At 49.3% G+C, this 72,089-nt stretch overlaps 2 protein-coding genes and 2 pseudogenes across 5 annotated transcripts; 1 reads left to right on the top strand and 3 right to left on the bottom strand.

Moving 5' to 3' along the window:
- Positions 1-10,352: 10,352 nt before the first annotated feature.
- Positions 10,353-17,599, bottom strand: LOC123159728 (uncharacterized; annotated as a pseudogene).
- A 2,735-nt stretch (positions 17,600-20,334) lies between these two features.
- LOC123182398 (xyloglucan galactosyltransferase KATAMARI1 homolog) lies at positions 20,335-22,158 on the top strand. The gene has a single exon (XM_044594943.1). It carries the CDS (start codon positions 20,479-20,481, stop codon positions 21,979-21,981), a length of 1,503 nt encoding a protein of 500 aa, XP_044450878.1. The 5' UTR covers positions 20,335-20,478; the 3' UTR covers positions 21,982-22,158.
- A 24,215-nt stretch (positions 22,159-46,373) lies between these two features.
- Positions 46,374-52,331, bottom strand: LOC123182400 (protein DETOXIFICATION 42). Of its 4 annotated transcripts, none has more exons than XM_044594944.1 (13): positions 52,027-52,331; positions 51,814-51,935; positions 50,634-50,834; positions 50,366-50,553; positions 49,823-49,958; positions 49,184-49,280; positions 48,952-49,052; positions 48,102-48,265; positions 47,582-47,653; positions 47,401-47,517; positions 47,121-47,216; positions 46,905-47,026; positions 46,374-46,644 (listed from the first exon to the last, which is right to left on the bottom strand). In XM_044594944.1, the coding sequence occupies exons 1-13, from the start codon at positions 52,059-52,061 to the stop codon at positions 46,602-46,604; spliced, it is 1,494 nt and encodes a 497-aa protein (XP_044450879.1). In that variant the 5' UTR covers positions 52,062-52,331; the 3' UTR covers positions 46,374-46,601. The 4 variants fall into 4 exon arrangements, 3 of the variants coding, with proteins under 3 accessions (XP_044450879.1, XP_044450880.1, XP_044450881.1); XR_006492113.1 differs by having other exon boundaries at positions 46,623-46,644; positions 47,341-47,517; XM_044594945.1 differs by lacking the exon at positions 47,121-47,216.
- Positions 52,332-64,556: 12,225 nt separating this feature from the next.
- Positions 64,557-71,836, bottom strand: LOC123182401 (uncharacterized; annotated as a pseudogene).
- Positions 71,837-72,089: the final 253 nt, after the last annotated feature.

Consider the following 72,089-nt stretch of genomic DNA (forward strand, 5'->3'; position numbering starts at 1 on the left):
ATGCGCGTCGGGAATGGTTCCAAGGTCGATGTGATCGCCGTCGGCACGCTACCTCTGCATCTCCCTACGGGATTAGTTTTAAACCTCAATAATTGTTATTTAGTGCCAGCTTTGAGCATGAACATTGTATCTGGATCTCGTTTAATTCGAGATGGCTACTCATTTAAATCCGAGAATAATGGTTGTTCTATTTATTTGAGAGATATGTTTTATGGTCATGCCCCGCTGGTCAATGGTTTATTTTTGATGAATCTCGAACGTGATGATACACATATTCATAGTGTGAATACCAAAAGATGTAAAGTTGATAACGATAGTCCCACATACTTGTGGCACTGCCGCCTTGGTCACATTGGTGTCAAGCGCATGAAGAAGCTCCATGCAGATGAACTTTTGGAGTCTCTTGATTACGAATCATTCGACACGTGCGAACCATGCCTCATGGGTAAGATGACCAAGACTCCGTTCTCCGGAACAATGGAGCGAGCAACCAACTTATTGGAAATCATACATACCGATGTGTGCGGTCCAATGAGTGTTGAGGCTCGCGGAGGATATCGTTATGTTCTCACTCTTACTGATGACTTAAGTAGATATGGGTATGTCTACCTAATGAAACACAAGTCTGAAACCTTTGAAAAGTTCAAGGAATTTCAGAGTGAGGTTGAGAATCAACGTGACAGAAAAATAAAATTCTTACGATCAGATCGTGGTGGAGAATATTTAAGTCACGAGTTTGGTACACACTTAAGGAAATGTGGAATAGTTTCACAACTCACGCCGCCTGGAACACCTCAGAGAAACGGTGTGTCCGAACGTCGTAATCGCACTCTATTGGATATGGTGCGATCTATGATGTCTCTTACCGATTTACCGCTCTCATTTTGGGGCTATGCTTTAGAGACTGCCGCATTCACTTTAAATAGGGCTCCGTCGAAATCCGTTGAGACGACACCGTATGAATTATGGTTTGGGAAGAAACCTAAGCTGTCGTTTCTAAAAGTTTGGGGATGCGATGCTTATGTCAAGAAACTTCAACCTGAAAAGCTCGAACCCAAGTCGGAAAAATGCGTCTTCATAGGATACCCTAAGGAAACTATTGGGTATACCTTCTACCTCAGATCCGAAGGCAAGATCTTCGTTGCCAAGAACGGGTCCTTTCTGGAGAAGGAGTTTCTCTCGAAAGAATTGAGTGGGAGGAAAGTGGAACTTGATGAGGTGATAGTCACCCCTTCCGAACCGGAAAGTAGCGCAGCGCGGGAAAATGTTCCTGTGGTGCCTACACCGACTGGGGAGGAAGTTAATGATGATGATCATGAAGCTTCGGATCAAGTTACTACTGAACTTCGTAGGTCCACAAGGACACGTTCCGCACCAGAGTGGTACGGCAACCCTGTCCTGGAAATCATGTTGTTAGACAACGGTGAACCTTCGAACTATGAAGAAGCGATGGCGGGCCCGGATTCCGACAAATGGCTAGAAGCCATGAAATCCGAGATAGGATCCATGTATGAAAACGAAGTATGGACTTTGACTGACTTGCCCGATGATCGGCGAGCCATAGAAAACAAATGGATCTTTAAGAAGAAGACGGACGCGGATGGTAATGTGACCATCTACAAAGCTCGACTTGTCGCTAAGGGTTATCGACAAGTTCAAGGGGTTGACTACGATGAGACTTTCTCACCCGTAGCGAAGCTGAAGTCCGTCCGAATCATGTTAGCAATTGCCGCATACTATGATTATGAGATATGGCAGATGGACGTCAAAACGGCATTCCTTAACGGCTTCCTTAAGGAAGAGTTGTATATGATGCAGCCGGAAGGTTTTGTCGATCCTAAGAATGCTAACAAAGTATGCAAGCTCCAGCGCTCAATCTATGGGCTGGTGCAAGCATCTCGGAGTTGGAACATTCGCTTTGATGAGATGATCAAAGCGTTTGGGTTTACACAGACTTATGGAGAAGCCTGTGTTTACAAGAAAGTGAGTGGGAGCTCTGTAGCATTTCTCATATTATATGTGGATGACATACTATTGATGGGAAATGATATAGAATTCTTGGAAAGTATAAAGGCCTATTTGAATAAGTGTTTTTCAATGAAGGACCTTGGAGAAGCTGCTTATATATTAGGCATCAAGATCTATAGAGATAGATCAAGACGCCTCATTGGTCTTTCACAGAGTACATACCTTGACAAGATATTGAAGAAGTTCAATATGGATCAGTCCAAGAAGGGGTTCTTGCCTGTATTGCAAGGTGTGCAATTGAGCACGGCTCAATGCCCGACCACGGCAGAAGATATAGAAAAGATGAGTGTCATCCCCTATGCCTCGGCCATAGGGTCTATTATGTATGCCATGCTGTGTACCAGACCTGATGTAAACCTTGCCGTAAGTTTGGTAGGAAGGTACCAAAGTAATCCCGGCATGGAACACTGGACAGCGGTCAAGAATATCCTGAAGTACCTGAAGAGGACTAAGGATATGTTTCTCGTTTATGGAGGTGACGAAGAGCTCGTCGTAAAGGGTTACGTCGACGCTAGCTTCGACACAGATCTGGATGACTCGAAGTCACAAACCGGATACGTGTATATTTTGAATGGAGGAGCAGTAAGCTGGTGCAGTTGCAAGCAAAGCGTCGTGGCGGGATCTACATGTGAAGCGGAGTACATGGCAGCCTCGGAGGCAGCACAGGAAGCAGTCTGGATGAAGGAGTTCATTACCGACCTAGGGGTGATTCCCAATGCGTCGGGCCCGATGACTCTCTTCTGTGACAACACTGGAGCCATTGCCCTTGCGAAGGAGCCCAGGTTTCACAGGAAGACCAGGCATATCAAGCGTCGCTTCAACTCCATTCGTGAAAGTGTTCAAAATGGAGACATAGATATTTGTAAAGTACATACGGACCTGAATGTAGCAGATCCGTTGACTAAACCTCTCCCTAGAGCAAAACATGATCAACACCAGGACGCAATGGGTGTTCGATTCATCACAATGTAACTAGATTATTGACTCTAGTGCAAGTGGGAGACTGTTGGAAATATGCCCTAGAGGCAATAATAAATGGTTATTATTATATTTCTTTGTTCATGGTAATTGTCTATTGTTCATGCTATAATTGTATTGTCCGGAAATCGTAATACATGTGTGAATACATAGACCACAACGTGTCCCTAGTAAGCCTCTAGTTGACTAGCTCGTTGATCAACAGATAGTCATGGTTTCCTGACTATGGACATTGGATGTCATTGATAACGGGATCACATCATTAGGAGAATGATGTGATGGACAAGACCCAATCCTAAGCATAGCATAAAAGATCGTGTAGTTTCGTTTGCTAGAGCTTTTCCAATGTCAAGTATCTTTTCCTTAGACCATGAGATCGTGCAACTCCCGGATACCGTAGGAGTGCTTTGGGTGTGCCAAACGTCACAACGTAACTGGGTGACTATAAAGGTGCACTACGGGTATCTCCGAAAGTGTCTGTTGGGTTGGCACGGATCGAGACTGGGATTTGTCACTCCGTGTGACGGAGAGGTATCTCTGGGCCCACTCGGTAATGCATCATCATAATGAGCTCTATGTGACTAAGGCGTTAGTCACGGGATCATGCATTGCGGTACGAGTAAAGAGACTTGCCGGTAACGAGATTGAACAAGGTATTGGGATACCGACGATCGAATCTCGGGCAAGTAACATACCGATTGACAAAGGGAATTGCATACGGGATTGATTGAATCCTCGACACCGTGGTTCATCCGATGAGATCATCGTGGAACATGTGGGAGCCAACATGGGTATCCAGATCCCGCTGTTGGTTATTGACCGGAGAGGCGTCTCGGTCATGTCTGCATGTCTCCCGAACCCGTAGGGTCTACACACTTAAGGTTCGGTGACGCTAGGGTTGTAGAGATATGTGTATGCGGAAACCCGAAAGTTGTTCGGAGTCCCGGATGAGATCCCGGACGTCACGAGAGGTTCCGGAATGGTCCGGAGGTGAAGAATTATATATAGGAAGTCAAGTTTCGGCCACCGGGAAAGTTTCGGGGGTTACCGGTATTGTACCGGGACCACCGGAAGGGTCCCGGGGGTCCACCGGGTGGGGCCACCTATCCCGGAGGGCCCCGTGGGCTGAAGTGGGAAGGGAACCAGCCCCTAGTGGGCTGGGCGCCCCCCCATGGGCCTCCCCCCATGCGCCTAGGGTTGGAACCCTAGGGTGGGGGGCTCCCACTTGCCTTGGGGGGCAAGTCACCCCCCTTGGCCGCCGCCCCCCACCCTAGATGGGATCCTGGCCGGCGCCCCCCCCTCCCAGGGGGCCTATATAAAGGGGGGGAGGGAGGGCAGCACAACACAGCCTTGGGCGCCTCCCTCCTCCCCTGCTACACCTCTCCGTCTCGCAGAAGCTCGGCGAAGCCCTGCCGAGACCCGCTACATCCACCACCACGCCGTCGTGCTGCTGGATCTCCCTCAACCTCTCCTTCCCCCTTGCTGGATCAAGAAGGAGGAGACGTCGCTGCACCGTACGTGTGTTGAACGCGGAGGTGCCGTCCGTTCGGCACTCGGTCATCGGTGATTTGGATCACGGCGAGTACGACTCCGTCATCCACGTTCATTGGAACGATTCCGCTCGCGATCTACAAGGGTATGTAGATGCACTCCTTTCCCCTCGTTGCTAGTATACTCCATAGACGCATCTTGGTGAGCGTAGGAAAATTTTAAAATTATGCTACGATACCCAACATAATCATGTTTATCATATTTGAGGGTTTTATGTTCATATCTTTAACGAGCTTAACAAGCTAAACGAGCCAGCTCGCGAGTTATACGAGTCGAGCCAATCTTGAATTTGAGCTCGTTATAATAACGAGTCGAGTCGAGCTAGCTCGTTAACAAAACAAGCTCTAGCGAGTCGAGCCGAGCTGGCTCGACTCGGCTCGAATTCAAGCCCTAACGGCACAAGACCTCGAAGAAGTTCGTCCGCGCCCGCGAGGGACCACAACGGGGGTTGCGGCGTGCTTGCTGGGGCGACCACGCCCCCTCTTAGGCGGTGGCGAGCCGGGCCCCTCCTGGCGAGCCTTCCCCTTCTCTGCGGCCGAGAACCTCTTCGTCGGCGCCATGAGTGTCGCAGCAAAGCAGCGAAGCGAGGAGGAAAAAGAAGAAGCAAGCGGAATGGAGGAGGAGATGAGCGACGGGGCTCCGCCCCTCTCCTCATTTATAACCAGAGGGAGGCCAACCACCGGCCTCTATGATCACACGTAATGATGGTTTTCTTCTGCATGCAGCAGGGTCTCGTCAAGTCGAACGGTTGCCGAGGCATCATGGGGAAGTGGAGACGCCCACGTCCCGTCAATCGCCATGCGTCAATCAAGGCCGCGGGCGGTTAGGGTCCGCGGCGCTCCGCACTAGCCCCTTTGGCTTTGCCTCGAAGCCAAGTCCGAGCGCGCCTTGGGCCCGGGGGCTATTATCGGCGTCCTGGGAACGGGGGTACCCAGACTTGCCTGCGTGTGGCACACGGCGTGGCTCCACCAACGGCCTGGTACGGCCCAACTTCGACAACAACAACTCAGGACCCTCGCGAGGGGCCAAGTCTAGCGAGGCGGACGATGCCAAGACCTCCCTGGGGGCGGCCCCGCTAGGCTGGCTCCCGAGGAGCAGAGATATCAAGGTAGGGGGCACCTCGTGAGGTTCACGTGACGTGAGCCATGACGACCAAGGCCAGGCGGGCGCCAGCGGGCACAGAGTACCAGTTTCCTCTTTGGTGCTAAAGAGGCAGGCGCAGGCGAGGAGTTCTGAGGCATCAGGCACAGGTTTCCATATCGGTGCAATGAGACCAAGACCAGCAGGACAGTAGGACGGAGGTCACCGCGGAGCCCACAGCTGCATCACCACCAGAGCCTTTGGCAGGCGAAGACCACCTTTTGTCAGGATAGCTTGTACTAGTTGTCTCCCTTCAAAATTGTCCGTTGTGGGATCCCTTCCCGCCGAACATTTGGGAAGAGGACAAGGGCCTCTATAAATAGGACTAGCCACCACCATAGAAGGGGATGGATCATTGAGACCAGCCTCATACGCACCAGCTCACCGAGCTCAAGAACACCTCTCCTCACGAGGCTGTTCATACCTTGTACATGTTCATCCTCAGCCAACAAGGCAATCCACCACACCACACTGGAGTAGGGTATTACACCACAACGGTGGCCTGAACCAGTATAAACCCTCGCGTCTCTTGTTCCTTGGGTTCGACGAGCTAGGCCTTGAGATCGTTGTGCGAGCGAGCTAGGGGGAGAGAGTCCTTCGTGCGCACCCCAGAGTTCGAACCTCAAAGGTTTGTCGGAACCTAGAATCCGACAACACAGAATTCTATCTAGTTTTTCAAAGGTGGGAATAGGCAAATTATTTCCCCATGTAAATTGTCTCCCATTCATCTCAAACTCTCTAACCCCAGCCTGCTCTAGAATGGCATTAAACAAAAAACTCCAGTGTCCAGGAGAGCCTGGTTTTTTTGTCTTTTCTAATGATGTTGAAGTCACCCCCAATCAAAATGGGGTTAGCACACTGTTAAAAAATTCAGGATATCTCAGCCAGAAAGATTGCTTTTCTTTCTGGTTGAGCATCTCCATATATCACCTCTAGGTCCCATATCAGTCTTGTTTTCAAATCTTGAACTGTCATATTAATGTGATAATCTCCTTCATCTAGTGAGATCACCTCTAAAGTAGTATAGTTAACTCCCAACAATAGACCACCAGATTTCCCCCTAGCTGGGGTGAAATGGCAGTGAAAATATCTGCCAGCACAAATTTGTTGTAGATCATTTCTAGAAAATTGTTGTCTCATAGTCTCTTGCAGACCCAAGAGTCAACCTTCATATCCATAATCATTTCCCTAAGGAATCTTTTTTTGATGTCCCCCCCCCCCCAAAAACCTCTCATATTCCAAAAAATACCTCTCATCTTTTCTTCTTCTTTTTCTCAACAGAAGATTCTAGAATTTTAACAACAGAGGCAGTTTTAACTGCAGAACCTCCGGTAGTTTTGCCTCTGTTTTTTTCTTTTTTGGATGAGAAAAGCCCTCTCAGTAAATCCCAATTTTCTTCTTCCTCTTTATCCTCATCATTCTCCCCCTGGTCCAACAAATCCTCTAAGGTGTGCTCCCCAGTGTCAATAATATCAATTTCCTCGGGTAAGGAGGTTTATTTTTTATTTTTGTTATAATCAGCCAGCCACATATCAATTCTAGCCTGTTCAACAGTTTTTATCAACTCTAAGTTGTTTTTAATCATCTCAGGTTTATTACCCAAGTTAACCCCCACCCCCTCAGCAACTTTCTGAAGAAAACTATCAGATCTAGATAAAATTCCAGGAGATGAAGGCTCACCATAGCTATCTTTTTAGCTGATGTCTCCTTGGCCAGCTCTGTGATGTTGCAGTCTTCCTTCCCTCTCAATCTGGCACATCTCCTTAGCTCTTCCTCCTCTTTGGAGATTAATTCCCCTTCCTCAGCTTTTTTCACTTTGGTCCCAAAAGAGTCTGTCTCCTGACTGGCAGTGTAATCCACTGGCTCCACATAGCCAAGCCCAATAGCCTGATCTATCAACTCTAAGTCTGTCATGTCTTCCCCATCCACCTGCTTGTCTTCTGCTGCCATTTCATCATCAATGGCTTCCTCCTCTCCTCCCATCTCAGTGATTTTTTCACCTGACTGGGACCCCTCACTTCATCATTTGCTTTCAAGTTGATTTGCAATAGTTCATTTTGTCTCCTGACCTCCTTTTCCAGGGTTTTTCTTATGATTTCCATTTATTTCCTTTTCTTCTCTTCAAGCATTAGTTGTGCAGTCTGTCTAGCAACTAGCTCCTCTACTTTTTGTAGCCTCACCATCAAGCTATCTTCTTCCCCCTGTGTGTCTCCTACTGTCCATGTTCCCATTCTCTCTTTAGTTGCTTCACTAGTTTGACCTGTGTCTCCAGTTTTCATGATCATTTGCTCATATTGTTTTAGCCCCAGGCTCCCCAGACTGACATTCTGTTTCCCAGTTTCAGATTGTTTGCTTTTCTTCTGTACATCATTCTCTCTTTGTGTTTCAAAATTTTCCAGGTCTAGATAATCAAAGACTTTCCTTTTATTCCCCTCATCAAACTTGTAGCATCCCTGTTCTGCAACAGAGTCAAACTCAAAGCCTATGTCATATAACAACAAGTCTTTTGTAGTTATCTCAGTTCCAGCAGGAATCTTGTGCAAGTCCCTCACTCCTACCTTCACCCTGATTTCTTCCTTAGAATGTATATGTTCCACATCCACTTCCACCACAGGCCCCAAGGCTGAGCCAATTTCACATACACCCAAATAATGTCTCAATGTATCAGGCACTCCCCACATCTTGATCCACACTGAGTGGAGTTTTCCTTTTTCTTTATCATCTGGACTCCAAAAGTCTACCTCCACCATAGCTCCTGTACCAAGCAAAGTGAATTTTCCAAAATTCTTCAGCTCCACCAATTTGGCCTTGTTAGGGAATCTCATAAGAAAGGTTTTGGGGCTCTGAAATTTGGCTCTCTAGGTCCACCCCCAGTCAAACATTTTATTAAATCCATAAGCAACTGTGGTTTCATTCAGCTGCCCAGAATGAACTGTAACCAAAGCCATAGGGTTTGTGTGTTCAGTAGCTACTATGTCTTTTGTATTTTGAACGAGAAGACACCCCAGGCCCCTAGCTCCATATCCAACATACTTAGCAACTGGTTTAACTTGTTTTAACACAGTGCATTCTTCAGTGTTGTGAGATGGCCTCAGACACACCACACAAAACACCTTGTTTTTGCAGTCACTCTTCAGATGTACCTGTTCTTTGCACTTGACACAGAATACCTCTTTATTATTCCCTGTTTCCTTATTTTTTGCTGCCTCTTTAACCCCTTCCTCTTTTGCTGCCCCTTGTGTCTGTAAGATCTCTTGTTTTGGTATATTTAAGAGCAGATACTGATATTGTTGAGCCATTTGTTCTTGTGCTATGAAGCCAAATTGTCCAAGACCCATTCCAACTGGCACCATCTGTGGGAAGTTGTTGTTACTCATCATTGGGAAACCTCCAGCCATCTGAACATGTCCTCCCTGCATTCCCATCTGCTGCATATTGGGATTGCCAACAACAAACCCATTTCCACGTCCTGTCTCCCCATTCCCAGACTGAGATCTCTCCTGCTGATTCCCAAATCTACCTGAATTAAATCTTCCTGGCTTGCTGTCACCATCTCTGCCATTTCCCGTTGATGCTCCTTCCCCACCAGATCCACTGCTATTTGTCCCAGATCCCCCTCTAAAATTTCCATCTCTGTTTCTCCAATCGTAGCCATCCTGATCTCTCTCATCCTGCCTGTTGAACCCTCTGCCAAAACCACCAAACATTCCATAGAAATTACCTCTTCCACCAAGGTTGGCCCCTCTCCCTGGTCTTGGCCTCCAATTATCCTGCCTGCCTGCCATGGTCTCCTCTTCATCCCAATAGTTTTCTTCCTCCTTAGAACTCACCCCGAGGCTTGCCGCCGCCGTGCTCCTGTTAGGGTTTGGTAGGTGGAGGAAATCAGGTCCTGGGATGTAAGGTGGGATCCCTCCTTTATATAGGGCCTCTCCCCCCTCTCCTTCTTTTGGGCCACCCCCACCAGCCACTTTTTGGGCCTGGGAGCAGCAAGGCCCAACTCGCCAACTTTTCCCTAATTTTTATGGTCTATATTTCTTCCCCCTCGTCTCTCCTCTCCTCTGTTTCATGCTCTTTCTTTTTTCTCTGAACTTCATCAACAACTTCTTCCAACATAATATTTTCTGGAATTCCAACATACTCTATATCTTTGTGGACATTCTCAACTTCACAGAAAACCACATCTCTGTTATCAATTTCCTCATCATTGAGTTTTTCTTCCTCAATCTCAATATCAGTTAAGTATTCAGGGAATCTGGTTAGATCCCAAACTTTGGTGGCCCTATGTTTAATTTTTATCAATGCCATTTCCACTTCATTGTTATGATATTTACCCCAATTAGGCAAATCAATATGTGTAAAATTATCCTGACAATCTGTCAAAATTTTACCACTCCGCCCATTATCAACTTCTGCTTCATTTTTCAGGAGCAAACTCTGAACATACATGTCCATTTTTTTCTTCATCTTACGATTAATCCGCCTAATTCGGCGTTGACTATCAATTTTATGAACTCTACCCCCAGATTCATATGCATGAGGTATGGGATTAAGAATGGGACAGCAAGCAGTACCTGATGCGGCGACATCCTCGTCAGAATCATCACCTGAATCTTCACTAGACAGCCTCCAGAAGCGGTTGCTGGCTAGTGAAGAGCTCAGGCATCGATTCCGGCGAGGCGTGCCGAGTGGCGTGGCGTCGGGGTTGCAGGAGCCGAAGCAAGTCGAGCGGAGCGACGTGACATCCTCACCACCTCCTGTGGTGGTTGTTCCACCGGGTCCTCGCGGATCTTGATCGGCGCCATGGCCGACCCTGGAGCAGCGAGGGCCAGGACCCCCTCGCGGGATTTGAGGACCGATTCCCTCATGGTCGGCGCGAGATTCGTAGTCTCGAAGGAGGTGAATGCCACCCACTTCCTCGCCACGGATCTCACCGGCGAATCCGCCTGATCCATCGCCCACAACAGAACCTGCAGTGGATGCTTGCACCCACCGCGCCCGAAGAGCGATCTCTCCTCCGCCGCCGTCAGCCCCTCAAAAATCGCCTCTGCCTCCGCATACATCTCTCATTTGTTTGTGTACCATGATCCAATCTCTCTCAGACGGGCTCGCAAGCGCGCATCCCTACCTGCGAACCTCCACATCTTCTCCTCGTCGATCTCCACCATCTCCGCGCGGACGCCTGTGAGCGAAGGAGTAGATGGGGTGTGGGGGGAGAAGAAGTGGGATGCGAGGGGAATTCGGAGCGAGCTCACCAGATATTTCGCCCGAATTTAATCCCCCACCGGCCGCAATTCCTCTCTCACCGGCCGTAATTCCTTCCTCGCCGGCTCCCGAGGCGCCTCTCCCGTCCAGGGTCTCCCCCTCGATATGCGCAACATGACAGGGGAACACGATCGTGGCACCAGGGGCCAGCACGATCCCTCCCCCAGTACGCACGTCTATCGTGTACCCCCGCTCGTCGACGAGATGCACCGTCGCCGGGCGCGAGTGCAATACCACCTCGCCACGGTGGTACCTGAGAACCCTCGCCGCCCGGAGATCCGCGGCGAACCACGCCGGCCATCGCCGTGCTTCGGGTTCGCCCGCCGCGTCGCTAGATGATCCCCTACGGACGGGAAGTGTCGAACCTCGAACTCCAGAGAGCCTCCATCCTTCGCCAAGCCAGCAGCACCGCCGTTCTTCAACATCAGCATCTCCGATTTCTTGATTTGGATCCGCCGCTCCGAGATCCAGCCGGGGAAGGAACACGCACGACGGTCACCAAGGACTGCGAGCACGGGGGGAAGTCGCCTGCTTGATGACGAAGCTCCAAAGAACGCCGACACCGGAGAGGAAGAAGACGACCCCAAAACACCGACCACCGACGCCTCCGCCTCCAAGACGCCGCCGGTAAGCAACCTACTCAAGCCTACGCTATGTACACGACGAGATCCGGGGTTCCCCCACCCTCCCGCCGCCTGAGTGGCCGGCAGAGGGAAGGGGAACCAGCGAATCGCCGCCGGCGAGGTGGATTGACTAGGTGGTTTCAAGAATTCGCCCTCCGGCATTGTAGCGGGAAGGAGATGAGTCCAAGGTCGCCTTCAAAATATTGATGAGTGAAGTCTGATTTAAACCCTCAAGTTGTAGAGCTTGACCAAAATGAACCTTCACGTCTAAATTCTTGAAGTCTGTACCTAACCTCGTTGATCCCGATCGTTTTCAGGAGGGGAATTGGCAACGTGGCCGGGATAGCTGACTTTGACCAAATTAATAACTGCCATGTTGATCGTTAAGAGCACGCATGCATGCATCCTGGTTTCTGGATATTTTTTTAAACGGAGTGGTTCCTGGATGTATCATGTATGCGTACATGCACGTGGGCAAGGAGCTGGGTGCCGGGAAGCCACGGCGGGCGCGGATGGCGGCGACACCGCGACAGTGGCGCTCTGGTCCGTGACGGACATTGGCACGACGAACGTGGCGTGGACGGCGGCCGTCAACGCACAGTAAGTGTCGCTCTTCACGCGGGTACCGTCCATGGTGGGGCTGGCTGCGTTGCCGGTGCTGGGCCTGTGGCTTATATTTCATTAAAATATATTGCTCGTTGTCTTACTTCATTAATGGATTCATTTTTCATCTCACGCCTTCTTTTTTATGCCAATAAGAGCATCTCCAACAAATGCGTTATATAAGGGCTGCGCTGGAAAATTAGTGGTTTTTGCGCGCGCTATCGCTCCAGGCGCTTCAGCGGAGGCGTAAAAACCGCGTGTGTGGCATAACTAGTTCAGCACGCGGTCCGAAACGCCATCGCGCGCCGTTTATTTGCTGCGCCCGCTCCTGCGCATTGCACACTCGAGCGCCCGCGTCGCACCCTCTCCGTCGCGCCGCTTTCTCCTCGCGCACGCCTCCGTCGGCGAATTCGCCCGATGGACGGACGTGCCGACATCCCCCTCACACTACTAGGGAAAACCCTAGTAGTAGCGCGGGGTAATTGCCTAGCAGTAGCGCGGGGGACGCTACAGCTAACTTTTAGCAGTAGCGCGGGTGGTACCCGCGCTACTGCTACTTCTAGTAGTAGCGCGATTGCTACTTCTAGTTGTAGTAGCGCGATTGCCAACCACGCTACTACTACTTAGTTGTAGCGCGGGTCAGGGCCCCGCGCTACTACTAACTAATTGAGAATTTTTTAAAAAAATCCATCCATGGCGGCTGTGCTACTGGGCGTCATCATCCTCTCCATCCATGGCTGCTACTGGTCCTGGAGGGGATGAAGTTGTCCATGGTGATGGTGCTTCCCCACCCAACTTGTGCCTGCACCTCTCGTCTACTTCTGCTATAAAAGAAGAGAAAATTATTAGAAAAAGGAAGAGAGAGATAGAGAGCAGTAGGAGGAGGAACTCACCGGTGGCCGCCGGAGTTGGAGCCGACGCCCGAAACCCTAGATGAAGCCCGGTGACCTGCTGCTGCTTGTCGTGGGACCCTTGACCATTGTGTTCACATGTCCTCACGAGGCCCTGTCCCGGCGAGGAGGTGCAAGTGGCGGATCTGGCCGCCGCCATGGACGACGCTCTGCTGGTTTCCCTCTCCTTCCAACAGCGGAGAAGAAGGAGGAAGGAGGGGGAGGGCAGGGGTCTATAGTGCGAGAGGAGGTCGCCGGATTTGTGAGTGGCGCCGAGGTGCAATGCCGGCAGTGGCGATGGGTGAGGAAGGGAATCGCGGGTGGGAGGAGAAGGGGAATCAGAAGAGTGTGGGTTTGGATTTGGGCCTCCGCACGCTATGTGTACACATGTCTTGGCGGGTCGATAGTAGTAGCGCGGGTTTATACCCCTCGCTACTACTATGGCATGTCCCGGGGGGGCACAGTAGAGACCACTTAGTAGTAGCGAGGGTTATAAACCCGCGCTACCAGTATCAACTTAGTAGTAGCGCGGGTTTATACCCCTTGCGGCCGAATTTCGCGTTTTGACCCTTTTGACATACAAAATCAGGATCTGACCCACTTTGAAATATTTTCAGGATTTGACCCTTTTGCTACTGCCAGAGCCCATGGCGGTAGGGTTAGACAGCCTACCGCCAGAGTCCCTGGCGGTAGGGTGTGACGGAGGGGGACGGCGGCCGTCACCGCGCGCTGACGTGGATAAGTACCTTACCGCCAGGCAACCTGACGGTAGGCTGTCTAACCCTACCGCCAGAGACCCTGGCGGTAAGGTGTGGCAGGGTTTTGCCGTACAGGCATTCTGTAACGAAATATGCAAGTGCCCTGGCGGTAGGATCACTCTACTGCCAGGACCCATGGCGGTAGGCTGTCTGACCCTACCGCCAGGGCGCCTGGCGGTAGGGTCCTGTGTTTTGCCGTATAAAGTTTCTGTAACAAAATATGCAAGGGCCCTGGCGGTAGGTTCACCCTACCGCCAGGGGGGCTGGCGGTAGGCTGTGTAACCCTACCGCCAGGTTGCCTGGCGGTAGGGTCTTCTGTTTGTTTTTTCAAGTTCATTTGGTTGCTTGTTTTCAATTTCAATATGACAGCAATATCACATCAAGTTTCACAAATATGACAGCAATATCACATCAAGTTTCACAAATATGACAGCAATATCACAGATTTTAAATAATTAAACTTGGGCATCACATAGATCCATATTAAGATAACTTGAAGTGCATAGAACATTTTAAACGTAGTAGCAAACACATAGATCCACAAATAGCAAACACATAGTTCCACGTAGTTTCACAACCACTAGACAAGTTCAACCAAACGAAGTTCAACCAAACTAAAAGAGCCAAGTATCGAAAAGCATAATCAGTTGCTCCTTCCCCTCTTGGAGGTACGGTCCTCGTTACTCTTTGAACGAGTCTCTACGGTCTTCTTCTTGGGCCGGCGAGGAACCGGTTTCTGGAAAGGGTCCGGACTCAGCAAATCCTTCTTCTTCGGATTCCTCTTCTTCGGCAGCTGAGATGCTTGAGATGTTTGAGTTGGTGGAGGTCCATAATCTTCATCGTACTCCTCCTCCCCGTTGCTCTCATCCTCCTCCCCTTCTTCATGTGTGGCCTCCTCCTCCTCATCCTCTTCCTCCTCCTCCTCCTCCTCCTCCTCATCCTCCTCCCCAACCAACCTAGACGACGAGGGAGCATGGCTCGATGAGCCGATGAGACCCTGTGTGGCTACAGGCTGATAAGCTTCAACTGACCCAGCTCCAGCACACCCAAGCAGCCCAACGAGCTTGCGACAACGCTGCACGAACTTCTGCACTCACAATGAAACAAGGTCATAATAAGTATCAGATCGACTGATTGCAAGTGAACAAGATGCATCTGTTCCGAGGAGGCTAAAATTGTACCTTCATCGCCCCCCTCACTTTGGTCTCAGATTCTACGCTCCCAGGGAGATCACCTAGTGCATCTGAGGCTTCAAAGATGCATCTGTTCAGCTCACCGGAGTGCAACAGCATAAGTCAGTCATGATGACGAATAAAATAGTCTAGATACAACCGTCGGTTCAAACTTACCACTCTGTTGATGAGGGGTGCAAACTCTCTAAATCCACTGTGCATGTCTCTGATGCCGGTCTTGTAGGCCTCTTCCTCGGGGTCATCCCTCTCCAGCTCCGCGATGTCTTCCGCCGTCCACCGAGGCCTGAGACTAAGACGGTGCTTCTGGCCATCATCGTACCACCTCATGTGTCGGCCCAAGTAAGCATCCCAATCAGTCACTTTCCTCTCCACGTCTTTCCGGTACCTCCATCGGTCCCACGCCGCCACGTAAGTCTTATGCTCCTCTCCCCAGTCTGTGATCGACTGATTCTTCTGCCGGCTCATCCTGCAAGGCATAGGCAAGAGATCATCATAAGAAACATGATAAGCGTAATGAAATCATGGGCACGGAGAACAAAGCGCTCACAGGTGGAGCGCGTGGCCGCCGGTATCGGTGGGCTGGCCCGGTGGGGTATGCTGATAAATCCCAAACTGCGTGGCCACGCGTTCTGGCAAGTGCCACTCGACGGCGTACACACAGATCATGGGCACGATGCACCGCCAGAGACCACGGTCCGCATCGCACATCACGTTCAGATCAAAGTCCCACTGTCGGTCTTGTCAATACGGCCACCAGTTTACCTATTACATATACCTTGGTAAGTTCGCACTCTCGGTCAAAAGTGGAATCAAAGAGAAAGGTGTTGAGCGAGTTCATATACCTGCGTATGCGTCAAAGCGTCCAACTCGTTGGTGTAGGTCTTGTATGAAGTCTTGTTTAGGCCCGTGTAGAGTTTGACAACGTCCCACTCGTAAGCTACGGTGGGGTTTCGAGTCTCGTCGCCGTCTTCGCTATAGTCTTCCCATGGGGGTCTTCGCAACTTCTCCGGATGCCCCACCGGCAGCCGCTTCCACATCCAAATGGAGAAGGCCCAGACAAAGCCACCAATATTGGACTTGTCTCCCATCCTCTGCGTTGCGTCGTCAAGCTGCAAAACATCAAATGAGGATCAGATATAAGAAAATGTCATGGACACACTTTCCTAGGTAGGTAGGCAATTAGACACTCTCTTACCGAACGGTATAGGTAGTCGAGAGATGCGGTCCCCCAACTGTACCCTGCATCCCAGTCCGCTAGGAAGAACAGATACGCCCAGTTGGCAGAGTTCCCGGAGCTATCTGGAAACATGACCTCCGAGAGAATATACCACAGATAGGCCCTCGCGTACAACTCCACAGTCGCCTCATCTGCGTCTTGGGGGCATGTCTTCCAGTGCTCCGAGAGCCAGGTCAACGGCACACCGGATGTACGGTTACTCTTGGCACCGGGGCAGTCGCCGATGAGGGTGGTGACCCTCTCCTGCCAGTTGGTCCTCTCCACTCGACCGGTGAGTGCATGACCCTCGATTGGCATGGCAGTAATCATCCCCCAGTCCTCTAGGGTCACCGTCATCTCCCCGCATGGCAGATGGAAAGAATGGGTCTCCGGTCGCCACCGGTCAATCAGAGCTGTGAGAGCTGCGTGGACAAGCGTCGGCGGCTGACGCTTGAACTGCAACATGAAACCCAACAGACGGGCTTTCTTGAAGAACGGCGCGTAGCGCTCGTCGTAGTCCATATGCCCATGAACCCCGTGACCCCTCATGCGCAGTGGCTGGAGCATCTGTCAAACAGTGAACGCCAAAAGTTAGGAAATCATTTTCATTAATCTGAAAACTTTGATCAATATTTCTTTCATATCACTTACCTCTCCGTTCTCTATGAAACGGGCACGATGACCCTTGTCGAATGCCCAGTCCAGCATGGAGTACCGTTGGCCGATGTTGTCCGCAAGAGGTGGCCGCCTTAATAGAATTTCATAAACAAAAGCACCATAAGCATAAGCATACATAAACAAATAATGAACTCAAATCATATCAAAATGCATCATATCAAAATAAAATTTTAAGCATATTCCTCCAACAACATCTACTACACATGATGGATCAAATCATACCAACATGCATCATATCAAAAAAACCTCCAACATACATCATATCTTCATATTTTTAAATAATTTTTTCCAAACAACATCTTCATATCATCATATCAACATGCATCATCAAACTAGGGTTCATCTTCACACTAGATCATATCATCATATCAACATGCATCATCAAACTAGGGTTCATCCTCATATCAACATTACATGATAATTTTTTTAACAAAAAAAATTATGAACTAGGGTTCATCTTCACACTAACATATGAACTATTGATTAGAGTTCATATCCAATACCACTAGTTACTAAAGAACTAAGAACTACAACTACAATCAATCTTAGGTGAAAAAAAATCCAATCTAAGTTCAAAAACATGAGGGATTTCAAGCAAATAATGCGTCGAATCGGAAGCAAGTTTGCAAAAACAAATTGGAGGGATCGGAGGAGCTTACGTTTCTCTCTTCGGGGCCATCCCGATCCGCAAAAACGGTGAAGAAACGGTGAAGATCGGAGGGGGAGAGTGGAGGAGATGAGAGAGGGAGAGAGGGGCGCGACTTCGGGGAGAAAATGGATGAACTGCCGACTTGGGGGAGGGGAGGGGTGGGGAGAAGGGAAGGGGCGCGGGGGTCTCGGGCGAAATAACTGCCCGGACCCTACCGCCAGGGGATCCGGCGGTAGGTTTACACAGCCTACTGCCAGGGCCCCTGGCGGTAGGGTGCGACGGAGGGGGGACGGCGCCGTCTCCGCGCGCTGACGTGGATAAGTTTCCTACCGCCAGGGTCCCTAGCGGTAGGCTATGTAACCCTACCGCCAGAGGCCCTGGCGGTAGGAAAAAGGGTCAAATCTCGAAAAAAAATCAAACCAGGGTCAGATCTTGATTTTGTTTGTCAAAAGGGTCAAAACACGAAATTTTGCCACCCCTTGCTTCTACTATGGCATGTCCCGGGGGCGGGGGGGCACGACAGAGACCAATTTAGTACTTTAGTAGTAGCGAGGGTTATAAACCCACGCTACTACTATCAACTTAGTAGTAGCAGGGGTTATAAACCCGCGCTACTACTAAGTAGCAATAGCGAGGGATATAAACCCACGCTACTAGTAAGCGTTTGCCTATAAGCTTTTACCTAGTAGTGTCACCCCTTCCTACACTTGCGACACCTCCGCCGCCGCCGCCGCTGCAAACCCTGGCGCGGGGAGCTTCGGCTTTGCCACGGCCGGTGCTCCAAGCACCGGCATCGCATGCGTCCTTTTCATGCCGCCACGGACGACCTGGCGGCGGGTGGCGGCTTTTCGGCGCCCGTCGTGAAGCCGCGTCCCCCCTCTCGAAGCTCTAGGCGGCAGAAGAAGAAGCTTGCAGGGCGTGCGATGGACGCCCGCGAAGAAGGGCAAGGTGTCCGCGAAGAAGAACAAGGCGGCGGACGGCTCCACTAGGCGGCAGAAGAAGAAGCTTGCAGGGCGTGCGACAGACGCGGCGGCGACTGAAGGGCCGGCGAGCTCACTTGTTGAGCCGGCGGCCGACGCGCACAAGGTGTTCGATGAAATGCCCACAAGGTAAAATTTCGCCCAGTTTTGCGTCTTTCATAGGAGGCATGGGAGCACCTCCGGGTGACTCTGGTGGAATGTCTTCCGGTGTGCCTCGTCACACACCTTTGCATGATGCCGTTAAAGATCTTGCCAACACCGTCCGAGCTCCACATGATGATGCGGTGCGCGACAATGAAGAGGAGGAGGAAGAATCGTCTTCGGATGAGGATGATAAATCGGAGGAAGAGGAGGACGAGGCATGATTCTTGATGTGCCATTCGTTTGTGTGAACATTTATGTCATGAATTTGGCTCAGATTTTGAACTTGGTTGGATGATGTTGTGGGCATGAATTTGAACTTTTATGTCATGAACTTGTTTGGGTGATTTTAAACTATGCTATATCTTGTTTTGATGTTTGAAATAGCATTATATTGTCTAAAAAATGCAATATATGGCAAGCGCCGGCTGCTCGCGCGCGCTGCAGTTTAGTGTGTCTGTTGGAGCGGCTCGGGCGCGCTATATTTTGCAGCGGCCGCTGGAGCCAGCGCGCCGCGGCGCGCAAAAGCTGGCGAATCCGGCGTTGTATACAGGTTTTTAGCGCGCCGCACATTGCGTGTCTATTGAAGATGCTCTAAGATAGTGTCCACCTCTGCGCCGTTTAACACATCCGAAGAATATACATGAATTTTGAGAGTCCAAATAAAGTCAAAAGCTACAATAGGACACAACACTTTGAATATTCACTCGTGTATACAAATTTGACAAAAAATTAAGAGTAACATTTCCAATAAAAAATGTGCGGTAAGTGAGCATATTCCAATAACATACAAGCCTCAGGAGTCAACTGGATATCATATGTGTTAAAAGCTAGAACCGGTCATAGTTTCTCATTTCCAAAGCTCAAAGATGAACAATGCTCTGTTTCTTTTATCATAGTATATATCAGTTATTCATTTATTCTATTTTCTCAAATGCATCAAGTGCAACAAATGTTTCTTTACGATCTTTTGCGCCCTCCCCCCTCGACCACCATGTGCACCCCCTCCTCTCCTTCACTATCCTCACATAGCAATGTTTGATGTCAAAGTGCAACCGACACCAACTCCCATTTAATAGTAAAGATGTTCTTGTGTTCCGGCTTTTGTACTTTAGCTTTGCCTAATGGAGATGCGGTGACTGGTTTGACAAAAAACTACTACCTCCATCCCGGTGTATAAGTCATTCGCCTAGTTCTAGGTTGATAATTTAACTATCTAAATATGTATTATATGTGATAAAAAAAATTAAAAACTACATCCATGTAGAAATCTAGTGGTATACTTTTCATGACATATAACACATATTTAATTTCTCAAATCGATAACCTAGAACTACGTGAATGATTTATACTGATCAAGACAGGACAGAGGGAGTAAATATAATTTGCAACTTCAACATGGACTAGCACTACTTAGACGGGATGCCACTAATACACTAACTTAATCAACCTAATTAACCTAATCACAGCCGGAAGCATCTCAAGCCAATAAAAGAGATTGTCCATGAACCAGTGTAGTACTAGTAAGCTGGAAGGATTCCCTAGATGGCCTAGTATATATTATTATTTTTTGCGCGGAGGCCTAGTATATATTTAAGCTTTGATTAATCATGCTTTGATGATCTGTCCAACTGATGTCCTGGTGGTGGTGGCCGAGTACTCTATATAGGAGAGAGATGCTCTAATACTCCTCGGTTTGTTTGACTTTGTTCAATACAAATTAGCTGCCCCGGTTGCTTCTTCTCGTTAGTTTCCAGATCGCCTCAGCAGCAGCAGCAGTAGCTAGCGATGAAGCCCTTCTCGGGGAGCACGGAGAGATGCGCCCGGACATTCTACGTCGCGGTGCTCCTCTCCGTCGTCCTTTGGGCCCTCATATTCTACTCCACCAGCTTGCTGCAATCCGGCGATGCTCTCAGCAAGCCGCCGGCCTTCTTCTCGCCCCGCTCTGGCCGTCCGGACCCGTCGTGCGCCGGCCGGTACGTGTACATGTACGACCTGCCGCCCCGGTTCAACGCCGACCTCGCCCGCGACTGCCGCAGGCTCTCGGCGTCCACCGACATGTGCAGGCACGTGGTCAACGACGGGTTCGGCTCGTCGTTCACCGACGGAGCCGGCGGCTCGCTCCCCGAGAGCGGAGCCTACGCCACCGACCAGTACATGCTGGAGTTGATCTTCCACGCCCGGATGAGGCAGTACGAGTGCCTCACGTCCGACCCCGCCGCCGCCGCCGCGGTCTACGTCCCGTTCTACGCCGAGTTCGACCTGGCGATGCGCATCGACAACAGCAACATGTCGGCGCGGAACGCGCTGCCGCGGGACATGGCGGACTGGCTGGTGCGGCGGCCCGAGTGGCGCGCCATGGGGGGCCGCGACCACTTCATGGTAGCCAGCCGGCCCACATGGGACTTGCTCTGCGACCCCAACCATGGCGGATATGGCAACTCCCTCATGACCTACCCGGCCATCCGCAACATGACGGTGCTCGCCTTCGAGGCCAGCCCGTGGCAGGGCAACGACTTCGCCGTGCCGTACCCGTCGCACTTCCACCCTTCCTCCGACGCCCAGGTCGTGGCCTGGCAGAGCCGCATGCGCGGGCTGGAGCGCCGGCGGCTATGGTGCTTCGCCGGCGGGTCCCGCCATGAGAGCAGGAAGACCGGGCGCAACCAGATCATCGAGCAGTGCGGCAGGTCGAGCCGCTGCGCCTTGCTCGGCAAAGCAGCGGTGACCAAGAGCCCGGGGGAGTACACCCAGGGGGAGTACTCGCCGAGCCATGCCATGCGGCTGCTGGAGAGCGCCGAGTTCTGCATACAGCCGCGCGGAGACTCGTACACGCGCAAGTCCATCTTCGACACCATCCTCGCCGGCTGCATCCCGGTCTTCCTCCACCCGATCTCGGCGTACGTCCAGTACACGTGGTACCTGCCCAGGGACTACAGGGCCTACTCGGTGTTCATCCCCCAGCGCGACGTGATCGGCCGGAACGCGAGCATCGAGGAGGTGCTGAGGAAGATACCGCCGGCGAAGGTGGCGCGGATGCGGGAGGAGGTCATCCGGCTCATACCGGCCGTGATGTACAGGGAGCCGGCGGCAAAGGGCGTCCAGTTCAAGGACGCGTTCGACGTCGCCGTGGAACGGGTCGTCGACCGGGTGGCCAAGCGCCGACGCGCCGCGGCCGAGGGCCGGGAGTGCCGGGACAGCGTCGACGGGTACGATAGCTGGAAGTACAACTTGCTTGAGGATGGCCAGACAGAAATAGGTCCGCACGAGTTTGATCCATACATGTCCATGTAAACTACTGGAGATTACTTGTCCGCACGAGTTTGATCCATCTGTCTGGAAAATACCCGAAAGTTCAGCTAGAAAGCTACGGAGTGTATTTTTCCAGCTAACTCCCAAATCTTTCACTGTTGGGTTGGTGCGTGTCACTGTATATGACCTATTGACCTTTCAGCATCGATCAGCTCTCCAGACACTTGTGTTATCATCTATAGCACTTGTTCTGTAGATGCAAAAGTACTCCGTGACAGTCCAGCGAGTACGTACTGTGCTGACATTATTTTTTATGGAGGAGCAACGGGCTAAGCTACCGTCTGAAATTAATTAAGGAGATGATAGCGTGGTATAATGTGCGATCGAGATCGGAACGTGTGACGGTGTGAGCCAACCGCAGGGGGAAAGTCAAGCACTAGCTAGGACGGCAAAGAGTATCTATCAGGTAGTTTTATATAGTTCGTTGCAGTAGACAGGGGTGGCACAAACATGTTGAAGCTCTGCAGCGATCGAGCATACGCTAAGAGCATCTCCAATAGGCGTCCAAAAAAAGCTCCGCGCATTAAAAATTTGTTTTTTTATGCCGAACAGTTCCAGCAGACGCTGTAGCGCTAAAAGATTTAGGGCGCGCGCTGAAAAACGCTATCGCGCGCAGCATATTTTGGGCTCCGGATTGCGTGCGCTTCACAATTTGCACTGTCTGCTTTTTGGACGCGCGTTTTTGGCATCTGCTAAAGCAATGTTGGTCCCGGCGCATTAAAAGTGCTACAGTGTCGCGCTAAAACTTTTATTGGGCGCGAAATTTTTAAGCAGCCGTTGGAGATGCTCTAAACATTCTTGTTATATTAGTTTACGGAGGGAGTACGTCGTTTTGGGTAACTCCTTGATCACATTGTGTGTAGCCAAATTACAGTGTCGTACTGGCTCGCAAAAACAAAAATACATTGGTGACCAATGGCTCAATTACAAATCGGTGCTTGAACTGCTCTAGCTAGAAGATGATCGAAGATCTCAACAATCAATGTTCCTGAGAGAAACAAATGAACAAAAAAATTGAAGTATGCATGTGTACAACTGTGGATACATACATTGTACTAGACAGTATGTTCATACTAGTATCTCTATCGATCTACTATACTGCGCGAGGCAGTTGCCGATGGCCTCCTGGAGCACGGCTCGATCGGAAGCGGCCGAGGTCGATGGTGATGTTAAATCTGGCCGTCCATGAGCGTCTGCCGCATGAACCCGAACCCTTTCTGGTACGGTGGAGCGCCGTCGGGTTGGTGAAGATCTCGTGGTCCCTGGGCTACTTGTCCTTGAGCGAGCTCTCCTCCAAGCCGGTCTCTGTGCGCGATCCACTGGAGCCCGCCCCACGGCACCACCTGCACCAGGTCGCCCCCGGTGGCAGGAACATCATGTTCGTCAGCCCGGCGCCGTGCACACCAGCACGTCGGCGCTGCCCGGCTACCGCCGGGTCGAGGAAGACAATGTTAGAGGATGTGTTGGCGTCCAAGCGGATGTCGCCAGTGAAGCCGTAGATGTCGGCGCGGTGGTCGGAGAAGTCGCACAGCCAGTGGCGGACCTAGAATAACAGGCTTTGGGGGTGCCACAGTTCAAAGTTTACACTAAACATCATCATAATCTCAGAAATAGTCTTAAACTAGCAACAACTTAACAAGTATTTAATGCTATGTACTATATAGTAAAATTTATTTTATAATTTTGGAGGGGTGCCATGGCACCCACAGCACCCCCACTAGATCCGCCCCTGCGCACAGCGGGGGAAGCGGCTTCTGCTCGATCATCGCCGACGTCTGCTGCTGTCTAGTCATGGCCGTGGCCTGCTCGGCCTGGAGCTTCATCATCCGACCACCGACTTGATGTGTCTCCTTCTCTGAAAACAGACCCGGAGAGACCTGGAGAGACATGACGAGACCTGGTCGGCTTGGCCAAAGCTGACAAGGTCTGGTCGGCTTCGCCGTAGCTGACAGGTTTCTATCGGCATCGGCAACACCGAGCCTGCATTTTAGCAATTTCCCCAAAATACATAATATTATTTTTGAAAATTAATTTAAAAAGTATTATTTTAAAAACATAGCCAGGAAGGGCGCTAAAATGTGATTACGATGACATGACACCGATCCCCAACCTAATCAATCATCGTCGTTGTCCCTGATCGATCATCTATCTCTCCTACGACTTGTCTTCCTCTCACCAATCATACCGATCCAAAAGCTTGCTGTCCTACAATATATACGCTGATCTCATTGATTAATCCCGTGTTAGAACAACTAATTTGCTCCCCGTGTTAGGAACGACCAAACGGCAGAAGCTACAAAGTACAATGCCGATCGAGATCGATGCCGCCATGGCAACCACCGGCGATGGAGAGTTTGGTTCGCACACGCCACACCGTGTCGTTTTCAGCTACACATTGCGCTGGTTCGCACACGCGCGCCATGGCAACCACTGCCGTACGTGCATGCATGTCTGCTAGGAGACTAGAAGACGTAAACGAGAGAGCGATGGCGTACTAGCTCTATTGCACCTTCCAGTTCGGACTTTTCCAGTGTAGTGTGTGTATGCTCCAATTTAAAATTGGTAGAGTAGTTGAATATATATATCTACGACGTACAAGTAGAATATGACAGGTAGCTCTAGATAAACTAATCTCGAAATTACAGCTAGCTGGAGATTATATATAAGGGTGACGCGTACGGAGTATGTTGTAGGTAGAACATGCATGCATGTTTCATGTGCATGCGCATGTGCAAAGAGGAGAAGACCGCCGACGTGGGGGCGCATATGTACGTGTTGAATGGGTCATACATGAGTGAAGTCTATTTTAAACCTTGAATTCATACGACTCGTTCAAATTAAATCCTAACCTTTCAATCCCTGAAGTTGGTACCTTCTACTCACTGATCCCGGTCTATTTCAACCTTGAACCTGTTTGGCGCACTAGATCCCGACCGGGTTTAATCTGTACTCTCACTTACAACACTGGCCCACATGTCATTTCCGTTCTTCAGTCTCCACCTTATCCGCAATTCCTCTCCTCTCTCGTAAAATGGTGGAACGGGCAGCCGCAGAACGGCGGAGGCGTTGGTTAGCGGCGAACTTGTGGAGGCAGACGAAGCAGTTGAACTGCCGCCCCTGTGCACTGGAGCCGGACAACTCGCTGTACGCGAACGCCTGCAGCAGCCCGTCGATGGTCGCGCCCAGGCCTGCTGCCGTCCCGTAGAACAACCGTTGCAGTTTTCGTGTTCCTAAACGGCCTCCGCCCTGCCATTGGCGCGTGCTGCTCCTCCCCTCGAAGCCAGCCCGCGTGCTGCTAACGGCGGAGGGACGGCGGGGCACGGCAAGCGAGTCGTGTTGGGTTTGGCCTAGTGCCGCACTCGCTGGCTCCTCATCCTCCTCGCGGAGGAGAAGATGGCGATGAAGAGCTAGAGCTTCACCTCGCCAAGCAGCAAGCACCACGACTGGCCGGCGCAGGTGGATGAATGATAGCAACACTAACGTCCTGTGTGCTTCCATGGTGCCACACGAGCTGCACGGCCACGGCGACGGTGTGACGACGACGACGAAGCTTCTCCTGGCCGGCGGCAACGTAGTACAAAGCTAGCACTAACTCCGGCTGCCTTGATCCTTGATTCCTAGTAGCACGATCTCCTTTTGTCAATCCACTGGGACGTGCACTAGGTTGCTACTTGACCTAGTTAGTCAACGGACCAAAGACACGCATCAACGCCGGGTTATGCCATCTTTAACTCCAAGAGAAAGGAGGGGCTGGCGGTGGAACACCCCCGAATTCTCTTGTCCATGGCCTGGCGCATGGCGAGGCAAGGCGGTGCGGCCATGTCGAGGGAGGCTGGCAGGAGGCGTTCCCTTGCCGTCGCACACTCACGAGGACAGGCACCACGCCCTGCTCCCCGTTGCCGTGGACACCGGCTGGCTGGGCCTCAGCATTGTGATTCCTACAGAGAAAGATGAAGAGAATGAGCAGAAGATGAATATGACAAGTGGACCCATGTACTCAGTGAGAGAAGAGAATAATCCTGGCCGGGATCAATATTTTCCCAGCACACCAAACTGGCATAACCGGATCCAGGGTTAAAATAGACCGGGATCTATAAATACAGGGTGCAGATTTTAGGGATTGAAAGGTTAGGATTTGATCCCGACTAACCGTATGAATTTAAGGTTTAAAATAGACTTCACTCGTCATACATTCAGGGTGTTGCCAAATTGAAAAAGAAAAAAAGAATGAACTCGAGCACCTATTACACCAGAAATTTACTATTTGGACAGTTTTTATGAAATGCCCTTTTGTCATTTTGGAATATATAAAAATTGCACGTGTATGTTTGAAGCGTGAAAATGTGCAGGCAATCGAACTGGTCCCGGTCCATGAGTTGACAATCCGATTTGGAATAAGGCTGGTCACAATGGGCAGGAACATAAGCTAGTAACCTACACAGTTTCCTAGACTATGTTACTGCCTTTATAGTGGGTAGGAACATGTATGTAGTGTCATGCAGCGATGTATTTATTAGGATATAGGCTCATTGTTTCTTGGAGTGTGTGATGTTCCGGTAACTTAGCTAGTTACCACAAGCACCTCTCTCTTCATTAAATATGTGCCACATAAGCAAACTTGTATTGGAGTATGTGATGTTACTCCTAAGTTCCTGCCCATTGTGACCAGCCTAAGATTTGGCAGCTTAAGGTCCCACGGAAAGTATGCATATTCTGCTGGAGAAGTTTGCATGGAGTGGTCCCAGTCCGATCAATCCTAGCGAACAGACATATCCCAACATCCGGCGAGTGTCCGGTCTGTCAACGAGGAGCCGACGATATCCGTCATCTTCTGTTTAAAGGTTGGGTATATACAGTATGATAGTTGATGCACTAGTGATTGACCGATCAGATTCGGCCATTCTGGAATATCTCTTGATGTCCACTTCAGGTTCACTACTGCATGCTTCTAGTGTTGGGATCGGAGAAGCAATTGCTACTGCAGATTGGTACATCTGGTGGGTTAGAAGGCAAACCATTAATGGAGAAAGGGTACCACCAGCAGAGGCGGAGCTATGGCAAGGCCGAATCGGCCGTGGCCCGCCCAGCCCATGTGATTTTCTGTACTGTATACTTCGTTTTGGCCCATGAAACACAATCCCAATATTCATTTCCTACAGTCGGCTCGCCCAGCTTTCTGGGCCAAGCTTCGCCACTGACCACCAGCGGGGAAGTGTGATGTATCTATTATTTTGATTGCTGCAAATGCCACACGGAAAGTTTATTTGTTGCCGGATGTGGAGAAGAGATGGACCAAGCCTGAACTACGTTTTGCGAAGCTGAATGTAGATGTTGCGTATCATGCGGACGAAGGAGCTGGAGCTTCAACGGCTATATTACGCGACATCAGGGGTAATTTCATTGCTGCGTCATGCATATACTACCCTATAGCTGCTAATCCTGTTACACCCGAAGCTCTGGCAATGATGGGTGGTCTAGTCTTTGCTAACATCATGGGATTTCATGCTATTGAAGCAGAATCAGATTCTTTGGAGGTAATCAACTTTTACACAGCACTCAGGACATGATCATTGCTGGGATGCTGCAACAGCAATATATGCGGAAATTTTGGACTTGCCTACGGATATAGGGAAGGTCAATTTTATGCACTATTTTAGAGAGGCTAATAGTGTCGCTCATGAGCTAGCTCAATTTAGTTTCCATAATAAACTTTCTAGTTTTGGGATGGCGATCTCCCTAGTTTCCTCCTTGATAAACTAGCTGTGTAAACATTTTGTTGAGTTAATAAAGCTAGCCATGATGGTCTTTCTCTAAAAGAAGCTGTAAAATTCACGGAGCATAATATAATTCACCAGCTAACGCTCTTAGGTTTGCTCGTGTGCATATTTGCATGTTTCTAGAGTACTACTGGAGTACGTTACTAGTAGTACTACTAGCTAATAACTGTTCAATCATAACCAGCTATTCATCAAAGGTGGGGGCTGGGGGTTGGCAAGCTGTAGGTCACGCATCATGTGAGCAACCCAACGGTCCCAACCTATTAAGAGCATGGTTAATAGTATAGCTAGCTGCTGGCTATAAGCCAGTGCCATGTCATCTACAGCCCATCTTATAGCCAACATGTACAATAGTAGATCAAAAGAGTGTACTACTTTTTTATTATGTGGCCCACCTTTCATTCTCACAAAGTGCCTAAGAGCACGTGCTAGAGCTGGCTCTTCATGAAGAGCCCTGAAGAGCCAGCTTACCTTCTCTCTCCTTTTCTTTTTCCTTCAACTAAGCAAAAATATACTAGTTTATTCCTTATAGCCTGCTGACTCAGCTATATTGTACTTGCTCTAAAGACCATGCAACGTCGACATCTGTCTACAGATTATGTGGACATATAAAATGCAGTCACCTCACCTCCAAGCTAGTGTGTAATAGTGTGACGACTTTTAATTTGGAGACCAAATACTTATGCGATTCGTATTATTTTTTTTTGAAAAGGAAGCTATTGCATCTGGGCGATGCATGCAACCATTTTACTAATTATTCATAAACCCTTATAAGGTAATACATCAGTAAGCCTGAAGCCACCATCTTGGCAACATCTGTCGCTACTCCTATCCCCGTGATGAAGGGGTGCCGAATGTCCGAGCCTAATACCAAACAGACATCGCACCAACACCTAACATCTAATGCCGAATGCCCCAACCAAGCCAAAATACCTGTACTAGGTTACACACCGGTCCGGCGCATTTTCAGTGGGCACCACATGCGCACGCTGCAAGGGCCGTCACCTCCTTCATCCATCGATCCATCCTCAGATCAGGTACTGATGCATCGACCTTGCCAGGCCTCTCTGCCATCGACGCCACCACGACGCCAGACAACGTCGTCCTCTTGCACGAGTCCATCGCTACCCATCGGATGCCAAGTCTCCACTGCGCCATGCTATCGAGATCCGCCGCCATCGATGTGTAGGATGAAGCACCGCTCCACCACCTACCGACGCCCAACCACCAAGCCGTCCACATGTATGTCCAGCCGATGAATGTCTCCAAAGATGATGCCCCCACGGGGGTGACGATGAAGACGTCGCCATCATCTGATCCAGCCCCTCAATGCCTCAAACGAGGGCTACGACGCCCACGGGCGCCGCCGTCAACGGTAGCCTCTTCCAGATCTGAGGTTTCCCCCAAAAACAATGGAGCGAGGGACGCCCCCACCGTTGCCTCCAACGAGGAAAACGACGCCCACGGGCGGCGCCGACGATGATGGCATCCTCACCCACTTCAGCAGCTAGGCCACCATCTCCTCCTCCACATGATCCACCGCCGGGAAGCCACCGCGAGGCAACACCCACCGACCAGATCCCTTTGGACCGACGATGAAGACAACCAAAGGTAGAAGAGGTCACATCGCTGCGTGACCGGCGCCATGGCCACACACACGTCATCCCGAGACGCCCGCTCAAGATCCACCGTCACAGCCACGCCTCCAAGCCGCGACGGAGGGACGCCTCGCCGCCGCCATTATCCCCCCGCATGGGCTTTGCCCAGCCGGGATCCGACGGCGGCGGGAGAGGAGGTAGAGGGGAGGCGGACGGGACCAGGAGGGATCTGCAGGGGAGGGGAGGGGATTCGTAGCATGGAAAACCAAAAAAAATCCTACCGCATAACGAACAAGTGAACCAAGATCTAATCTACTAGATGCATGTAACGAGATAGACTAGATCAAACTCACCCTCGAAGACCGAAAGCGTTAACGATCTAAGATCGTGGTTGATGTAGTCGTACACGAACCGATCTCAAGATCGACGATGACCTCCACGATCAACACCGCAACCGGCAGCACCTCCGCGGTTAGCACACGTACGGATGATGACGACCTCCTCTCCTCGATCTAGCGGGGCAGCGGAAGTAGCAGATGGGATCGAGAACTCCAGCAGCACGACATCGTGGTGGTGGTGGAGAAGATCTACGCGGGCAGGGATTCGCCAAGGTGTGAACGCGAGAGGGGAGAGCTGGAGGAGGAAGGGCTGCAGGAATTCCAGCGACTCCAGGATTCGGGCGACTCCAGTGGTTTCGACGGGTGCTGCAAGGGTGCGCTTCCTTTTCCTCTACCCATCTATATACAGAGGGGAGAGGGTGAAAGAACATGCGGTGTCCCCATGTTTAGTTTTGGTAATTGATGACAATCTCTATGGACTAATGGTTGCCTTGAGTTATATTTGAAGGATTTGTCCATAGGCATTTCTTGAAGTCCATGTGGTGGTTTCAAGGAGTTTATGTGGTGACCAATGTGTTATTAAGGAATTATCCAAAGATTGGTCATGTGAGAGTTGAGCTTATTGCAAGCATGTCTTGAAGAAGAAGATTGTGTGATCATTCATGTTTACCTTCAAGACATCATCCAAATGAAGAGAGTTGGAAAGAGTCAAGGTTGATCAAGACTAAGTCAAGAGTGACTCAAGTTGATCAACACACAAAGCGCACAAGATGTACCGAGGGATCAAGCGATCCCATGGTATGGTAAGCATTGTCAATTACGCTTTGTGTACTAACCCATGGTCTTCGTGAGAGTTCTTTGTGGGGTTAGGTTGCGGTGTGCAAGTTCAAGTGAAGCATCATGAAGAGATCAAATGCTTGAAGCTTGCCGTCCATTGTGGTGACAATGGACTTGTGAAGATGTTGCGGTGTGCAAGTTCAAGTGAAGCATCATGAAGAGATCAAATGCTTGAAGCTTGCCGTCCATTGTGGTGACAATGGACTTGTGAAGATGTTGCGGTGTGCAAGTTCAAGTGAAGCATCATGAAGAGATCAAATGCTTGAAGCTTGCCGTCCATTGTGGTGACAATGGACTTATGAAGATGTGCGGAAGAGTGGCTCACCCATAGTGGAGTATGAGGGAGCAATCAACTAGTCTTCATCGAGCCAACGCAACCAAGAAAGGTGGTCCAACTTGAGGGAGTCAAGATCGTCATCATCTAGCTCAAGTGGACCATGTGCAAGGCAAAGGTTTGCTCTTGATAGGTTTTCTATTTTACCGGTCTCATGATGGTAGTTGGGAGACCGGGTTATAGGATCGATTGCCGTACTATCAAGGGGGGCTCTCGATGAGTAGCTTGATCGTATCGTTCATAGAGAGCTCAAACCATTGCATCCTTGCATCATCTTTATTGGTTCTTGTTTGGTTCTTCTCTTTGTGAGTTTTGGAGCTTATGGTCATCTTGATGACAAGCTCGAGTTCATCGAAAACGGAGTTCACTCGCATCTTCTATGATGTTTTCGATGTTGGAGGTTATGCCAGTTCTTCTCGGTTGGAGGTTTCACTCTTCTATTTGTTGGCATACCTCCCCTGCTACTCGTCTTCCTCTATCCAACAAGCTTGAGTTTGCTCAATTCGGAGCTCATATGCAGAAGTTATGGCAGTTTTGGTCCCAGCGGTAGTACCGCGGGCCGGAGCGGTAGTACCGCTTGGGTGCTACAAGCGGTAGTACCGCTCTAGAGCGGTAGTACCGCTCCAGAGCGGTAGTACCGCTGGTAGCCCCCAGCCGTAGTACCGTTGCGGTCTCGTGCTAGTACCGCCTCGATTCGAGGGGTCTTTTTTCGTGTCGGGTTTTACGGTACTAGCCGCGGCAGTGGGGGCCGTAGTACCGCTCGTATGCGGTAGTACCGCCCTGACCACCGCGGTAGTACCGCTCTGGGCCCAACGGCAGTACCGCGAGGGGGAGCGGTAGTACCGCTGGCCAAGCGGTAGTACCGCTCTCTGCGGGGCTGATGTGGGGGGTAACGGTTGGATTGTCCCCCCCACTATATAAGGAGGTCTTCTTCCCCAATGAACCTTATCTCTTGAGCTCGTGTTCTTCCCCCATTGTTGACCTTCTTCGAGCTTGCTAACTCTCAATCCCTCCATGGATTCTTGCTAGTTTTTGAGGGAAAAGAGAGAGGAGATCTAGATCCACATTTCCACCAATCACTTTCTCCTCTATGTGAGGGGAACCCCTTGGATCTAGATCTTGGAGTTCTTGGTGTTCTCCTTCTTGTTCTTCCTTTCATTTTCCTCCCTAGCATTAGTTGCTTCGGTGGGATTTGAGAGAGAAGGACTTGGGCACTCCGTGTGCCCTTGCCATTGCATTTGGTGCATCGGTTTGAGTTCTCCACGGTGATACGTGGAAGTTACAAGTTGAGAAGCTTATTACTCTTGGGTGCTTGGTGCCCTTGAGCTTGTTCCTCTTGGGTGCTTGGGCGCCCTAGACGGTTGGTGGTGTTCGGAGCTCAATCATTGTGGTGTAAAGCTCCGGGCAAGCGTCGGGGTCTTCAATTAGGTTGTGGAGTTCGCCCCGAGCAATTTGACGGGTACCGGTGACCGCCCCCAGGGTTGCCAAAGTGTACGGGTTCGGTGACCGCCCCAAGGGTTGCCATTTGTACGGGTTCGGTGACCGCCCTCAAGGGTCCCTTAGTGGAATCACGGCATCTTTCATTGTGCGAGGACGTGAGGAGATTACGGTGGCCCTAGTGGCTTCTTGGGGAGCATTGTGCCTCCACACCGCTCCAAACGGAGATTAGCATCCGCAAGGGTGTGAACTTCGGGATACATCGTCGTCTCCGCGTGCCTCGGTTATCTCTTACCCGAACCCTTTACTTATGCACTTTACTTTGTGATAGCCATATTGTTTCTTGTCATATATCTTGCTATCACTTAGTTGTTTATCTTGCTTAGCATAAGTTGTTGGTGCACATAGGTGAGCCTAGTTGTTGTAGGTTTTGTGCTTGTCAAATTAACCGCTAGGTTTATTCCGCATTTGTTCAAGCCTAAACCGTAATTATTTTAAAGCGCCTATTCAACCCCCCCCCTCTAGGCGACATCCACGATCTTTCAGAGGGGGGTCCAACCGACTTAAGAGTCCTAGTCGCCTCGGAGTCGGTCAAACGACCTGAGATTCCTAGTCGCTCCCGGATCAGAGTCCTAGCACAAAAAAAACATCCGTGACACTATGGCCCGAACGAAATTTTTTCTGTCATGGTTATGACACCTCTATGACGATAATTGTGACAAAAACACGTATCATCATAGATGTGGTGGGTTTCTGTTGGGAATCGTAGCATAATTTAAAATTTTCCTACGCTCACCAAGATGCATCTATGGAGTCTACTAGCAACGAGGGGAAAGGAGTGGATCTACATACCCTTGTAGATCGCGAGCGGAAGCGTTCCAATGAACGTGGATGACGGAGTCGTACTCGCCGTGATCCAAATCACCGATGACCGAGTGCCGAACGGACGGCACCTCCGCGTTCAACACACGTACGGTGCAGCGACGTCTCCTCCTTTCTTGATCCAGCAAGGGGGGAGGAGAGGTTGATGGAGATCCAACAGCACGACGGCGTGGTGGTGGATGTAGCGGCTCTCCGGCAGGCCTTCGCCGAGCTTCTGCGCGCGAGAGAGAGGTGTTGCAGGGGAGGAGGGAGGCGCCAAAGGCTGTAGTGTGCTGCCCTCCCTCCCCCCCTTTATATAGGCCCCCAGGGGGGGTGCGCAGCCCTTGGAGATGGGATCTCCAAGGGGGGGGGCGGCGGCCAAGGGGGGAAGGGGTTGCCTTGCCCCCCAAGGCAAGGGGAAACTCCCCCCCCTAGGGTTCCCAACCCTAGGCGCATGGGGGGGAGGCCCAAAGTGGCGCCCCAGCCCATTAGGGGCTGGTTCCCCTCCACTTTCAGCCCACGGGGCCCTCCGGGACAGGTGGCCCCACCCGGTGGACCCCCGGGACCCTTCCGGTGGTCCCGGTACAATACCGATAACCCCCGAAACTTTCCCGGTGGCCAAAACTGGACTTCCTATATATAATTCTTCACCTCCGGACCATTCCGGAACCTCTCGTGACGTCCGGGATCTCATCCGGGACTCCGAACAACTTTCGGGTTTCCGCATACATATATCTCTACAACCCTAGCGTCACCGGACCTTAAGTGTGTAGACCCTACGGGTTCGGGAGACATGCAGACATGACCGAGACGCCTCTCCGGTCAATAACCAACAGCGGGATCTGGATACCCATGTTGGCTCCCACATGTTCCACGATGATATCATCGGGTGAACCACGGTGTCGAGGATTCAATCAATCCGTATGCAATTCCCTTTGTCAATCGGTATGTTACTTGCCCGAGATTCGATCGTCGGTATCCCAATACCTTGTTCAATCTCGTTACCGGCAAGTCTCTTTACTCGTACCGCAATGCATGATCCCGTGACTAACGCCTTAGTCACATTGAGCTCATTATGATGATGCATTACCGAGTGGGCCCAGAGATACCTCTCCGTTTACACGGAGTGACAAATCCCAGTCTCGATCCGTGCCAACCCAACAGACACTTTCGGAGATACCCGTAATGCACCTTTATAGTCACCCAGTTACGTTGTGACGTTTGGCACACCCAAAGCACTCCTACGGTATCCGGGAGTTGCACGATCTCATGGTCTAAGGAAAAGATACTTGACATTGGAAAAGCTCTAGCAAACGAAACTACACGATCTTTTATGCTATGCTTAAGTTGGGTCTTGTCCATCACATCATTCTCCTAATGATGTGATCCCGTTATCAATGACATCCTATGTCCATAGTCAGGAAACCATGACTATCTGTTGATCAACGAGCTAGTCAACTAGAGGCTTACTAGGGACAGGTTGTGGTCTATGTATTCACACATGTATTACGATTTCCGGACAATACAATTATAGCATGAATAAAAGACTATTATCATGAACACAGAAATATAATAATAACCATTTATTATTGCCTCTAGGGCATATTTCCAACAGTCTCCCACTTGCACTAGAGTCAATAATCTAGTTACATTGTGATGAATCGAACACCCATTGCGTCCTGGTGTTGATCATGTTTTGCCCTAGGGAGAGGTTTAGTCAACGGATCTGCTACATTCAGGTCCGTGTGTACTTTACAAATATCTATGTCTCCATTTTGAACACTTTCACGAATGGAGTTGAAGCGACGCTTGATATGCCTGGTCTTCCTGTGAAACCTGGGCTCCTTCGCAAGGGCAATAGCTCCAGTGTTGTCACATAAGAGAGTCATTGGGCCCGACGCATTGGGAATCACCCCTAGGTCGGTAATGAACTCCTTCATCCAGACTGCTTCCTGTGCTGCCTCCGAGGCTGCCATGTATTCCGCTTCACATGTAGATCCCGCCACGACGCTTTGCTTGCAACTGCACCAGCTTACTGCTCCTCTATTCAAAATATACACGTATCCGGTCTGTGACTTCGAGTCATCCGGATCTGTGTCGAAGCTAGCGTCGACGTAACCCTTTACGACGAGCTCTTCGTCACCTCCATAAACGAGAAACATATCCTTAGTCCTCTTCAGGTACTTCAGGATATTCTTGACCGCTGTCCAGTGTTCCTTGCCGGGATTACTTTGGTACCTTCCTACCAAACTTACGGCAAGGTTTACATCAGGTCTGGTACACAGCATGGCATACATAATAGACCCTATGGCCGAGGCATAGGGGATGACACTCATCTCTTCTATATCTTCTGCCGTGGTCGGGCATTGAGCCGTGCTCAATTGCACACCTTGCAATACAGGCAAGAACCCCTTCTTGGACTGATCCATACTGAACTTCTTCAATATCTTGTCAAGGTATGTACTCTGTGAAAGACCAATGAGGCGTCTTGATCTATCTCTATAGATCTTGATGCCTAATATATAAGCAGCTTCTCCAAGGTCCTTCATTGAAAAACACTTATTCAAATAGGCCTTTATACTTTCCAAGAATTCTATATCATTTCCCATCAATAATATGTCATCCACATATAATATGAGAAATGCTACAGAGCTCCCACTCACTTTCTTGTAAACACAGGCTTCTCCATAAGTCTGTGTAAACCCAAACGCTTTGATCATCTCATCAAAGCGAATGTTCCAACTCCGAGATGCTTGCACCAGCCCATAGATTGAGCGCTGGAGCTTGCATACTTTGTTAGCATTCTTAGGATCGACAAAACCTTCCGGCTGCATCATATACAACTCTTCCTTAAGGAAGCCGTTAAGGAATGCCGTTTTGACGTCCATCTGCCATATCTCATAATCATAGTATGCGGCAATTGCTAACATGATTCGGACGGACTTCAGCTTCGCTACGGGTGAGAAAGTCTCATCGTAGTCAACCCCTTGAACTTGTCGATAACCCTTAGCGACAAGTCGAGCTTTGTAGATGGTCACATTACCATCTGCGTCCGTCTTCTTCTTAAAGATCCATTTGTTTTCTATGGCTCGCCGCTCATCGGGCAAGTCAGTCAAAGTCCATACTTTGTTTTCATACATGGATTCTATCTCGGATTTCATGGCTTCTAGCCATTTGTCGGAATCCGGGCCCGCCATCGCTTCTTCATAGTTCGAAGGTTCACCGTTGTCTAACAACATGATTTCCAGGACAGGGTTGCCGTACCACTCTGGTGCGGAACGTGTCCTTGTGGACCTACGAAGTTCAGTGGCAACTTGATCCGAAGCTTCATGATCATCATCATTAACTTCCTCCCCCGTCGGTGTAGGCACCACAGGAACATTTTCCCGCGCTGCGCTATTTTCCGACTCGGAAGGGGTGACTATCACCTCATCAAGTTCCACTTTCCTCCCACTCAATTCTTTCGAGAGAAACTCCTTCTCTAGAAAGGACCCGTTCTTGGCAACGAAGATCTTGCCTTCGGATCTGAGGTAGAAGGTGTACCCAATAGTTTCCTTAGGGTATCCTATGAAGACGCATTTTTCCGATTTGGGTTCGAGCTTTTCAGGTTGAAGTTTCTTGACATAAGCATCGCATCCCCAAACTTTTAGAAACGACAGCTTAGGTTTCTTCCCAAACCATAATTCATACGGTGTCGTCTCAACGGATTTAGACGGTGCCCTATTTAAAGTGAATGCGGCAGTCTCTAAAGCATAACCCCAAAATGAGAGCGGTAAATCGGTAAGAGACATCATAGATCGCACCATATCCAATAGAGTGCGATTACGACGTTCGGACACACCATTTCTCTGAGGTGTTCCAGGCGGCGTGAGTTGTGAAACTATTCCACATTTCCTTAAGTGTGTACCAAATTCGTGACTTAAATATTCTCCACCACGATCTGATCGTAAGAATTTTATTTTCCTGTCACGTTGATTCTCGACTTCACTCTGAAATTCCTTGAACTTTTCAAAGGTTTCAGACTTGTGTTTCATTAGGTAGACATACCCATATCTACTTAAATCATCAGTGAGAGTGAGAACATAACGATATCCTCCGCGAGCCTCAACACTCATTGGACCGCACACATCGGTATGTATGATTTCCAATAAGTTGGTTGCTCGCTCCATTGTTCCGGAGAACGGAGTCTTGGTCATCTTACCCATGAGGCATGGTTCGCACGTGTCAAATGATTCGTAATCAAGAGACTCCAAAAGTCCATCTGCATGGAGCTTCTTCATGCGCTTGACACCAATGTGACCAAGGCGGCAGTGCCACAAGTATGTGGGACTATCGTTATCAACTTTACATCTTTTGGTATTCACACTATGAACATGTGTAGCATCACGTTCGAGATTCATCAAGAATAAACCATTGACCAGCGGGGCATGACCATAAAACATATCTCTCAAATAAATAGAACAACCATTATTCTCAGATTTAAATGAGTAGCCATCTCGAATTAAACGAGATCCAGATACAATGTTCATGCTCAAAGCTGGCACTAAATAACAATTATTGAGGTTTATAACTAATCCCGTGGGTAGATGCAGAGGTAGCGTGCCGACGGCGATCACATCGACCTTGGAACCATTCCCGACGCGCATCGTCACCTCGTCTTTTGCCAGTCTCCGTTTATTCCGTAGTTCCTGATTTGAGTTACAAATATGAGCAACCGCACCGGTATCAAATACCCAGGAGCTACTACGAGTACTGGTAAGGTACACATCAATTACTTGTATATCACATATACCTTGGGTGTTGCCGGCCTTCTTCTTGTCCGCTAAATATTTGGGGCAGTTCCGCTTCCAGTGACCACTTCCCTTGCAATAAAAGCACTCAGTCTCGGGCTTGGGTCCATTCTTTGACTTCTTCCCGGTAACTGGCTTACCGGGCGCGGCAATTCCCTTGCCGTCCTTCTTGAAGTTCTTCTTACCCTTGCCCTTCTTGAACTTAGTGGTTTTATTCACCATCAACACTTGATGTTCCTTTTTGATCTCCCCTTCCGCTGATTTTAGCATTGAATATACCTCGGGAATGGTCTTTTCCATCCCCTGCATATTGTAGTTCATCACAAAGCTCTTGTAGCTTGGTGGAAGCGACTGGAGGATTCTGTCAATGACCGCGTCATCCGGGAGATTAACTCCCAGCTGAGACAAGCGGTTGTGCAACCCAGACATTCTGAGTATGTGCTCACTAACAGAACTGTTCTCCTCCATTTTACAGCTGAAGAACTTGTCGGAGACATCATATCTCTCGACCCGGGCATGAGCTTGAAAAACCAGTTTCAGCTCCTCGAACATCTCGTATGCTCCATGTTTCTCAAAACGCTTTTGGAGACCCGGTTCTAAGCTGTAAAGCATGCCGCACTGAACGAGGGAGTAATCATCAGCACGCTGCTGCCAAGCGTTCATAACGTCTTGGTTCTCAGGGATTGGTGCTTCACCTAGCGGTGCTTCTAAGACATAATCTTTCTTGGCAACTATGAGGATGAGCCTCAGGTTCCGGACCCAGTCCGTATAGTTGCTGCCATCATCTTTCAGCTTGGTTTTCTCTAGGAACGCGTTGAAATTGAGGACAACGTGGGCCATTTGATCTACAATACATAGTGTAAAGATTTTTAGACTAAGTTCATGATAATTAAGTTCATATAATCAAATTATTTAATGAACTCCCACTCAGATAGACATCCCTCTAGTTATCTAAGTGAAACATGATCCGAACTCAACTAGGCCGTGTCCGATCATCACGTGAGACGGACTAGTCAAGATCGGTGAACATCTCCATGTTGATCGTATCTTCTATACGACTCATGCTCGACCTTTCGGTCCTCCGTGTTCCGAGGCCATGTCTGTACATGCTAGGCTCGTCAAGTCAACCTAAGTGTATTGCGTGTGTTCCGAGGCCATGTCTGTACATGCTAGGCTCGTCAACACCCGTTGTATGCGAACGTAAGAATCTATCACACCCGATCATCACGTGGTGCTTCGAAACGACGAACCTTCGCAACGGTGCACAGTTAGGGTGAACACTTTCTTGAAATTATTATAAGGGATCATCCTACTTGCTACCGTCGTACTAAGCAAATAAGATGCAAAAACATGATAAACATCACATGCAATCAAATAGTGACATGATATGGCCAATATCATCATGCTCCTTTGATCTCCATCTTCGGGGCACCATGATCATCTTCGTCACCGGCATGACACCATGATCTCCATCATCATGATCTCCATCATTGTGTCTTCATGAAGTTGTCACGCCAACGATTACTTCTACTTCTATGGCTAACCGTTTAGCAACAAAGTAAAGTAAATTACATGGCGTTATTCAATGACACGCAGGTCATGCAAAATAATAAAGACAACTCCTATGGCTCCTGCCGGTTGTCATACTCATCGACATGCAAGTCGTGATTCCTATTACAAGAATATGATCAATCTCATACATCACATATATCATTCATCACATCTTCTGGCCATATCATATCACATATATCACTTGCTGCAAAAACAAGTTAGACGTCCTCTAATTGTTGTTGCAAGTTTTTACGTGGTTTGTAGGTTTCTAGCAAGAACGATTTCTTACCTACGTATGACCACAACGTGATTTGCCAATTTCTATTTACCCTTCATAAGGACCCTTTTCATCGAATCCGTTCCGACTAAAGTAGGAGAGACAGACACCCGCTAGCCACCTTATGCAACTAGTGCATGTCAGTCGGTGGAACCTGTCTCACGTAAGCGTACGTGTAAGGTCGGTCCGGGCCGCTTCATCCTACAATGCCGCCGAAACAAGAAACGACTAGTAGCGGCAAGAAGAATTGGCAACATCAACGCCCACAACTTCTTTGTGTTCTACTCGTGCATAGTAACTACGCATAGGCCTGGCTCATGATGCCACTGTTGGGAATCGTAGCATAATTTAAAATTTTCCTACGCTCACCAAGATGCATCTATGGAGTCTACTAGCAACGAGGGGAAAGGAGTGGATCTACATACCCTTGTAGATCGCGAGCGGAAGCGTTCCAATGAACGTGGATGACGGAGTCGTACTCGCCGTGATCCAAATCACCGATGACCGAGTGCCGAACGGACGGCACCTCCGCGTTCAACACACGTACGGTGCAGCGACGTCTCCTCCTTTCTTGATCCAGCAAGGGGGGAGGAGAGGTTGATGGAGATCCAACAGCACGACGGCGTGGTGGTGGATGTAGCGGCTCTCCGGCAGGGCTTCGCCGAGCTTCTGCGCGAGAGAGAGAGGTGTTGCAGGGGAGGAGGGAGGCGCCAAAGGCTGTAGTGTGCTGCCCTCCCTCCCCCCCCTTTATATAGGCCCCCAAGGGGGGTGCGCAGCCCTTGGAGATGGGATCTCCAAGGGGGGGGGCGGCGGCCAAGGGGGAAGGGGTTGCCTTGCCCCCCAAGGCAAGGGGAAACTCCCCCCCCCTAGGGTTCCCAACCCTAGGCGCATGGGGGGAGGCCCAAAGTGGCGCCCCAGCCCATTAGGGGCTGGTTCCCCTCCACTTTCAGCCCACGGGGCCCTCCGGGACAGGTGGCCCCACCCGGTGGACCCCCGGGACCCTTCCGGTGGTCCCGGTACAATACCGATAACCCCCGAAACTTTCCCGGTGGCCAAAACTGGACTTCCTATATATAATTCTTCACCTCCGGACCATTCCGGAACCTCTCGTGACGTCCGGGATCTCATCCGGGACTCCGAACAACTTTCGGGTTTCCGCATACATATATCTCTACAACCCTAGCGTCACCGGACCTTAAGTGTGTAGACCCTACGGGTTCGGGAGACATGCAGACATGACCGAGACGCCTCTCCGGTCAATAACCAACAGCGGGATCTGGATACCCATGTTGGCTCCCACATGTTCCACGATGATATCATCGGGTGAACCACGGTGTCGAGGATTCAATCAATCCGTATGCAATTCCCTTTGTCAATCGGTATGTTACTTGCCCGAGATTCGATCGTCGGTATCCCAATACCTTGTTCAATCTCGTTACCGGCAAGTCTCTTTACTCGTACCGCAATGCATGATCCCGTGACTAACGCCTTAGTCACATTGAGCTCATTATGATGATGCATTACCGAGTGGGCCCAGAGATACCTCTCCGTTTACACGGAGTGACAAATCCCAGTCTCGATCCGTGCCAACCCAACAGACACTTTCGGAGATACCCGTAATGCACCTTTATAGTCACCCAGTTACGTTGTGACGTTTGGCACACCCAAAGCACTCCTACGGTATCCGGGAGTTGCACGATCTCATGGTCTAAGGAAAAGATACTTGACATTGGAAAAGCTCTAGCAAACGAAACTACACGATCTTTTATGCTATGCTTAAGTTGGGTCTTGTCCATCACATCATTCTCCTAATGATGTGATCCCGTTATCAATGACATCCTATGTCCATAGTCAGGAAACCATGACTATCTGTTGATCAACGAGCTAGTCAACTAGAGGCTTACTAGGGACAGGTTGTGGTCTATGTATTCACACATGTATTACGATTTCCGGACAATACAATTATAGCATGAATAAAAGACTATTATCATGAACACAGAAATATAATAATAACCATTTATTATTGCCTCTAGGGCATATTTCCAACAGTTTCAACTTCTATGAAAAAAAATTATGATAGAAAATGGGCTTTTCGTTCTGGGCGGGCCGAGGACGCACCTGCATGACATTCTTTTGGGCCGTCCATGACATAAAAAATCATGGTAGAAGTGAGGGTGAGGAAATTTTCACCGAGTTCCCGGTTACGGTGGGTGGTCGGGGCTGAGTGATGCAGTGTACTTTGCACGTTTCTCTCTCGCGCGGGCGCGTGGTGCGAGCCGTATGTCGCTACAACTGAACCCGAGCGAGAGGCGTTCGCTTACTGAACCCGAGCGATCGCACTGCTACGTACTGAAGTTGATCGATCGATCCCTTCGCTACTAACTGAACCCGACCGACTCCTTCTCTACTAACTGAACCCGATCGATCATTGCTGCTGCTTACTGAAGCCGATCGAACCCCCATACGAGATGTACCTGCCAGTTGGGTTGCCTCTGGATGAACAGTACCCGTTGCTGCCGCGTGCGTGATATGTACAACGAGTTGAGACGTGGTGAGTCCAGCCGGTTGGTTGGCTGTGGATGAATAGTTCCCGGTGGGAGTTGGATGAACAGGACCCCGACTGTGTGTGTAGGCGGTTGCCGCTGGATGAACAGGACCCCGTGGTAGTAGGCCGTTGCCACTGGATGAACATGACACCGGGGAGGCCAGCACACACTCCAACCAGTTGGGGTGGATGAACATGACCCCGTGGAGGCTGGTTGAACAGTAGCCTGTGGAGGCTGGATGAACAGTAGTCTGTGGATGAACAATGGCTGGTGGAGGTTGGAGGAGGTCGACGGTAGATGAACAGTAGCATGTGGAGGCTGGAGGAAGTCGATGAAGGATGAACAGTAGCCCGTGGAGGCTGGAGGTAGTCGACGGTGGATGAACAGTAGCCCGTGGAGTCCCGTTTTGCGATACGCCACACCCCTCCCGATGAACATGACCCCGTTTTGACTGTAGGCGCTCGAACAGAAGTCTGTTTCCTCCGTTTTGCGGTACGTCAGAACCCTCACGATCAACAGGACCACGTTTCGACCATAGGCAGTTGGCGACAAGTCCGTTTCCTCCGTTTCGCGGTACGCCAGATCCCGTTTCGGCTGTTCCGTCCAAGCCGGTCGGCTCTTGATGAACAGGACGCGTTCCGACCCAGACGCTTGGCTCTCGGTTAACACGACGTTGTTTCCTCCGTTCCGATCCAGCCAGTTGGCTGCCGATGAATAGGACGTCGTTGCTACCATCATTTGCCTCTCCATGTAAACGAGCCCTGATCATACGTATGCACGAGTACACATTCGAGTCCCTGCCCGTATGTACGTACATGGCTGTATTTTTTGCCCTGTGGCTGTATGTACGTGTACACGATTGAGACGATACTGCATGAACTGCTACTTCGAGGACTCTACTACGACACGTGCCACTACTTACTCGGCCACCGTTCATCTTTGCGGAAACACAGATCGACCAGTATGTATGTACACGTTCGCGACCAGACAGACAATGCTACATATGCTTCGACCGGGTGGGTCTCAGCTGTCAGGGAGGGTAAGGAGGCACTTCGTTGCGTGCGAAGATATTGCTAGTGGGCCCCAGCTGTTAGGGGCGGAATCATTTATTTTGCCCGTAATAAGGAGGCACTTCCACGAGCGAAGATGTAGCTGGTGGGTCCCAGCTGTTACGGGGAGAAATAAGGAGGCACTTCCTTTCGTGCGAAGATATAACTGGTGGGGTCCCAGCTTTCAGGGAGAAATAATTTTATTTTGGCGTAATAAGGAGGCGGTTGAATGCGTGCGTCCATGGACCTGCTGCGTCCCCACTGTCAGTCTATCCACGTACACTCCTCTTTTGATGACTCTCGTTTGTTGACCACTTTGACCACGCTGCGCAGAGCACACTAAGGCGATGGATGGCAAGGCCCCGGACGGAAACGAGCCGAAGATGGGAAGACGCGGTAGTGGAGTCACAGACAGAGATGTGTACGAGGGTTAACTAGTTCTGGTCCGGCGTGGTTCTGTAGTCGGCGAAGAATAAAACGAGGTGTGGATGGGTGAAGGGATGGCCTAGCCGGCGGTGGGGTAGTGCTTCGCAGTGAGGCGTGCTAAGTAGAGCTGCTAGCCGCCGGAGGCAGGAGCAGGTGGTCCCGGCGGTGCTGGAGGAAGAAAATGAGAGATTGAAAATGGATGCCGGCCGTTAGATGTAAATCCAACGGCTCTGGATGTCAAAATCAGCTGTTGACTAAGTTGACAACGTCTTGCGTAAGCATAGATGACCCAAATTTTAGCCTAAAAATGTGGCACATATTCAACCTTTTTTTACAATGCTATCAAATGGCTTTGGCAAGATCTATTTTCTGCGGGGCTCTCGCGTACTACGCGGTCGGTCGGTCGGGACAAACCTGGTGTCTGGTGAGCTACCTGACCAAGATGCAGTACTGAGGCAATGTCGCGGCGGCGAGCAGGGTCGCCTCTTGGCAGGGCACCTATACTAGTTCACATGTCCGCTCGGCGCATTCTTAGTACACTAGTAGAAAAAGGCCTATTTGTCCCGGTTCTAGAGGGCCTTTAGTCCCGGTTCTGGACCGGGACTAAAGTGTCGTTACTAAAGGCCCCCCCCCCCGGGACTAAAGGCCCTCCACGTGCCCGCTGCCTGGAGGTCCAACACCAACCGGAACTAAAGGAAATTTTATGTTTTTTTTGAAAAAATTTCCCGATTTTCAACTTTCTGAATTATTTTAACCTCTAATCTCTAATCACTCCTCATCACTGTTCAACTTAACCTCTGATCTCTAATCACCCCTCATCATTCCAAATCATCTAACTTCCTGGACGGTCACCCATCCTCTCACTACCCCAAGCTGAGCACGCTTAACTTTCGGGTTCTATTCTCTCTCGTTTCCATGTCTGCATTTGTTGTTTTCTTGACAATAGTAAGATGTCAATCTTATTAACCCTCAGGAATTTAGCTTGAGCATGAAGTCACACATTTCATTGTTTGAGTTTGAAACTATTGTTCTAAAAAACAATAATTATTTAGTAACACTAATATTTCTTGAATAAGTAGTTTGACCACAGTTTGACCAGATTTGACCAAAATTCAAAAAAACTGAAATAATTATTTAGTAACACTAATATTTCTTGAATAAGTAGTTTGACCATTGTTTGACCACAATTTGACCAGATTTGACCAAAATTCAAAAAAACTGAAATAATTATTTAGTAACACTAATATTCTTGAATAATTATTTAGTAACACTAATACTTCTTGAATAAGTAGTTTGACCATAGTTTGACCAGATTTAACGAAAATTAAAAAAACTGAAATTTGCAAACTTTTTTCCTTTTAGAATTGAGGATTCTAAAAATTTGCAAACATGTCGTAGGCTGTCAAAATCGGATGCGGATTTTCGTGCTGAACATTTTGATATATTATACGTTTTTTCTGACATCGTATGCAAAAGTTATAGCCGTTTTACATTTTCCCTACACTTTTTGCAAAACATGTCCAAATTTAATTTTTGAAGTTTTTATCAATGCCCTTTAGTCCCGGTTCGTGTCTCAAACCGGGACTAAAGGTCTAATCTTTAGTCCCGGTTTGAGATACGAACCGGGACTAAAGGGCTCATTTGAACCGGGACTAATGCTTTTAGCCGCATGAACCGGGACCAATGCTCACATTAGTCCCGGTTCGTGACTGAACCGGGACTAATGGGCTTATCTGGCCCGAACGAAAGTCCTGTTTTCTACTAGTGGTAGATTCGTATTGGGGAATACACGGGACAATCGTCGTCTCCATCACCATCTTCACCTTGGTCAGTGCTTCACCTAGCTATGGCCCTTGATTAAATCCATGTCTTGTTTGTGCTACAAAGTCAGCAGTTATCTGAACACCATTCATGCGATGTTTTCAAGGAATGGCTATACTGACACCTTCAGCCGAGGCTCCCCAGGGTGCCCTGTCTTCTCTGGGCTCTGGGTCTGGGTGGCATCTGGCCTTGTTTTTTGAATTAGGGTCCCCAATTGTGGTGGTTTTCAATGACACCGACGCGGAGAATAAGGAGCTCTACTACAACTGGTACTACTTCGCCGTCAATGGCGGCTGCTTCTTCTCTAGCACGATCATGGTGTGGATCCAGGACAACTGTGGCTGGGTGTTTGGCTTCGGGGTACTGGCCATCGGAATTCTCGGATTTCTTGCTACTGCCAACGTTTACAGACAGCAGAAGCCTGGAGGAATAACGATTACAAGGGCTTGTCAGGTTGCAGTTGCAGCAACTCGAAGCTTCATGTGGATGCATGTGCCGGCTGACAGCTCCATTCTGTATGAGATTCCAGGAATTAGATAGCTATGCATACGATAGTTTGCAGCCGGACTAACATGTGATCGGCTCTTCTGGTTGATGGCCGGGCCGGACTAGAGTTCCCTTCCATTCGTCAGGTACAAGCGCAAATTGCCTAACCGATGAGTGTGATCCTGATCTTTATATTTTGATGAGGGAATGCGTCCAATTCAGGCAGGCTGAGTACACGGCAGATCATAGCATGTTCGAAAAGTTAAAGTGCAACTCTTTTTGTTTATTCGTTTGTACAATATGTCATTCTTGTGCTAGGTTGCATTGTTAAAGATATATCAGTCTGGTCTCTGGTGATCATGGTGGCAGGCTTGAGGCATACAAGTAACACAGTTACTCCAAAGTTGTTTACAAGTGTAAATATTCTACCTACAGTCAGACTATCTACGAGAATATACATGCATGCATGCTTGCTCAGCTGCGAAGGAAAGCCCATGGCCCTCGTGCAGTCCCAATCCTGAAAGGAAAAAAATCAAGAGTGCCTAAGCTATAACCCATATAGAAAATATAGCCACGCTAAGGATAAAACGGGGAACTCAAGCAAATTGGCATTATCTCTTCTTATTTAGAAGGGGTCCAAAGTTACGGGTTAGTTTGACATTGTGCATTGCATTCAGGTAAGCTCAATTTTAAAATCATTAGTGAATAAGGGTTTATATTCTCGTTGTGATAATGAACTTCAACAAAAGGAAATTCAGAGTGCTTTGCTCACTGTACCTCCATAACCCCGCAAACATGCGGAGGCACATGTAGATCGACAAGGCTATCCAGATTCCAATGAAACCACTGTAATTGGCGAGGGTGACAATGAAAGCAATGCTGACAATCGCCACAAGTATCTGACGATACAGAATTCAATGGAACGTGTCAGAAGAAAAAAGTCAGAAAACCAGTAGAGCACAAATAAACTAAACTGTAAGTCTGTTGACTTGCCAATGAATAAGCAGCATATGCAAAATCAGATGCACCATAATTGACACCGTCGAAAACAAAAGCTAAAGCGTTGATCGGTTGAGTGAGAGCGACAAACTGTACATAGAACAAAAGAACTCTCCTTAGTTCAAGAAACTGCCTTGAGATAATTAAATAGGAGTATAAGAGAAGATTGTCATGCTCTCAAGTATGAACTGCAAGAAAATCATGGAAACGTAACTATAACATTTCAAAACTCGGAGTTGCGGTACTCTTAGGACTCGGCATACTGTAACTGTACCGGTATTGCCACGTAGATATGATGCAGTACACCCTGGTCTTCTGTAAATAATCTCGAACCTGTATGGAGGCCAACTCCTAGAAGTAGGCCCAGGAGAAGCCCCAAGATCAATCCAAGCTGCAAAATAAACAGTCCTTCACTAAGGTGACAAAAAGGGATTTATAGAAAAAAGGAACCATACCTGCAGTAAGCGGGAAGCTGTGGCCTTGGCCTTCGAATGGTCCTTACGAGCAAATGCACTTGCAAGTATAGCCTGTTAAAAATATTGTTCACACACTAATAGTACATAATATGCGTGAAACACATTGCTTGAAGCATATCCTTCTAAGTTATTAACAAACTCTCATGATTTATGGTCAACAACAGAGCACTCAGAAACACAAATATTTCAAGGTGTGGATTGCAGCTTACAGGTAACTAAACTTCCACAAAGTAAGCAATATAGTACTGTAAAAATATGAAAAGATAATTGATGTAGCTAGTAAAAATTGTTATGGCAATGAATGACTATATTTTATTCAAAGTGGAGGTGTCACCTCGCCCCCTGCATCAACTGATGCACACAACCAGGGCGACGAATTTCTATTAAAGACATGGATAATAAGTTGGCATGTCATGGATCGGAGAAAAGAGGCCTGACTTCGAAAGAAGTAAAAAAGACCTGTCATTGATCAAATAAAAGAATAAAAGTATTCCCTAACCTGTCCAGCAAAAGCCAATCCATCAGCAAGAAGGGAAGATGCCAACCAGATCTGCAAGCAAATCTGGAATGCAGCCATTTGAGTTGAACCTAGCCGTGCAGCCATTGATGCAGATAGTGTTACACAGCATGTTGCGGCAATAACTCTGGCAAGTAACAGAGAACCTGAAGAGTGCAAGAGTAAAGACCTTTACACCTTTACATAATAGACAAAGAAAAATGTTTAAGCATAGCCACTGAAAAAGCAGACTACTATCCCAGAATGATTTTCTTTTTGGACGAAACGCAGTAGCACTGCTTCCATTGCGATTAGGAAGGAGCAAAGGTTATAAACTAAGGAGGAGAGGAAAAGAAAAGGAAAAAAATGTGTGGAAAACAGCACACCCTCAGTCTGGTTCTAGGGGTCTTTCGACAAGGGCTAAGACGCATCGTCTACCAGCATCAGTCCACAACTCCGCATCGAGCTGTAGGCTGTGCATCACACTGATTACTGAACTGGATTTCTGGTTGTATCAAAGGTAACAACATGCTGTCTATGAACATAGGTCAAATGTAGAAAAAATAATCAACAATTGAATTGGGCGGCGGTTGTAACATGATTTCATACAAAGATAAATCTACCATTATAATTGATATGGTAAAATGGTCCCCCTTTTTTTGACTGAGCAATAGTTCATTTTGTGGAACATGGCTCAGTAACGCTAAATGTGTTTTAGAAGATCTTATCTAGGTCCAAATTGACTGCCCGGAACAAACTAGTTCAGTAAGAATTTGTCATGAAAAAAAGTTTTATAGAACAATTTTTTGCAATTATTTACTTAAACATTCATACAAAGTTCAGTAGGTGTTACCGTTTTTAAGGAACCGACCAATCGGCAGATGTTTCAAGTTGGGTGGCAGTAGTTCAACTTGCAGACGTAGTCTACATAGGAGTATGGCAGCAATGAAATATCTGCATAAGATCCACTACAAACTATCACAATAGACATACACAATAATTTCATAATTTGGGATCAAGTGTGAATCCTCCTATGAGAGAAAGAACAATGGTATCTATCAAAGAGAAAGAATAGCACTACGTACTGTGATATAACATGAGCAACTGCTGCACCACTGACACCATACTGAAACACAAACATAAATATTGGATCCAAAACTATATTGATTGCATCTCCAGCCACTGGTGATAATAAAAATGGGTTAAATTGTGTTACGTATGAAAGAAATTCTTCCTACGGAATCTATACATTAATCAAACCCCACATTACGTTTCACCTCCAAAGACAAAAAAGTGTTACCTTTACTAAGATTGACATATGAATATAAAAATCACTAGATATATGTTGGATGGGACTGCTCAAATAATCGGGGGGTTTTATCCTCGAAAGAAAATAATCGGAGTTTTCTTTTCAATTTTGGTTTAAGTATACACCTCCAGATCATCACTAACTCCCTCCATTCTACATGTAACTTTTAATGTACGTACATTCAACCGTTTAAAACTTTAATGACAAATATACGTACAGACATTTAGTTGATCTATCACATGAAAGTTGTATCGGTAGAATTTTAAGAACACAAACTACCAGATTATCATAGTTTTAGTAAGTTTCTGCAGACATAATTTAAAAAGTTAAAGATGTGTAAGGCCATGTTATTGTCCTAAATGAGGAAGTTAGAGAATAAAGTTAATACTATCCAAGCAAGGAAATAGTACTATACCAGTTGCATATAGAGGCGTCCTTGTATCTTTAAGTCCACGAAATACCCCTTGCATTGCCAGAGATAAAAGAACAGCAGGAGCACCTAAAGATCTGAGTACTAAGTACTGTAATGCAGGATTCAACATTCCAGTGTCCTATTGAAAAGTGCATTTCAGTTAAAAAATAAACCTATCCAAAAGAAGAAGAAAATGATGAAGTAGTTCCGGAAAAAACTCAAATGGAAACTCGAATTCTATCAAATCCAACTGAATTTTAGCAATAATATCATACAAATATGAAGTATCAGGAGCAATTGTTTTCCTCTGGTTACATTTTAATTCAGTATGCCCATATCCAACTATCAATACTAAGTTAACTTACAACTTTTGGCAAAAAGGAAGCAGCTTAATAACAGAAGAGCCCTCAATTATCAGCTTTTGATGAAGGGAAATCAATTACTTTTGAAATACATGGGAAAAGCTGATGTTCATAACTAACGTTTGTGCTGAAATAAAGCAGTCCACAATATCAAAAGCAAAAAAGGGCGCGAAGGAACATTTACCGCTTTCACACCCATGAAGTCTAAGATAGGCTTTGCACAGGAAACAAGCAGCAGAGTTTCAACAAGACCAAGCACCACACCAAGTAGTAATGCTGTAGAAACTGATGGAATTTTTTTCCGCTTATGCTCAGTATTGATCTCACTTGAGTCAGTTTCGAAAGACGATTTGCCGGATGTGGCATTATTCTCTGGTGATAAATTAGAAGAGCAAATAAATATGCATCACTGGACCATATAAATTTCTAAAAGAAGAACCACAAAGTTTCACCTTCATGAGTAATCAGTTCATCCATTTCGCTAACATTGTGTTCATTCTCGCCACTTATTTCATCTTTGTTTCTGTCACTGGAAGTAGCATCTTCCTCTGCAACAAATGATGTTGTGACGCTCACAAGGGGGAATACTGCAATTCTTGTTACTTGATTGAACACGACAATAGATACACCTACAGCTGCAATCTCTACTGGACCTGTTTGTCACGAAACATATCAGAGCAATCAAATTGCCATTATACAAATGAGCTAAAAAGACCTATGGAAACATATTTGTGCATCACAGCAGCAAGAAATAGTTTGATAACAAAATGTATTATACAAGTCCAAAATAGAAGAACGGTAATGTAACTGTAATAAATAACATGATTAATTGTGAGGAGTTATAAATAATTTCATGCTAGATTGAGCAGCAATCATGTTAGGACCTGTTATTCAATTCCCACACATTAAACAAAGAGAAATTGAGATGAAGATCAATGAAGCAATACAAGTTTTATGTAACGCACCTTCCGGCACAAAGCTTCCATGAAAAGACCAAAAAGTGAGGTAACTATTTGTTTGTTCCACAGTAGCGTAAAAACGAAATTTTGGCTTTTCAAAATGCTCTGATATAACCTATTACAGTACATCGATGTAAGATTTCAACATGGGATCAAACATATGGGTCAACTTATGTGATTTCAACTTGAGATCAAACATATGGGTCAACTTGCATAGAAGTATAATTTGTCCTCTGCTTCTTGCAACATCACTGCCTGATTCTTCAGTTGAACTCAGGTGTTTTAACTACAGCCGTACACCATATAAGCTAAGGTATATAAAGGGCATAAACAACATTCCAATGCATAGATAGCTCAACTACATGGAAATCACATTTTTAGTAAGGAAAAAAAAAGGATGGAATCATCCTTTTTATGTCTAATGTATTTATCATTTCCAGGAGATGAAATGCAAAAAAGCAGAGCTTAATTAGTCATACGTGCGAAATTGTATCTGCAATCATGTCTGGAGCAGACTAAAACTAGGCGGAAGCAAAGCTTAATTAGCCATACGTGCAAAATTGTACTATCTGACAATCATGTCCGGAGCAGATTAAAACCAGGCGGAAAATGGGGAAAGTGGGCTGCAGGGGAAAGGGGGCAAAGGGGAGCAAGAGAAGGCAAGCAGCAACACCTATGCGGCCGATGAAGGCGGTGTCGACGAGAGACGCGAGCGGGTCGGCCATGAGCGCGAGCGCGCCCGGCACCGCGATCCCCATGATCTCCTTCCCGAGGTCGTCCCGCTCGAACGCGAGCCTGAAGAACGTACACACCAAATTAGAGGAAAAGAAAAGCTCAGAGGCGGGAGGGATCGGGTAATAAGCGGGGCTGCCTCCGGCCTACGCACGTCGCGCCATGGAAGAAGACGCCGAGCAGGTCCATGGCGCCCGCCGCGGGCTGGTGGAGGAGGAGGAGGCTCTCCTCGCGGAAGCAGGCGGCAGGGAGCAGCGCGCGCGCATGAGATGGAGAGCCGAGCTTGGTGCGGGCTGCGGCAGCGCCAACCCGGCTTTGGGGCGGGCTAGAATAGCATTGGGTTCGTCATTCGTGTCGTGCGTGCGTGGAACGCAGAATGGATGCGTTTTAATCGCGGGGGCGGGAGGGGAAGGAATCGGAGCGGACGGATGGCTACGGGCTCGGTTGGCGCCTGCCCGCCTGCCGCTGGGCGGGAACCGGGCGGTGAGGATGCGGGACGGGGCGTGAGCGGGTTCGTTCGCTACCGACGCGTTTGATATAGCCTACAACACACCCGAACCAGCCTGGCGGCGTGGGGGCCTTGCTTTTTCTTTTTTTCGAGAACACAGTACAGACGCTCATATATGAATTTCTCCTATGTTACCGCCCCCACTTGACAGTTGACACTGCTGCTTCTAAGAGTTATCAACACATGGTTGGCTCCACCTCCTAGACCCTGTCTATTTAACTGATGCTCCGATCTCAGCCATCATGACCTTCTCCACAGCCGTGTAGAAATCAAGAAGCTGACATTGTCCCATGGTGTCAACAAACAACATAGCTTCACGACACGCCCTCATGGGACCTTGTAGGCTGAAATGGACATGCACGACCGAATTCTATCCGCTATCCTGGGCAAGATCTTCGACAGCAGTTCCAGAACACGTCGATGACCAAATCGAGGAGGACCGATCATGCAGGATGTTGTCGTGGTGCGAGAAGAGCACGAGGACCGCCACCTTTATTATCACGGCAGCAGGCCCCCATGTCGCCCCGATCCAGCCCGCCACCGCCAGAGCCCCAGGCCACATCAGCCGACGAGGCAAACAGCCGATCGCAGTCTTGGGCCTAGCTCCACCCACCCACCGAGTCAGATCGGGGGGGATCGGCAGCCCCAGCCGCCGCTGCAAAGCCATGGTGCACCACCGGGCATAGGTCACCCCACCACGCCCGCCGCCGGGGCCTCGCAGCACCACGCCACCAAGAACCGCCCGATCTGCAGCAAAGGCATTCAGGAACGGGCGCCCCCCAACGGAACTGAATCGGCCCGGATGGATCTGGTCGTGTAAGCCACAACGTGTCCAGACAGCGACAGATCGGGGCGAGACCAGGGGAGCGCCGCCGCCTAGGACCTCCTCCCGCGCCCCGCAGAGGGCTCCGCTGTCGGGCCATCCCACAGCCATAGGGGAGCCACGTCGGCCGCCAGAGCTTCGAGGGCTGCCGTGCACGCACCACCGCTAAGCCCGCATTTGCGACGTGAGAACACCAACCGCACGGGGACCCAAGGCCCGCCGCCGCTAGCCGCCACCGGGGCTTTGCCCGGCGGCGGCAAGGGAGGGAGGTAGTGGAGGGGCGACGAAGCTGGCGGCTAGGGTTTTCCGCCCGAGCCGCCCCTGTGAAGCGGCGCGGGGGCTCTTGGATGTGGTGGTAGGATGACACCATCATAGCCGGAACGAACTTGCTTTTGGGTATAAGATCATGCATGGCTATGTTGTTTTTGTTCATATGGTGTTCCTTCACTTGCTTCATATGTTGTGTTCCTTCACTTGCTGCTTGAACCGCTGCTCTTCCATCATGTTAGATGAAGTGGTACGTGGCGTACATAGAGAGCGTTCCAGGAGTTGCAGTTTATGGCAGACATGCCAAAAATAAGTTGTCAGTTACAAAGCCTATGACTAAGCAAGAGGCAGATAATGCTTATTCCAAGTTTGTACTCAAGCAGAAGAGCAGTGTTGAAGTCCAAACGAGCGACACTCCCCCACGGGCTCTGGCGACCGCGTCGCCCCCGCGGGCGACCGGCCGCGCCGTGACCCTCTTCTCCAGCCCCCTCCCCCTCCTTCCCTCCCTGCCGCCGTCGTTGGCGCTCGCCGCCGGGCCTGGTCCGGGCGACGCTGGCGGCGGCGGCCCCCTCGCAATTCCCCTCTCGGCTCTCCTCTGGCGCGGGACGGAGCGGGCTGGGGGGTGTCCCTAGGCGGCGGCGGTCCGGCGTGGCGGCGGGGTCCTGGCGCTGCACGGGCGGATGGCTGGGCGGTGGCGTCGCCGTTGGCGGCGGGGTAGCGCGGCGGCGTGATCTGGCGGCGCCCGCTCGGCCCAGATCTGGGCCCTTCGGGCCCCATCTGGGCCCGGGCGGGCTGGCGGTGGGGTGCGGCTATGGCACGTCCTCCAGGAGGCGGGGGAGAGGCGAAGAACGGCAGGGTGCTGGCGGCGCCATCGCCGGCTTGCTGCAGCGTGGCGGCGGGGCTTAGCGGGCCCGTTTCGGGCCTGGCCGGGCCAGGGGTGGCCTGGCATGCCCTGCTGCCACGTCCGGACGGCTACCGCGACGGTGCCGGAGGTTCTGGCCTCCCGCACGACGGCGGTGGAGGTGGTTCCCTCCCGTTCGGCTTCGGTGTTGCTTCTCCCTCCGCGGGGCGCTTCTCTCCGGTCCTCTTGGCCTCGTGTTGGTGTCCGCAGTGAGGCGGCGTGGGTGGCGGCGCAACCGTGATGACGCATGGTGGTGGGCGGTGGTCTGGCTGGTCGGCTCCGGTCCGTTGGGCGGTGGGGATGGAGTGCGGGAGAAATCCTTGCCGGTTCTTCGGCTCCGATGCGGTGACACCTGCGGGTGCCATCATTCCTCCCTGGAGGGTGTCGGTGATATCCACCCCCCACCTCCCTCCGCGTGCCGGGGGAAACTCTAGGACATGTCCGGGCAGTAGCGTCGTCGGCGTCGCATTCCTTCTTGGAGGTGCTGCTGGGTACGCGGCGGTTCGGAGCCTCGGGTTGTGGTGGTTTGTTTCTGGAGGATGTAGCGGTGGCGGGTCATCCGCGCTTTGTCGAGCTGCCGTTGTTGGCATTTGTTTCTTTTTCTTTTTCTTTTGGGCTTGCTGTGCTATGCGCTCCAACAATCCTTGTATCGGTGTTGGTTGTTTTGGAATACAAAGCGGGGAAACCCTTTTTGGGTAAGTAGGCAAGTTTTTTACGCCAAAAACATACGGTTCTACTTCAATAATTCATGATAAGCATGGCAACATACAAGATTCAGTTTTATCTTTTCAACATATAAACTGACACTCACATGTACTCCAAACAACAAGGCTCCGAACATCTGATAGCAAGGCTCGGAACAACAAGATCACCTCTCCAAACATCTGATAAAAAAACTGCATTCGAGGGTAAAATCTCTATTAGAGCTGACTCAAACTCAATTTACACAATGTCAAAGCAGAGACATCGACATTTTCCAGTACCAGCCTCTCGTCAGAGCAAACTCAAACCCATAGAAACCCGTTTCTGTAGCTTCTAGAGACTCCCTGTATAGAAGCACAAAGGAGACGTGTATCTGCAGAACTGCAAACAAAATAGCTGGACAATGGTACATGCGAAGGCAACAATGCCAGAATTGAAAAGACGAAAGTTGATACAAAAAAGCAGTAGAATTACCAGTGATGTTAGAACTACTAGTGATACTTCTGGTGCAATGTATGGAAACCATTCATCAATTACGTGATACGTAGCTAAGAAAAGTTGAAGAACAACATACACCTTACTGAGCCATTACTTATGTGCAGCTCTGATTTCCTTGTAAATCCACATGTTCCATTACTCTAACCACAAAGCATGATGTTAATAGGACAGGACAGCTTGTAACTTTGTATAAAACCAAAAATACAATAAGATTTGGTTTGATGGACAAATTGCAGGAAATGACACTTTCAGCCTTATCAAGGGTATATCAAAGGACTAGTACAGGAGTTGATAAGTTTAGCCTTGAAAACAGAATATTATGTTGCTAAAACTACTGACGTAGCAGTTAACACGGCAATGCAAACTTATGGTACTTGGTGAGATACCATCATGCAAACTTACAGGTCGCAAGAGAAAAAGGTCAAAATCATCATGGTTACATTACTAACTGAACACAATAGAATTTAATAGATGCACATGTACTAATCAAAACTAACAGTAGCAGATTTTTTAAGTACTCCCTTCGTTTCTAAATATAAGTCTTTTTAGAGATTTCAATATAGACTACATACGGATGTATATAGACATACTTTAGAGTGATTCAATCATTTTGCTCCGTATGTATAGTTCATATTGGAATCTCTAAAAAGACTTATATTTAGGAACGGAGGAAGTAGTACATGATGAGTTAGAGTCAATTGTTGCCACTCAGATAGAAAAGGTACTGCATAAGACATAGGCAGGAGTGGCCAAGCAAAAGGGTGATCATCATGTACTAGTAAGAAAAAAAAATCAACAGACAGGTCTTAATACCTATTCTTTTTCTAAACTCTTTCCCAAGCTCAAGTAGCAAAGAAACAGATGGCCAAGATATTTGACAAAGTGCAACTGAACTCAATTGATGAAACAGAATCAAACAACACTGACAGATTAGGCCCTGTCAAATATTGGGAGTAATAATTGTAGAAAGGCTTTAACGTCATACCATCTCTGGTTGACGGTTCCGTGTTTATATAGCAGGGTCGCGACCTCCCTGATAGCGTATAAGGTTCGGTAGTTGAGATACAACTTGTGCTACAAGGGATAGGATAGAGATAGAGAGAGTTGTTACAAAGAGATAAAAGGAAAATACTAACAACCTAATCTATCTCTCCACCGTCGCACCTGATTCCTGTTGTAACCGTGACAACCATCGGGTGTGCTATGTTTAACACCCTCCCTTAATCACAACTCCATGAGATTGAGATTATTCATTAAAGTTCCTTGTAGGCAATGCCTTTATGAAGCCATCTCCAACCTGGTCTCTAGAGTGAACAAAATGAATCTCCAACTGCCGATTAGCAACTCGTTCTCTGACAAAGTGAAAATCGATTTCAATGTGTTTTGTTCTTGCATGGAACACAGGGTTAGCAGACAGATAGGTAGCACCAAGATTATCACACCATAAGCAGGGAACCTGTGTGGATTTTAGTCCAAGTTCTTTCAACATAGACTGAACCCAAATGATTTCTGATGTGGCATTTGCAAGTGCCTTGTACTCAGCTTCTGTACTTGACCTGGACACAGTAGCCTGTTTCTTTTCACACCATGATATAAGGTTAGGTCCAAAGAATATTGCAAACCCACCAGTAGAACGTCTGTCATCCAGACATCCTGCCCAGTCTGAATCAGAAAAGGCACTAACAAGAGTAGATGAAGATCTGTTGAAGGTCAGTCCAAGATTCATGGTACCTTTCACATATCTCACTATACATTTTGCAGCTGTCCAGTGAACTGTGGTAGGTGCATGGAGAAACTGACATACTTTGTTAACAGCAAAGGAAATATCAGGCCTTGTCAATGTCAAGTACTGTAGTGCTCCTACTAAACTTCTGTAATTTGTACTATCAATTTGGTTCAAAAGATCTCCTTCTGTAAGAGACAATTTTTCTGAGCTGGATAGAGGAGTTGGTGAGGGCTTACATCCTTGAAGGCCGGCTCTTCTCACCAGATCAGTAGCATACTTTTCCTGAGAGAGATGAAGACCATCATCATGTTTCTTGACTTCAATCCCTAGGAAGAAATGCAAATCTCCCAAATCCTTGAGGGCAAACTCAGCACTCAAGTCTTTCAATAATCCTGTCACTGCCTTGTCAGATGAGCTTGTGACAATAATATCATCAACATATATGAGAACAAATATGGATGTATTAGACTTATTGTAAATAAACAGTGACATGTCAGACTTGGAGAAAACAAAACCAAGTGCCTGCAGCTTCTGACTTAAGCATGAGTACCATGCTCTAGGGGCCTGCTTGAGTCCATATAAAGCTTTGTCAAGTTTGCACACATGATATGGTGAGCTTTTGTTTACAAACCCAGGAGGTTTTCTCATGTACACTTCCTCTTCCAGAACGCCATGAAAGAACGCTTTCTGTACATCTAGCTGTCTAAGGCACCACCCCCTGGAAACAGCAATAGACAACACAAGATGGATAGTAGCAGCCTTAACCACAGGACTAAAGGTGTCCTCATAATCTATACCATATCGTTGTTTGAATCCTTTTGCAACGAGTCTGGCTTTATAGCGGTCTATGGTTCCGTCAGATTTCCTTTTAATTCTGAAAACCCACTTGCAATCAATTAAGTTTTTACCTTGCCGTGGAGGAACCAAATGCCATGTTCTGTTTTTTTGTAGTGCCATGTATTCTTCTTCCATGGCTTTCTTCCACCGGGGATCTCTAAGGGCTTCTTCAACCGTGTTAGTTTCACCTGAAGAACAAGCAACAAGACCAAATTTGGTTTTATAGTTCATATGCTGGATTACCCCTTTTTGGAGCCGTGTGCGTGGCTGTACAGGAGATGCAGCAGCAGGCCGTGGCGTAGAAGATCCTGTCCTCAATCCCGAAGCAGATCCCCCTGACGCAGGTGCAGCCCCGTCAGGTGCGCCCGGATTCTCTGTGGCGTCAGGACGTGGCGGGTGTGGTAGAGTGTTGGGGAACGGAGTAATTTCAAAAAATTTCCTACGCACACGCAAGATCATGGTGATGCATAGCAACGAGAGGGGAGAGTGTTGTCCACGTACCCTCGTAGACCGACAGCGGAAGCGTTATCACAACGCGGTTGATGTAGTCGTACGTCTTCACGATCCGACCGATCAAGTACCGAACGTACGGCACCTCCGAGTTCTACACACGTTCAGCTCGATGACGTCCCTCGAACTCCGATCCAGCCGAGTGTTGAGGGAGAGTTTCGTCAGCACGACGGCATGGTGACGATGATGATGTTCTACCGACGCAGGGCTTCGCCTAAGCTCCGCAACGGTATTATCGAGGTGTAATATGGTGGAGGGGGCACCGCACACGGCTAAGAGATCTCAAGGATCAATTGTTGTGTCTCTGGGGTGCCCCCTTGCCCCCGTATATAAAGGAGCAAGGGAGGAGGAGGCCGGCCCTAGGAGGGGGCTCACCAAGTGTGGAGTCCTACTAGGACTCCCTAGTCCTAGTAGGATTCCACCTCCCATATGGAATAGGAAAAGAGGAAGGGAAAAAGAGAAGGAAGGAAGGGGGCGCCCCCTTCCCTAGTCCAATTCGGACTAGACCAAGGGGAGGGGTGCGGCCACCCTTGTGGCCCTTTTTCTTCTTTCCCGTATGGCCCAATAAGGCCCAATACGTATTCCCGTAACTCTCCGGTACTCCGAAAAATACCCGAATCACTCGGAACCTTTCCGAAGTCCGAATATAGTCGTCCAATATATCGATCTTTACGTCTCGACCATTTCGAGACTCCTCGTCATATTCCCGATCTCATCCGGGAATCCGAACTGCTTCGGTACATCAAAACTCAATAAAACTGTCATCGTAACGTTAAGCGTGCGGACCCTACGGGTTCAAGAACTATGTAGACATGACCGAGACATGTCTCCGGTCAATAACCAATAGCGGGACCTGGATGCCCATATTGGCTCCCACATATTCTACGAAGATCTTTATCGGTCAGACTGCATAACAACATACGTTGTTCCCTTTGTCACCGGTATGTTACTTGCCCGAGATTTGATCGTCGGTATCTCGATACCTAGTTCAGTCTCGTTACCGGCAAGTCTCTTTACTCGTTTCGTAACACATCATCCCGCAACTAACTCATTAGTCACAATGCTTGCAAGGCTTATAGTGATGTGCATTACCGAGTGGGCCCAGAGATACCTCTCCGATAATTGGAGTGACAAATCCTAATCTCGAAATACGCCAACCCAACAAGTACCTTTGGAGACACCTGTAGAGTACCTTTATAATCACCCATTTACGTTGTGACGTTTGGTAGCACACAAAGTGTTCCTCCGGTAAACGGGAGTTGCATAATCTCATAGTCATAGGAACATGTATAAGTCATGAAGAAAGCAATAGCAACATACTAAACGATCGAGTGCTAAGCTAACGAAATGGGTCAAGTCAATCACGTCATTCTCCTAATGAGGTGATCTCGTTAATCAAATGACAACTTATGTCTATGGCTAGGAAACATAACCATCTTTGATTAACGAGCTAGTCAAGTAGAGGCATACTAGTGACACTCTGTTTGTCTATATATTCACACATGTATTATGTTTCCGGTTAATACAATTCTAGCATGAATAATAAACATTTATCATGATACAAGGAAATAAATAATACTTTATTATTGCCTCTAGGGCATATTTCCTTCATAGAGATGGCGCAGAGGATCCCGAGCCAGATCCCGCACCTACCGCACCCTCATCATTGCCGGATGATTGCACTGGGCCGGCAGGATCAGCGTCGGATCGCGAGCCCGTGGGCCCAGACGAATCAGCGCCGGTGGACACGCGTGCCATTTGTCGTCGCTCGTAGCAGCGGGGCCCTCCTGGCGCCCAACGACTCGCAGGCAGCCGCGTGTTGGCCGCGGATTGGTGCCGGTCAGTGCTCGCACGGGGACGAATTGGAGTGCGCCGCACGGCAGCCGCTGGTTCGCTGCTGTCACGTTTGGCGGGTGACGCGGTTTCCTGCGCGACGCGGATCCCGGGTCAGATCGCCTGGGCAGATTCTGCGGCAGCGATCCCAAGGAGGATCTGTCCCCCAATGGTGAACACATAAAATGTTGCCCTTCTGGACTGATCTCGTGACTATTTCGGCCATTTTCTTCGCTGAGTGCATCTGTATCACAGCAAAGCTCATGTAGATGGTTATGAGGATTAGTCAATGTATGGTCATCACAACTGTTGCCCCCTTGATCTAATCCGCTAAGTTGAGGTGGAAGAAGTAGGATTTCTTGGCGAAGGAGAGCGTTGGCATTTGGATGGAGATCAGCAAATGGAAATTTAGTCTCATCAAAAACCACATCGCGAGAAATATAGACACGGCCGGTGGACACATCAAGACATTTAACGCCTTTGTGCTGGGCACTGTATCCTATGAACACACATTGTTTGGAGCGAAACATAAGCTTGCGGTTATTATAAGGTCGAAGATTCGGCCAGCAAGCGCATCCAAACACACGAAGAGAGGTGTAGTCCGGTTTGATGTTGAGAAGCCGTTCCATGGGGGTTTCATTATTGATAACACGACTGGGAAGTATGTTTATGATGTGAACGGCAGTGAGGTACGCCTCATCCCAAAATTTGAGAGGCATGGAGGCACCCGCAAGGAGAGCTAAACCAACCTTTATAATATGCCGATGCTTACGTTCGGCCGACCCATTCTGTTAATGGGCGTGAGGACAAGACACGTGATGAGAGATTCCAATTTCTTGGAAGAAAGAGTTCAACTTCTCATATTCACCCCCCTAATCAGATTGGAGGGCGATGATTTTTCTATCAAATTTTCGTTCAACGAGTGCTTGGAAATTTCTACAAACTTGGAACACATCGGATCGTCTTTTTAAGAGATAGATCCAAGAATATTTGCTATAGTCATCTATGAAACTGACATAATACGTGTGTCTACCAACAGAAGAGGGGGCAGGCCCCCATACATCGGAAAAAATGAGTTGTAAAGGTTGAGTAGAAACACTTGTCGAAATTGGATAAGGCAATTGATGACTTTTAGCTCGCTGACAAGAATCACAAATAGTTTCGACATCACGCTCTCCAACATATGGGAGCTTATTTTTCCTAAGCACACGTTGAACTAAAGAAAAAGCTGCATGTCCTAATCGATCATGCCACCGTGTTGAAGACACTTTGGTGGCACTAAAAGCTTGTTTATTGAATCTTCTAATCTCCGGAATCAAAGGGTAGAGCCCACGAACGCATCTACCTCGATAGAGCACCTTCTTCATTGCCTGATCCTTGATCAAAAAGAAGTAAGGATGAAATTCAAGAAAGACATGATTGTCAAGAGCAATACGATGAACGGAAAGAAGACTTTTTGAGGCACTAGGAACATGCAATATTCTTCTAAGATGAATGTTTCTGCTAGGGGTTTTAACAATTGTGTGACCAACATGACGAATCTTCATACCTTCTCCACTTGCAGTGTGGATGTGGTCTTGTCCGCGGTACTTTTCCCTCATGGTCACCTTCTCGAGCTCGCCGGTGATGTGGTTTGTAGCACCACTATCAACATACCAGTTGGTGTCCACTCCATATGACCCGTCCGCTGCTCCGGCCACCTTCTCATCTTGTGATGAGTCGTCCTCATCTTCTTCATACCTGTACCAACAATCCTTAGCCGAGTGGCCAGGTTTGCCGCAGATCTGACAGCGGATGACATCTGGACGTGATCTGTTGGAGGAGTTAGAGTTTGTGCGGCGGCCCCTGTTGTTGTTGGAGGAGGGCCTGCCGCTGCCGCTGCTGTTGCCGCGGGAGTTGTTGATGTTGGCTTGGCCGCCGGTGTTGCGGCCCCTGCCGCGCGCCGGTCCTCGATGGCGAGAGCTTCCCCCACGACCACGCATGGCTCCGTTGGCCGAGGACTTGAACCCGCTGCCGTGCACGCCCTGATAGAGGGCGACCCTCTAGTCGAAGTTGCTCATCATCGCGAACAGATCTTCGAGGGAGACCGGTTCTGTACGGGCGTCGAGCGCGGAGATGAGCGGCTGGTACTCCATGTCGAGGCCTGCGGTGATGTAGGAGGCCAGCTCGTCGTCACCGAGCGGTTTGCCCACCGCCGCGAGCTCGTCAGCAAGCGAGCGCATGTGCGCGAAGAAGCTTGCCACAGATTGCGTCCCCTTGCGTGCATTGGCGAGGGCGACGCGTATGTTGTTGACGCGGGACAACGACTGCGACGAGAACATGCTCGACAGCGCTGTCCAGAGATCATGGGCATGGCCGATCGATGTGACCTGCACAAGTACCTCTTTGGAGAGATTATTCAGAAGGTATCCTAGTACCTGCTGATCTTCACGGATCCAGATCGGATGAAGGGGGTTCGGTGTAGACTCCTCCTTCCCGTCCTTGTCCTTCGTGACGATGACTTTGGCCGGCTCCGGCATGCTGCCGTCGACGTAGCCGAAGAAGCCCGCACCTCGGAGTTGTGGCGTGATCTGCGTGCGCCACAGGATGAAGTTGGTGCGGGTCAGCTTTTCGGTGATCTGGCCAGAGAGGCCAGAGTTCGCGACGCTGGAGGAGGCGGCCATGGCGGAAGCATTTCTGTGGATGGCGATAGGCTAGATGTATTGTGGAAGAGTTAGGCTCTGGTTACCATGTAGAAAGGCTTTAACGTCATACCATCTCTGGTTGACGGTTCCGTGTTTATATAGCAGGGTCGCGACCTCCCTGATAGCGTACAAGGTTCGGTAGTTGAGATACAACTTGTGCTACAAGGGATAGGATAGAGATAGAGAGAGTTGTTACAAAGAGATAAAAGGAAAATACTAACAACTTAATCTATCTCTCCACCGTCGCACCTGATTCCTGTTGTAACCGTGACAACCATCGGGTGTGCTATGTTTAACATCTCACAAAAAGAAGACAAGTTCTTGCGAGTAGGAGTAAACTGAACAAATTTACTAGATGCATGGATTGAAAAACAGATTTGGAACTGTCATTGCTGTTGCTGCTGCTCTTCATGGGAGGACTAGCAGCAACAGCATCCTGCACTTGCAGCTCCTTGTCTTCAAGAACACCCGACCTAACACCAAATAATTCAGCTCGCCAAATCCAACATTTTCCTTCTTCTCTTAAGAAAAAGTAAAAGGATAGCAAAATCACATCTTGGAAATTGTAGCTAGTCCATTGGTCGATTGGATACTCACCTTGTTCTTGCGTGCTGTTTGTGAGTTCTTGGAGTGACAAGGGAGAAAGAAGAGTGTCGCTGTCCTTTGCAAGAACCTCGTCCTTGGGTTTTCCACGGCCGCGTCACCGAAGCCAAGACGGGGAGGGGCTAGGTGTCGGTGCCCTGGAGCTCGTTGGAAGACGCCGCCGTGCGGGATGGGGTCATGAGTGAGCATGTCAGCGAGCTCTCGTTGAATCTTCTTCACCATCATCCGCACCGGCTGCTCCTTGGCCATACACCGCACTGCGCCGAACGACGACAGCAGTAGCAGCAACCAAAGGTAGACGAGCTGGGCGACGGCAAGGGCGCAGGTCAGCAGCAGGGACGCCTGGAGCCAGCATGGAGGTACGGGGATATCGCTCCTTCCGACGTGGACAACAACGGCGCTAAAGGCCAATCCGCGGCAACTGGAGGCCTCCGTGGAGTAGTCTTCGCGTCCGGGAGAAGAATCCACAAGCCTAGAGTCATGGCTGGGGGTTTCCATGGGGACACGAGTGGATGATCCCTCCAATTCCCTGCAAACAAGGCCTTACGGGTGGACGCAGATCTGGTCAGGAAACCAGGTTATGGATCTTTCTGACCGATCATGTTGGGGGTAGAGATATCAACATTGACACCTTAAAAGTATTAATAATTGCACGAACAATTGCACTATTGGATCCCTGATCAGAGGGACAAACAATACAAGGGGGTGAGGTTTCAGCAAATGGTAGAGGGCAAGAGTCTGTTGCTGTAGCTCACAGGAGAAAACAGTCCAATTTGGTTGGCAAATGAATCGTTTGAGAAAACAATATGTCAAAGATATTTTCCTTAACATCATCGGTTATCAAGCATAACACAACGATTTACAATTAGTTCACATATACCTCGGTATTTAAACATTTCACATAGCTTGACAGTAATCAAAAGGTTGATATAGCTTGACAAGACTGTACAATAGATGACAGAGCGACAGGGAAGACTAACATACATAGGGTCCATGTATCTATTCATCAAGATAGCATCGAAGGAAGGAAGGACCAAGCAACAGTAATCTCCACCTCAGAGCCACCATCAAGGTTACATGTTTTTTTACTGATGTTGCATTTTTCGGGTGTGAAGAGGACATCAATAGTAGCCATCTCAGCAGGGTGTGAAGGTGAATAGGTCTTTATGATAAATTTCAACTTTCCTCTTAATTCCACAGAAACCACATGCCTTATCAGATCAAGGTGACCATTTCTAGCCATTGGCATTCTTCCATTTTGTGACTCAAGCAGCACAACTTCCGTAGATGGGAGCCCAATGATATCCTCATAACCATGACAAGGTAGTGAAGAGCAGACAATTCTTCCGCCGTGTGGAAAAGGAGATGACCCTTCGTGGGCTTTAACTACTGCACTCAGGATAGTGGCCTGGACTGACTCTTGAAGTCTCTCACAGCATAGTTCCACTGTGCATAAGGGGCTGCTGACAAGGAAACTTCCATGTTGCTCAGCATTATAAAGGTAGAATGTACTGATCAATGCTCTATCCTCAGATTTTGTTTCGTCCTTTACTTTTAGTAGGATTTCAATGTAAACAGTATCCGTCGACACAATCGCACGTACTGGCCCAGTCAATTGCAAAAAAGGATCCTGCAAGAATCAGCATTTGCCATTAACTAATTATTAACAATGATGCAGGCAACAAACAAGAGAGTATAAGACAATAAAATAACATATGTACTTGTTTTGTGAGGATTTGGCGGTCATTCCATGTACGAAGGAAGACGGTCTGCAGCGTCTCGGGCCGCTACCACTCCATACACCTCCGGTGAATGCCCGAGTTCTTCTACTGCAGAGACTTTGATGGAGTTGATCTGCAAGGTGCTCCCCGCAACAGCGTCAACGGGGATGCGGCCTGGTGTGCAATGTGTATATTGCATGGGGCTCAATAACGCTGCACACCGCCCATCGAAGCATGCGTTAGAGATCTACCATTAAGTAACTAGACTCTTTTAAAGATCCATTCAAGAAAAATAGTAAAACAATAACAATCTGGTAACATACTTCAGAGTAAATTCTTACTCTTATAGGAGGAATCAGCCTGCTTTAACATGCAGTAAATAAGGAAGAAACCCAAGTAAGATTGTTACTCACTCTGATGTTCGAAGCTGTAGTCAGTGCCCCATGTCCGTTCCCAGAAGAGGCGGTAAGCAGCGAATGACTTGTCCATCTCCGCGGAAGATTTGGCTCCGTCTCCTCCCAACACCTTCGCTCTCGCCCTCCATGGCGGATAAGAAGGATTCCGATTTCAACCGGACGAGCGTTGATTTCACTTTGGAGTCAAGACCTGGGTCCAACCGCCGGAGCGTGGTGATACGCTCAGAGATCCGTTTCAGCTTGGCGATGCGGTGCACGCACGGCTCAGAAGTAAACATGGTCATGGTCTTAACAAGATCTTTCTTCTCCGCCGAGAACGATCTCAGTATTTCGTGCATCTCGCGCCACAGCTCGTCGATCCGCTTGCAGCACAGCTCTAACCTGAAGGCAAAGCTTAGCGCTGCCGCCGCCTCCTTCCTCGTCCTTTCTGCTTCGAGCACCGAAGCGACGTCGCCGACGTCTTCTTGGATCTTTGACAATATGCCAATGATGAATTTGGGTTTGGACTGCCAGAGGAACGGGTTGTCTGCCTGACCAACAATCGTCTCCTGGGTCTCCTCCTTGGCGGCCGGATCGGGCAGCGCAGCCGCCGCATCCTCGCCGACCTTGCTCTGGGCCTGGATCTCGGGACCGGCCAGGCGTGAGATCCTTTCCGACACATCGAACAGATCGGATTTCAACTTCAAGAGATCCGTGTGTTCGGACCCGCACCATCCCGTCGAAATCATCCTCTCTCCTGCAGGACCTCGATCTGGCTAACACTCTGCTGCATCAACTTTGCGGCCCCATAGAGCTCCTCGCTTAGCACGAATGCGTCGCTAGTTCCCTTCGCCTTTAGGTCCGGCGCCATCTTTTTTTTTGAGGGGTGGTCCGGCGCCATCTCAACGTCCTCGCCAGTGTCCCCCGCCGCTCTTTTTATCTACGTAGGAAGGAGATAGGTTTAAAAACATATCTGGGGAAGGAGATAGGTTTAAAATCATAACAATTACATTACTTACGAGCTCTAATACCACGCATCTCTACGGATGTTTGGCTGTATGTTTTATGTTTGGCTATATGTACAGCGGTTTATATGCACAAATAACTTGGTTACCAAAAACAGAGAAGATATCAACCTATGCACAATTACAAACAAAGATTACGATAGTATACCACAGTAATCAGTATGATAGCTTGGGCAATGTCCATCTTTTTTATGATATATTGATCACAGAATTTGGATTTTATACTCTGAAGAAATTAAATGATTGTCACTTAGCATAACAGTATCTTTAAAACAAGCATGTATATAGAAGGTGCAGTTTCATACAAGCACAATACCAGCTTTTTTACTGCCTATGCAATCATCTCCTGAGCTTTATCCTCCGGTACCTAAGGCAGACTGTTATGACCGGCATATTAGGTGGGCTGTGGCCCAAGTTATCTTATCGTTATTAGGGGCTTAGCCCAATTATCTTATCGGTATTAGGGTCGTTTGCTTAGGAGTCAAGTAAACCTAGCTATATAAGGAGAGGAGATGTATCAATCTAATCAAGCAAGAAGCAATCAGTATTTGCTCGGCTTCCCTTGGGGAGCCGGGAGACCTAACCCTAGCCGCCTCTTGCGCCGCCGCCGCCTCTTCTCCACCACGCAAGGACAGCGCCCAGCCGCCGGCCGCCACGCCCTCGACCTCGTCTTCCTTCATCTTTCCCCTACAATCTCCGCCCTAAAACCGGTAGAACCCTAGCTCCTAACACCTTGATATCAGGTAGCTCAGTTCCGATCATGTCTTCGCCGCCGCCCATCTCGTCGCTTCCGCTGCCGGCCGTCACCACCGCGACGCTGGCCTTCTCCACCGCGCCGCTGCCCTCCCCGTCCGCCCCACTGGTCGCATCCTCCGCCACCGCCGCCACCCCGATGACGGCGCCCTCCACCGCACCACCGGCCGCCGTCTACTCCTCGGCGGAGATCACCGGGGTCCTCAACGATCTCGTCACCGCCATCCAGGGGATACGGCTGTACCTAGCCGGCCCCTACGGGCCGCCGGCCGCCGCGACCAGGCCAGCCGCCCTGCCGTGGTATTCGGCACCCGCGGCGCCGACCGGGCCTCTACACCACCACTGGCCGCTTCAACCGCCGCCCGCCGCCGCGCCCCAATGGCCGCAGTGGCCGGCGCCGGCCCTCGCCGCGTCACCCACGCCACCCGGGTCGTCGCCGGCTCGCCGCCACTGCCCTGGCAGCCCTGGCAACCGCTGGTCGGGCCACTGCAGCCCTCGCTGCAGCTACAGCCAGCCCCCGCCACCGCCCCAATCTGGCCACAATGGCCGGCCGCGGCCATCGCCACGCCCGCCCCCTCCGCCATTTCCAGGCAGCAGCAGCTGCCGCTGTCGGCGCCTCCGCCGCCCAGCACCGGGGTGACTACAATCGCGCCGGCGGGCGTGCCGATTCAGCAAGTGCGGTTCCCGCCCTCGCCGTCCCAGCTTCCGGCCTGGTTGGCCGAGACGTCACCGCCGCCAGTCTACACCATGGCCACGGACCAGCCGGCGCCCTCCCTGTCGTACGACGGGCCCTTCGGCTCCACGGGTTTCCACGCTGGCTTTGACGGGCCACCGCTTTCCTGCGGACCACCTATGCACATCGGACCAACGCCATCCTCTTCGTTGCTCCGTACCGCTGAGCCGTACACTCACTGCGGTCATGCTCATACACCGCCGCGCTTCGCCAAGCTCGCCTTCGCCACCTACGACGGCGCTGAGGACCCCCTCAACTGGCTCAACCAGTGTGAGCAGTTCTTCCGGGGGCAACGGACGCTCGCGTCGGACCGCAACTGGCTCGCCTCTTATCACCTCCGCAGCACCGCACAGACGTGGTACTACGCCCTCGAGCAGGACGAGGGCGGCATGCCCCCATGGGAGCGTTTTCGCGAGTTCTGCCTCCTTCGATTCGGACTACCTATACGTGGGAGCCGGCTGGCGGAGTTGGGCCGCCTTCCCTTCACCTCTACGGTGCAGGACTACAGCGACCACTTTCAGGCCCTAGCGTGCCACGCGTCCGACGTGACAGCTCACCAGCGGGCCGAACTCTTCAGCGGCGGTCTGCCAGATCATATCTGCGTGGACGTCAAGCTGCAGGGACCCCAGGACCTCCAGACGGCCATGTACTACGTCCGCGCGTTCGAGCGCCGCGAGGTGGCCATCCAGCAGGCATCACCGTCCCGGGCCGCTGGGCCGCCACCCTGGCCGGATGTTCCCGCGCAGGGTCGGCCTGCTCAGGCTTCCGAGGCACCCCTTGCCGTGACCGCGGCGCGCCCGTTCCGCCGGCTCACCTCGGCTGAGCTACTCGAGCGTCGCCGCCAAGGGTTGTGCTTCAACTGCGACGAGACCTACATGCCCGGCCACGTCTGCCCCCGACTCTTCTACCTGGAGGCTGCGGACTACATTGAGGAGGACGCCGTCGCCGCCGGGCTCGGCGATCTGGCCGCCCCAGCTGTCGCGGAGGTGTTTGACGCTGGTTGATCACCTCGAGGAGTTCAGCAAGCGCTTCCCCGCCTTACAGCTCGAGGACGAGCTGTTTGTGCAGGCGGGGAGAAGTGTTATGACCGGCATATTAGGTGGGCTGTGGCCCAAGTTATCTTATAGTTATTAGGGGCTTAGCCCAATTATCTTATCGGTATTAGGGTCGTTTGCTTAGGAGTAAGTAAACCTCTCTATATAAGGAGAGGAGATGTATCAATCTAATCAAGCAAGAAGCAATCAGTATTTGCTCGGCTTCCCTTAGGGAGCCGGGAGACCTAACCCTAGCCGCCTCTTGCGCCGCCGCCGCCTCTTCTCCACCACGCAAGGACGGCGCCCAGCCGCCGGCCGCCGCGCCCTCGACCTCGTCTTCCTCCATCTTTCCCCTACAATCTCCGCCCTAGAACCGGCAGAACCCTAGCTCCTAACACAGACAGACCTGAAATCAGATCAAGAACAATAATACACGCACATCACAGTACTTCCTTCCTTGGGAAAGCCTGCCGTGCAACGAAGAAACCGAAAAAATGAAGAAAAGGAGTAAAAGAAATAAGCATGCAAGTTACAAACTTTTGGCTTTAAATTATCCGTAAGAAGAGACCTACCTCCTGTTTCATCATGGAGTAGCCATCCTCTATGGCATATTTCATGCCATTGAGTTAGTTGTTGTAACAGAAACTTTGTTTAGTTTATAGACTTCCTTGAAAGCAGCTTCAAAACTCTCCTGTGATTTTTTGAGTTAAAAAAACAAGCATTACTATATAAATATACAGGATCCATTAACACCAAGAATTAATCATAATTACATGGATGCTCAACAAGTGTGCAGAAGACTGGGTTACATTCGTAGAGTGACCCTCTTTGAAATCTGAAAACTAAAAAATAAAACCATTGTGCCCATCACACCAAGTAGCATCAATGCTCATGTAAGCAAGACAATCCTCATTGGAAAAATGAAACTGTTAGATGAAAAAATACACTGAAATTAAGTTAGTACTGTACCCATTACACCAACCAGCATCAATGCTCATGTAAGTAAGACAATCCTGCATTGAAAGAATGAAACTATTAGATGAATAAACACAGTGAAATTAAGTTAGTGAGTATGCAAGGGATCAAGCTAAATGACTTGTGATCTTGGAAAAGCGAGTGGTGATCTTAGTTCCTTAATAAATTCATCTGGTGCATATTTTGTCTCACTAATGAATAGAGGAATTACCATGGTGCTGCAACACATACAGAACATTGTGATTCCCTCATTTTTATTGTGGTCATGAACTTAACAGTAGGAGATGAACACATAATCGGTAGACAATATTTCAACCACTGTACGAAATTAAGAAAGACAGGTTGTCAGTTCTCTAATGAATATCTCAATATTTTCCTGAATCAGTTGACCAGAACTATGTTGAACACCGGAATCATTGGGTCGAAGAGGAGATCATATGCGAAAGAAAATATGAAGAGAGAGGGGCAACCGACCCGAGAACCAAGCCGCCGAATTAAAGCAGTGCAACTCTCTAGTGCTGGTTGTTCCCAGGAAGTTGCAGGCGCTCCATGCCGACGGATTCCATGGCATAAGGCTTTCGTCACAATGTAGGTACATGTTGCTGCAGGCGAAATCAATCGGTACGAATATGATCGATCATTCAGCAGAAAAAGGACAACGATAATAGATAGATTGCAAAGGTAACGCGCCTTAATTGATCTCACCTCTGGGCATATTGGAAAGCACCCAGAATCCTCAACTCCCCGTGTGTTGCTTCGTCTCCTAGCACCCTCAAAACGTCAGGTGCATGTGCGCCGAATATGATCTTGTCAAATACCTCCTCCGGGCCGTCAGCCTCCACCACTCTGTGACCTGCAGCTGCAATGAATAGTTCATTCTTATTCCTTTTTTTCAGAGGCCAGGGATACAATTCTCCTCTCCAGAGAAAAAAAAATATTGAGTGCAAGAAGAAGATCGAGTAGAACAAAATAAGAATGACCTCCTTCAAAACTTAAGACCGATTTAACATGGCAGCTGATTTTAATCTGACAACCCTTGCTCTCCAGCTCTTCCCTTACCTGTGTAGTACATACATAGCACGAGGGCATGGCGGCGGCGCCTAGGGTTTGCCGCGCCGCATCCTCACGCGCGTCACATCGGATCGATCCGGGCAGGATGCCTCGCCTTGCGTCGATCCCCTCCCGCACCGGAATCCCGCTCGAGCGAGTCGCGGTGGTCGCGGCCGGCAGCGCCGCGCACTTCACTTGGATCCCGATCGAATCGCATGCTCATCACGCCGTCAACTGGAGGGATCGCCCCCGTCGCCGGGCGCGGCTTGCGCCCTTCGTCTGGATCCCGCTCGAGCGCATCGCGCGCCTCGGCCGTGGATGGATTCCCCCGTGACCGATCCACCACTCTGTCCAGCGAGCACGATCCACCTCCCTGTCGAGCGAGAGATAGCCATGTTAGCTTAATGGGCTGCAATAACCGGCCCAGATTACCAGAGGGCTTGGTTTCGGCCTCTAGAGCAGCAGCTGGGGCAGATTTTACATAGCGCGAGACAGATTGCATCTAACGTGATCTGATTCCCCCCTCCAAAAAAAAAAAATCTAACGTGATCTGACGGCCAAAAACGTCTAAATCACAAAAACGGACGGCCGAAAACGTAAATCGCTGAGAGAGCTCGGTTTAGGTGCGGTTATACTGTC

Source organism: Triticum aestivum, chromosome 1D (assembly GCF_018294505.1).
Source record: "Triticum aestivum cultivar Chinese Spring chromosome 1D, IWGSC CS RefSeq v2.1, whole genome shotgun sequence".
NCBI classification, from domain to species: Eukaryota; Viridiplantae; Streptophyta; class Magnoliopsida; order Poales; family Poaceae; genus Triticum; species Triticum aestivum.

What these genes read in the sequence shown, in the direction of transcription:
- LOC123182398 (XM_044594943.1), top strand. Translation starts at nt 20,479, where the DNA reads ATGAAGCCCTTCTCGGGGAGCACGGAGAGATGCGCCCGGACATTCTAC.
- LOC123182400 (XM_044594944.1), bottom strand. Translation starts at nt 52,061, where the DNA reads ATGGACCTGCTCGGCGTCTTCTTCCATGGCGCGAC. An exon ending in GTCTTCTTCCATGGCGCGAC is followed by an intron (nt 51,936 to 52,026) that starts GTGCGTAGGCCG and finishes TACGTTCTTCAG; the next exon opens with GCTCGCGTTCGAGCGGGACG. An exon ending in GTTGCTCATGTTATATCACA is followed by an intron (nt 49,053 to 49,183) that starts GTACGTAGTGCT and finishes GATCTTATGCAG; the next exon opens with ATATTTCATTGCTGCCATAC.